At 41.2% G+C, this 72,089-nt stretch overlaps 3 protein-coding genes across 3 annotated transcripts; 2 read left to right on the top strand and 1 right to left on the bottom strand.

Moving 5' to 3' along the window:
* Positions 1-27,313: 27,313 nt before the first annotated feature.
* LOC123600529 (olfactory receptor 5G3-like) lies at positions 27,314-28,847 on the bottom strand. The gene is given in 3 exon segments (XM_045482564.1): positions 27,314-27,824; positions 27,826-27,961; positions 28,757-28,847. Coding segments are annotated over 3 exon segments (738 nt in total).
* Positions 28,848-38,595: 9,748 nt separating this feature from the next.
* LOC123602702 (olfactory receptor 1009) lies at positions 38,596-39,540 on the top strand. Its single transcript, XM_045487170.1, has one exon. It carries the CDS (start codon positions 38,596-38,598, stop codon positions 39,538-39,540), a length of 945 nt encoding a protein of 314 aa, XP_045343126.1.
* A 14,686-nt stretch (positions 39,541-54,226) lies between these two features.
* On the top strand, positions 54,227-55,168 carry LOC123602701 (olfactory receptor 1009-like). Its single transcript, XM_045487169.1, has one exon. The coding sequence runs from the start codon at positions 54,227-54,229 to the stop codon at positions 55,166-55,168; it is 942 nt and encodes a 313-aa protein (XP_045343125.1).
* The last annotated feature ends 16,921 nt before the right edge of the window (positions 55,169-72,089 follow it).

Here is a 72,089-nt window from a genome sequence, read left to right as displayed (position 1 = left end):
GCAGGAGGGGGAGTCATATGGGATGATGGGGGGGGTTGGGGAGTTGGGGAAAGGGAGGATGGGTAACAGCAGCATGAGGAAAGTGGCTGGGGAAGTCGCAGAGTGGGGGGTGGGGTGAGAGATTTGGGAGAAAAAGTGGGGCGTTGGCGGGAGAGGGGCAATGGGGAACCGACAAGAAGGGGTTCAGGGGTATGGGCCTCGGCGAGAGGCGCCTCAATTGAGAAAAGGAGTTGGAAAAGCTGGAGGCAAATGATGCAGCGGCAGTGAATCCGCTTCCTTCTTACTGCGCATCTACGATTCACGATTCACGACCTTCCCATTTGAGGGCGTGTCTTTCTACCCGGAGTGCAGACGTGTACTTGGGTGAGTTCCTGCTGGAGAATGGCATCCCCACCAGCCCTACTACCTGGCCCAGAACCTGTTGTGTCTATGGATGAGCTGGAAGGAAAGGCGTCCCCTCCGACCTCCCCACATGCCCTTTGCCATAGATTATTGGGAAGTTCAGGCAATAATAATTATAATACTAACGTTTATTTAGCACTTACTGTGTGTCAGTCATTTACACATACCCTCACCAATAAATTGATACTATTATCTTCATTTTATAGGAGGGGAAATGAAATCACAGAGAAGTTAAGCAACTTGCCCAAGGTCACACGGTTGGGGGTAGTGGAGGCAGAACTTGAACCCAGGAGTCTATCTTCGTAGCCAAGTGCGGCTTAGGCCCTGGCCCAAAGAAGGCATCCCCACTGCTCTGCCAGGACAAACGTCTTTGGGATTCCTCCTTCATCCTCATGTTCTTTTCTGTTTCACCTCTGGGAGGTGGTGTTTGTTCGTTTTCATGGTCCTTGGCTAAGAACCCACCAGAGGAGGCGTGGCCCCTGTTTTAGGGGGTTCTGCACCAACCTTTCTGCAGGCTCGGCCTACAGGCGGATGGCTCCTGAGAAGAATCCCAGGAGATAGTATAGAACCAGGGGAACCAGCACCCAAGGAATTCTGCTCTACTTTTTATTCATTTACTTTCTATTTATTTATTTATAAAATTTTCAAATGCATAAGGGACTACTATAATGAAACTTCATGTAACAATCGTTCATCCTCCAAATTTTTTTTTTAAGTTTGTTTATTTTGAGAGAGGGAGACAGAGGGAGTGAGTGAGGGAGAGAGAGAGAGAGAGAGAAGAAGAGAGAGAGGGACACACAGAATCTGAAGCAGGCTCCAGACTCTGAGCTGTCAGCACACAGCCTGATGCGAGGCTTAAACTCATGAGCTGTGAGATCATGACCTGAGCCAAAGTTGGATGCTTAACTGACTGAGCCACCCAGGCACCCCATGCTCTCACCCATTGTTAATGGAAAACTGAAGTGTTACTTCAACCTAGAAAGAATCTGACAGTATCTTTTTAAAACAAAGAAAATATCTTTAGTTCAGAATTTCAGACTTGCAAATTGATCTATGGAAATAAAAGTTGCAGTCTAATAGACCATATAGTTAAAGGTATTTATTGCAGCGTTGTTTAGGAAGACCGAGAAAGTGAGTATTTCTCAATAGGGCTGTATTGTCGTAATTCCAAAATCTGTATCTATGGCTACATAACAAATTTCTACAAATTTAAGGGCTTAAAAACACAATTATTTTATTACACTTTTAGGGGTCAGAAATGTGGACACTGCTTAACTGTATCCTCTGAGATGCTACAATAAGGGTGTCAACCAGGACTGAGAACTCATCTGGAGACTCAGGATGGATCACATCTAAGCTCCCCAATGTTATTGGCAGAACTCATCTCCTTGCAGTATTAAGACTGAGATTCCTGCCTTGCTCTTGGCCATCAGCCAGAGGTTGCTTCCAGCTTTTAAAGGCTATCCACAGTCTTTTCTGTGTGGCCTTCTCCACAATTCCTCTCATAACATGGCAGTAACTTCTTCAAAGCCAAGAAGCCATATACAGTTAATCAGTATATATAACATATTACATATACCATATGAAACAACATATCTTTTTATGCCCAAATCACACTGCTACTTTAAGAGTCAGTGTCTCCCTGAAGTTTTCCCAGTTTAGCACATGTTTACTGCCAACTTCTTCCCCTGGAGGTAATTCCTTTTTCCACTGAATACCCACAGGGCTTTCTTTGTAGCAATAAATATTTTATACTATTTACCACTTCCTATCTAAATTATTTACTTACCTCTAAGATGCTCACTATCTTTTATAAGGTAGCTAAACTACATTGCATTTCTGTGACCTTTCAACATCTGATATAGAGCCTCAGACACAGTAGGTATTCTATAAATATTAATGAATAAATGGTGACAAAATATAATAATATGGACAGCTTTCTAACTGGAATACATTATCTCATTGACCTTTAACAAAATAATCCCCATTTTCAAATTATGAAAAACCAGTAATATCTATTTTCATGTTATGTGACTCAGAGAAGTTTTGAACAGGTTTATTCAAGCCATGTAAGTGATGGAACCTGCGTTTTAATTTCAATTCCAGAGACTGCACTCTTAGTTTAGATGTACACACACTTGATATTAAGCAGCCTGGACGATGAGAAGAGGAACAAAGTCCCTGCAAATACCCTAAAACAGCTAGTGGGTGAAAACTTATGAACCTCATGGACTCTCAAGAGATCATTTGGGGTCATTAGCTGTTTTAAACAATCTTTTCACCAGTTCATAATGTTCTTCCATAAGCCCCAGCATGACCATCTTAGGTAAGTGGCTTCAGTTGCTGAAAAGCAGGGGGTCCATCCCTTAGGAGGAGTCCCCACTTTGACTCAACCCTGAAGGTTACGAAATTCAAATTATAAATTTAAATTTTACAAGTTACATGAATTTCTTTTTTTGTTTAATTTTTTAACGTTTATTTATTATTTTTTTTTAAAATTTTTTTTTCAACGTTTATTTATTTTTGGGACAGAGAGAGACAGAGCATGAACCGGGGAGGGGCAGAGAGAGAGGGAGACACAGAATCGGAAACAGGCTCCAGGCTCCGAGCCATCAGCCCAGAGCCCGACGCGGGGCTCGAACTCACGGACCGTGAGATCGTGACCTGGCTGAAGTCGGACGCCCAACTGACTGAGACACCCAGGCGCCCCTACGTTTATTTATTATTAAGAGAGCATGAACAGGAGAGGGGCAGAAAGAGAGGGAGACACAGAATCAGAAGCAGGCTCCAGGCTCTGAGCTGTCAGCACAAAGCCCAACACGGGGCTCGAACTCACAAACCAAAAAATCATGACCCAGGTCGAAGTCGGATGCTTAACCGACTGAGCCACCCAGGCACTCCAATAAGTTACATGAATTTCAAAGTTACTTGAACATTCCATGTCTCAGTTTTTCTCTCTATTATAATGTTAATAAATAGTAAAATTATGTTAGTAATAGTCCCTAGTAGTTCCTAAATCATAGGCTGTTGTGAGGATAGAATTAGTTCGATAGACATGAAATACCCGGTACAGTGTCTAATACGTAGTTCACACTCAGTAAACGTTAGCGATTAGATTGATCATTCATTCACTGAACGCACATTTGTTGACAATATATGTTGTAAAAGCTATGCTAGCTGCTAGAATTGCACAAATGTATATGTCGTTCTCCTCTGTGGAGCATCTCAACACAAACAGATAAGAAGATACTTTGAATTGCAAAATGAAATCCTAGTTACTGCAACAGAAGTTTTGAAATACTATGGGAGTCCAGAAGAGAGAGACTAACATTGGAAGAAGGAAGTAAGTCTTCCCAGAGAAGGGAGCAATGCAACTGCACTTTACTTTGATAAGCCATGGAAACACAAAGGCCAAAAAGAATCAGGGAGGGATGCAAAGCAGTTGAAAAATTAAAAATAGTCATATCTTAGAAAGATCATGCCGAGTAAAATTAAAAGTAAGAATGAGATTTATAACATTATTCAATTTTTGTAATACAAAGCATGCATGACAACTTCCATTTTGCAAAAATACAAAACAAACAAAACCAACCAACCAAACAAACAAAAACACAAAATGGTCATGCAATATACTGAATGGGAGGGCGCAATTTAAAAACATGTTAAAGGGAGTTAAGATGGTAGGGGAACAGGGGAACCTAAAGCTTGCCTCCTCCCTCAAACACAGCTAGATAAACATCAAATCATTCTCTACACCCAATAAATCCATCTGAAGACTGAGAGAACAAAACCGTGTATCTACAAGAGGATAAACGACCGCCTTGTGGAAAGTAGTAGCTGCGGAGATTTGATTTGGAGGAGATAAGAAACGCAGGTGCTGTGGAGGGGAAGGAACATGCTTATGGAGACTACTGCAAATTATTATAAGCAGCAGAGTGCAAAATCCGGTTTTAGAAGTCTGCACCATTGCTTGGTTCATGCCTTGCCAGTTTAGTAGTGCTCTGGTGGGGAAGAAGAGTAGAGACACAGGAGTGGGTCCTATGGTCTGATGATCCCCAGGGTTCCATGGGGAGAAACATTTCCCCTGCTTGGAGCGAATTTGGGAGTTGTAGCATTGCCTCTCTGGGGACAGAATTGGCATCAACATGCAGCACTATTCCGAAGCATAGGAATGGGGACAACAGCTGCATGGTCATGCACTTTCCTGGGGCAACTGAGCAAATGGCAAAAGGGCAGGGAACCTTGTCACAGAGGATCAGTGTGGGTCTGTGCTGTGCAAATCCCTAAATTTTGGTTTTGAAATCCAGCCTCATGCCTGAGATTACAAAAACAAAAACAAAACCAAAAACAAACAGGAATATTATGCTTCCTGGCAGGTGGACAGCTCAGATGTAGACAGGGTGAAGACACGAATCTGAAGAAAGCTGGGGACACAGGACGGGTGATTGTTTGTTTTCTGTGAGGGCTTCCTGAAGAGTGGAGGGTGTGAACTCTCTGCTCCAGAGAGTTGGGCAATGCCATTCCCCTCTCCCCACAAGCATGAGCACTGACCAACCTCAGTGAGTTGAAGAGTGCCACCAAGTGGAGACAGGAGCTACTTACACCAAGCCCCAAACCCCCTGCGCCCTGCAGGTGCATCTCCACTAGGGCAAGTTGGCCTGAGATTCAACGCAACAGGGCAGCATAAACCCCCAGAAGACCAGCATAGAACCCTTGCATGCACCGCATATACTGATCATCGAGTGTCAAAAGCTTCAGCTCAACGGAAAATAGTATCTAGCTTCCATTTTCATTTTTTTAAATTCTTTTATTATTTATTATTTATTTTTATTTTTTATCTAGCTTCTAGGGATGCAACAAAGCCATTCCCAAGAGGGAAGTGTACTGCAATACAGGCCTACATCAAGAATCAAGAAAAGTCTCAAATACACAACCACACCTTATACCTAAAAGAGCTAAAATAGGAACAGTGAAGGCAGCAGAAGGGAAATAATAAAGATTAGAGCATAAATAGAGGATATACAAACAAACAAACAAAAACTGTAGAAGAGATCAATGAAAGTAAGATCTGGTTCTTTGAAAGAATTAATACAATTGATAGACCCCCCCATCCATACTTATCAGAAGGAAAAAAGAAAGGACCCAAATTAAAAAAAAATCACAAATGAAAGAGGAGAGATCACAACCAACACTGCAGAAAAACAATTATAAGAGAATACTATGAAAAAATTGTATGTCAACAAACTGGGCAATCTTGAAGAGATGGAAAAGTTCCCAGAAACATACAAACAATCAAAACTGAAACAGGAAGAAATATAAAATTTGATCAGACCTCTAATCAGCAAAGAAATTGAATCAGTAATCAAGATTCTGTCAAAAACACAAGGCCAGGGCCAGACGCCTTCCCAGGATTTGCTACCAGACATTTAAAGAAGAGTTAATACCTAATTTTCTCAAATTGTTCCAAAAAAAAAAAAAAAAGAAATTAAAGGAAAACTTCCAAATTTTTAAAAGAATTGTCACTACGATCAAGTGGGGGTTATTCCTCGGCTATAGGGCTGGTTCAATATTTACAAATCAATCAGTGTCATGTGCCACATTAATAAAAGAAAGAATAAGAGCCATATGATCCTGTCAATAGATACAGAAAAAGCATTTGACAAAATACAGCATCTGTTCTTGATAAAAACCCTCAACAAAGTAGGGACAGAAGAAACATACCTCACCATCATAAAGGCCATATATGAAAGGCCCACAGTGAATAGCATCCTCAATGGGAAAAAAATGAAAAACTTTTCCCCTATGGTCAGGAACAAGACAGGGATGTCCACTCCCACTATTACTATTTAACACAGTACTGGAAGTCTTAGCCTAATCAATCAGACAACAAAAAGAAATAAAACACATCCAAATTGACAAAGAAGAAGTCAAACTTTCATTATTTGCAGACAACATGACACTTTATGTAGAAAACCCAGAAGACCACCAAAAAATTGCTAGAACTGAATTAAGCAAAGTTGCAGGATATAAAATCAACATTTAGAAATTGGTTCCATTGCTATCCACCAATAATGAAGAAGCAGAAAAAGAAATCAATGAATTAACCCAATTTACGATTGCACCAAAACAGTAAGATACTTAAAAATAAACCTAACCAAAGAGGTAAAAGATATGTAGTCTGAAAACTATAGAACACTTATAAAAGAAACCGATGAGGATGGGAAAATTCCATGCTCGCAAATTGGAAGAACAAACATTGCTAAAATATCTAGGGTACTCAAAGTAATCTACACATTTAATGCAATCCCTATCAAAATACCAGCAGCATTCTTTGCAGAGCCAGAAGAAACAATTCTAAAATTTTTATGGAACCACAAAAGACCCTGAATAGCCAAAGCAATCCTGAAAAAGAAAAGCAAAGCTGGAGTCATCACAATTCTGGACTTCAGTCTGTATTTATTACAAAGCTGTAGTCATGAAGACAGTATGGTACTGGCACAAAAACAGACACATAGATCAATGGAACAGAATAGAAAATCCATAAATGGACCTATAACTATATAGTCAACCAATCTTTGACAAAGCAGGAAAGAAATGGAATGGAAAAATCCAATCTCTTCAACAAATGATGTTGGGAAAACTGGATAGTGACATGCAAAAGAATGGAACTGGACCACTTTCTTACACCATACACAAAACTAAATTCAAAATGGATGAAAGACCTAGATGTAAGATAGGACCATCAAAATCCTAGAGAACAGAGGTAGCAACCACTCTGACCTTGACCAGAGCAACTTCTACTAGACATATCACTGGAGGCAAGGGAAACAAAAGCAAAAATGGACTATTGGGACTTAAGCAAGATAAAAAGCTTCTGCATGGCGAAGGAAACAATCAACAAAACCAAAAGGCAGCCTATGGAATGGGAGAAGATATTTGCAAATGACATACTTAATAAAAGGTTAATATCCAAAATGTATAAAGAACTTAGCAAATTCAACACCCAAGAAACAAATAATCCAGTGAAGAAAGGGGCAGAAGGCGTGAGTAGACACTTTTCCAAAGGAGACATCCAGATGGCTACAGGACACATGAAAATATGTGCAATATCATCCATTGCCATGGAACTGCAAATCAAATCCATGATGAGATACCGCCTCACATCTGTCAGAATGGCTAATATGAACAACACAAGAAACAACCAGGGTTGGCAGAGACGTGGAGAAAGGGGAACCCTCTTGCACTGTTGATGGGAATGCAAAGTGGTATAGCCACTCTAGAAAACAGGGCAGAGGTTCCTCAAAACATTAAAAATAGAACTACCTTATGATCCAACAATTGTATTACTAGGTATTTATCCAAAGGATACTAAAATACAGATTCAAAGGAGCACCTGCATCCTGATGTTTATAGCTTTATTATCAACTAAAGCCAAACTATGGAGAGAGCTCAAATATCCATTAACTAATGAGTGAATAAAGAAGAAGGGGTATACATATACAATGGAATATTACTCGGCCATCAACAGGGACGCAATCTTGCAGTTTGCAATAACATGGATGGAGCTAGAGAGTATAATACTCAGCAAAATAAGTCAGTCAGAGAAAGACAGCACATAATTTCATTCATGTGTGGAATTTAAGAAAAAAACACACAGATGAATATTAGAGAGGGAAAAAGAGACAGGGAAACAAACCTTAAAAGCCTCTTAATGATAGAGAACAAACTGAGGTTTGCTGGAAGGAGTTGGCTAGGGGATGGGCTAGATGGGTGATAGAAATTAAGGGGGGGACCTTATAATACTGAGCTCTTTGTGTTGTATGTAAGTGATGAATCATTGAATTCTACTCCGGAAACCAATATTGCACTGTACGTTAACTAACTAGAATTTAAACAAAAATTTGAAAAGAAATCTTCCATAGTACAAGGCAATTTTGTATTTTAGTTAAGTGGTCCTAAAACAAACAAACAAAAATTAATGCTCTTTATAAAAAAGCATGCATAAAATTTAAAGAGACAGAAAACACATCATGAACACCCAATGGTGATTTTGCATCATCAGCGGCCGGTGGGGTTGGCGGAGCAAAGACCAAACAAAATATGCAGAAATTTGCCAGCGAACATTGCATCTGAAATTCTGGAAGGGTCAGATCACTGTTGGTAAAAAAAAAAAAAAAAAAAAAAAAAAAAAAAGGCATCACGTTATTTGATACGAATTCTCAAAGGTAAAGTTATGAGCAGTGTGCACACGTGCACAACACGCACGGACACACAAGTTTAAATGTCCGAATGGGACATCAGGAAAACAGGAGCTTCAAGCCTGAACTAGCCTACCTGGCCCACTTAAGCAATTATAAACTGGTGCCCCTTCCCCTAGACAAACTCAGTAGTAACAAAGCACACAGATCACAGCAAGCAGAGTGGAAGCTGGATGTCGGCACCACGAATGCCCTCAAGCAGGGCACTCTTGCTCAGGATGCAGCTGCACAATCCTACTAGAAGGTCCTGCAGATCAAGCCTCCAGAAAAATCCTGAGCAGCCCTAACCCACACACACCAGAGAGAAGCAAAGGCACAGAAGGTACAGATAGTCAGAGCGCCCCCTTCTGGCAAATCCAGGAGCACTGAGCCTCAGAGGGGGAAAGTTGCCAATATCAGCCTCCCACGTCAGAGCATTTCCTGCACTTGGGAAAGACTGTCTCTTGCAATGGGAGATAACATCCCATCATCTTCAAATGGAATGTCTACGGTGCTGCTCTAGGAATTCCCATGACTTTTTTAACTTCAAATCATTTTCCCCCTGGCCAAGACAATGTAACCCATACTCTGCCTTTCTATCTCTGGCCTAGGATCTTCTATGGAGAAGCTACACCCGCATTCTTAACTGGAAAGCATGGGTGGATGTTAACATGTGGCAAAGGGAGAAGAGGTAATGGGAAATAATGGAAGATGAGATATGGAGGGATTAAAGGAATAAACAGGCTGAAGTGGTAAAGAACAAATCCTAATCAAAGTGGTTTCTTTACTTAATACAAAAGATTAAAAATCTGAAAAGGACTTTTACATCCATTTACATCCATAAGTTAATGGGATCTTGGCAACAATCCTGAAGAATCAATATTAAAATCATGAATAGTGCTGGAGGGGGAAGAGGGACATCACGAAGGGCGGGATGGGAGGGATCAAATCTCAAGGTCGGGAGGCCATGTGGCTCCTTACCAGAGGAGAAAGCATTTTTAACTGTAGAAGGACACAGCAGGCACTCAGACACTGCTAATAGGGTTGTAGACTTTGCAGACAAATGGATCTGGATTCCAGCCAGCTAGAGATTTGGAAAGTCCATAGTCATTCTGAGCTTATTTTCTTATTTACAAAAGGGGATATAATAATACCCACATCATAGGGTTACTTGGAGGGATAAATGTTTACAAAGTACTTAATAAAATGCCTATCACATAGTAACCATTCAATAAATAGAAGTTAATATTCATTCATGTATTCAATTAATTACTGAGTGCTTTTTTGAGTCAATCATTGATCCAAGCCCAGGGTACAATGTTTGGAAAGAAATAGACATAGTAATTGTCCTCATGAGACATACAGTCTTGTGGGGTACACAGGAAACAGTAGAATAATTGCCAAAATAGGTATTAATCATAAATTACTCTAAATCACTCTATCCTACTACATTTTCACTGTCTCTCATGTCTCATGTCCTTCCTTCTTTAGCTTACCTTCCATTGTCAATCACCATTGCAATCCTCTGGGAACACAAGTTCAACACCTTTGTCCCTCTCTTGCTTTGTCATATTCACTTGGTTAAAGCATAGTTCTAATCCAACCCGCTGGACCCTCTGCACTGTTACCCATTCAACTAACAGAAACACAGGCTGCCATGTTGGCTGGTCCCACTCTATCCTCTCACCGTCCCAAAGCCCCTGCGGCTATCTGGCAACCACACTGAGTGTCCTCAGTCCATCCGCTCTCTTAGCCAACTGTTTCATCCCATCTCTTCTCTCCTCCAATCTCTAACATGACTGCCCCATCCTTCCTCATAGCTAGAGAATCTGGTTATTTCACAGAGAAAATTAAAAAGAACTTCTGCAATTTTTCTTGACCAAATCTTACCCGCCTGCCTGATTCTCTGTCCATCTACTCCTACCGTCCCTCCCACGCTCACGCTCCTATTTAAAGCTAACCTCTCTATTTGCACATCAAATCCCATCTCTTCTTGCCTAGTCATGAACATCGTTGTTGGCATTTTCTCCTTCCTCTTTTACAGCTTCAGCTTCCCCCTTTCTCCTGGACCATTCCCATCAGCATCCAAATGTACTACTCTTTCTTCCAATATTAATATAACACGCACACACCCAAAATCCTTACTGGTCCATCCCTTTTCTTCTCTTTACAGCAAACTCACCAAAAGAGTTGTCTAAACTCACTGTGTCTAAATTTTTTCTTCCCATTCTCACTTAAATCTACTCCAAACAAGTTTTTGTCACAACTGCTTTCCTCAAGATCACCAGTAACTTCATGTGGCTAATTGCAATGCTCAGTCCTCAGTCCTGAGCTTACCTCACCTTTCATTAGCACTTAACACAGTTGGTGATTCTCTTATACCCCAAACACTTTCTTCACTTGGCCTCCAGTTGCCTGGTTTTTCTCTGACCTCCCTAGCTGTTCAACCTGCTTCACTGGTTCCTCCATATGTCCTTGACCTCTAAGTGAAAGAGAGTCCTAGGGATCAGTCCTTGAATCTCTATTTTTATCCATAGGCATTCGTGGTGGCTTTAATACCATTTAATACCATCGATGCCCATGACTTCCAAACTTATATGTCTAACCCAGATCTCTCCCCCTTTTGAGTAATTATACTCAACAATTACTCTACACCTCTACTGGAGTATCTAATGGATATTTCAAATTTAACATAAATATTGCAAATCCCCAGATAGTCCCCCTAAAACCTGTTCCTCCTGAACCATTTCTGATCTCATTTAACAGTGATTCCATGATTCCAGTCTCTCAGATCAAACACACTGGGGTCATCCTTAATTCTTACCTTTCCCCACATTCAATATGTCAGAACATCCTCTCAGATACAGTCTCTTCTTTTGCCTATATCTTCAAGATATATCCTGAATTCTATTGCTTCCCACCATTTCCTCTGCTATGACCCTGATTTCAGCCAAGCTACAATCACCTCTCCTTCTGTATCTTTGTAATAATCGCCTAACTTATCTCCCTGCTTCTGTATGTATCCTCCTACAAGCTATTCCCCACACAGCAGCCAGAGGAGCATGCTAAAACAAGTCAGATCTTGTCTCCCTCTCTCTGCTTAAGACCCTCCAATGGGTCCTAAGCCAAACTCCTTACCACACATGCTCCAGGGCTACAAGGCTGACCCTATCACCTCTTTAACCCCAGCACCAACCACCCCATGTCCCTCACTCCATTCCAGCCATCCTGGCCTCTTGCAACTTTTCCAAAATGCCAAACTTGCCTCTGCCCCTGGATCCTTACCCTGGCTGTATTCCCTCTGCCTGCAATTCTCCCAGATATTGGTCGTCCTCACTCCCTCACTTCCTCCAGGTCTTTACTCAAATGTTGGCTTCTCACTGAGGCTTGTCCTGTATACCTCACCTAGAATTCACCCTCATATACACACATTCCCTTCCTCCTGTCCTCACCTTTTATTTTCCTCCTTCAGAGGAGGAAAATTACTATAATTTACTATGTATATTTGATTTGAATTAAACTATGAGCTTGATGAAGACAGAGATTCTTGCCTGTTTCCCTTATTACCATCTATCTGGAGCCTAGAACAGTATTTAGTGCACAGTAACTTTGAAGGAATGAATGAATGAATATGGAACCTGAGTTTCCAGTAACTTTAGTAATTTCTCCCAATTACAAATGTGACAACTAGTAAGTGTCACAGCTAGAACGCAAGCCTCTTCTCAGGACGCCCATGTTTTCAAGATGGTGACCTTCCCAAGCCAGGATAGAAAACTCTCCATCCCTGTTTGGAAGAGGCTGCCCAAGATTCCCATTCTTCCTGAATTCTCATAAAATATTTATAATCCTATGAAATAAGTTTTCCCGGTGCTCCTGCTAGGACTTATTATTCATCTTTAATTTAGTCGATCCAAACAGACAGAAGAAGAGTTGCTGCCCTATGAATAAAGAAGCACATAAACAGCTCCCTAAATTCCAAGTTGCAATCAGCAATTCCAGGGAGCCAAGTGACTTTATATACACCAAGACAGCCATTACCAACCCTGCTATAAGTACTACACCCACAGAGAAGACCAGGCCTTATCTCAATTCACAAGGCCACCACGAAATGAAGATCCATTCCTGGAAATTGAACTTGATATAGCTCTCCCCTTCAGGGCACCATTATCTAGAAAGTCAGTGTCCTGACTTGCCTGGGAATTTTATATTAAGCTGATAGAATTTCCACATTTGCTGAGTGCTAAACTGTATGCAAGGCAGTCTATTCTGTTGAGAGACGGTATAAGATAAAAAGAAGAAAAGAATACCATTTTGAAATGTATTATGTGTTGAACTAAGAGCTTGGTAATCAGTATATCATTTAATCCTTGCAGCAACTCTGCAACATGGTATAATGTCCACGTTATGACTAGGAGCTAAGTCAGCTCATCTTCCTACAGGCCATAGACAAATAAATACCACAGTGGAAATTCCAATCCAAGTCCCTCTGACTCCATGTGTCCTTACCTAGTATGCCAGACCAGCTTTAGCTAAGATGGTTAAGAAGTTAAGAGGGGGTAAAATTCAGACTCACCCCTTGTTCCCAGAAGCTGAGATGTCCAACAGAAAAACATCTAACTCTGATTTTCTGTGTGTGCTGATCACTGGAATGATACCTGTCAGGGGAAACATGTATCCTCTATGTATAAGACATTTGAATTATGTTTGAATTATAGGAAAGGTTAAAAGACTGATATGAGGTAAAGGCAATCCCAAGGGGAAGAGACCTAACCTGAAAAAAGAGAAAATCTTGAATCGACTAAAGCAACGATCTTCATATGTACAAGATCGAAGGTACATACACATCCCCACTCTGCAAAAGAGATCAATAACTGTACCCTAACAGGAGGACCCTCACACTAAACTCCCACACATGCCATCTGTTTGGAATTGTTAAAGGGATAAAGAGAGCATCAGCCCCTAAAGTTCTCTCCCTTTGACCTGAAGGCCTCCATCTTTTTATCTTAAGATCTGAACTTCCAGATAGGCAATGGGTTAACAACTTGCATCTAAAAGCTAAAAGCCCCTAGGAAAATTACAATCTATAAATCACACCTCACTCTGTATTGATTTACTCCCTTGGCTTCCTTCTGACCCAGCTGAGAGCTAGCGTCTGATGTACAGAGTATTGATGGGGAGGAAAGAGGGGGAAGGAAGAGGAAGAAGTAATTGTAGAACCTGAAATAGACCCCAAAGGGGCAGGTCTGAGTGAAATCCTGAGGGTGAGATGTCTGTAAGAGCTTAGACACAGGAAAGGATGAGACCAATGCTAGGAAGAAGGAATCATTACAAGGCACCGAAACCCAATTCAAACCGGCCTCAGCAAATTAGGGAATCGACTGGATCATGTCTCGGGTCTAAACTGTGAAGTAGCTAAATGTGCAGGCTTTGCCACCACTTTGTCTGAGGTAAGATCTCTGCTCAAACCCTTACTCACCATAGGACCTTGAGCGTGTTAACCTAACTTCTCTGGGCCTTACTTCGCTCATGTGGGTGAGGCCACGATGATAAATTCATGCCTACTTCATTGATTCGTTGTGGGGATTGGGTAAATCAACACATGTGTTATGGGTTGAATTATGCCGCCCAAAAAAGATACATTGAAGGGCTCACCCTCAGTACCTGAGAATGTGACCTTATTTGGAAACAGGATCTTCAGAAATGTAATCGGTTAAGAGGAGGTCATACCGGAGTAGAGTGGGCGGGCCCTTTATCCAATGTGACTGCTATCCTTCTAGAAGGGGAGAAGGGACGCGGGGACACAGACACAGGAGGAGAGCACCATGGGTTCTTGGAGGCAGGATGTGCCACAGCTGCCAGACAAGGAACACCTGGGGCTACCAGAACCTGTAAGAGGCAAGAAAGGAATCTCTCCTTCAGGTCACAGGTCGCGTATCAGTCTGCTTGGGCTGCCGGAGTCAAATACCGTGGACTGGGCAGCTAGAACAACAGAAATTCGTTTTCTGGCAGATTGCAGGCTGGAAGTTCCAGATCAGGGTCCAGCAGGGTCAGTTTCTGGTGCGACTTCTCTTCCTGGCTTGCAGGGGGTCAACTTCTCACGTGGCAGAGAGAGAGCTAGAGAGCTCTCTTGTGTCTCTTCTTATAAGGACAGTAATACTATCAAACCAATGGCCAACTCTATGATCTTATTTACCCATAACGACTTCCCTATATGCCCTTTCTCCTGAGGGTTAAAGATTCAACATATAAATTGGGGGGCCTAATTCAGCCTGTAGCCAAGAGCATGGCCCTGCCAACACCTTGAATCTGACTCTTCAGCCTCCAGAACTATGAGACAACACATTCGTGTTGTTTTCAACCGCCCAGTTCATAGCGCTGGGTTATGGCAGCCTGAGAAAATGTTGACAACTTGTGAAATGCTGACACCCGTGCCTGGTACCTAGTATCTAAGATATGTCAGCTGTTATTATTACAACTCAGATGCTGTTCAATCCAGGTCCTTAACCAATGTCATCAGGAACTTCTTTCTCTTCATCTCTCAGCTTTGCTTTCCTCTGGACTCAGCCTCAAGAGCCCTCGTGTCGATTCACCCTCCTGGCGCTCCCTGAGAACTCCAGTCTTCTAAGCCACCAGCCTAGGGGCTTGGCAAAGAGACACGCCTCTTCTGAGTCATTCTGGCAAAAGTCCTGGGACGGAATCTATTGGCCTGGAGGCGGTCACATGCCCATCCCTGAGCCAATCACGGTAGCCAGAGGGTGCGGTGCTTTGGCCAGACTTACCCACCCTGCAGCCATGGCTGGAGTCAGCTCCGCTTGAACCGCGTGGACCCAGAATGGAGACAGTGGTTTGGAAATGGAAACTCAGGCTGCTAGCACCAGAAGGGGTACCGGGATGTGGAGGAGGCAGAAACGACGGATAATCATCGCGGGGGATTGATTTCAGCAACCTGAAGTGTATCAACATCCCTGAAGTTTTCATTCTGTTCCTGGTACTATACTAGTAAGAATTACTGGCGATGAACCACGGAAACAAGGGTTCATTACCTTAAACAGAAATGAATTTTCTGGGGTCTCTGCTAGGTCAGAAAGCTGGAGAATCAGCCTTGCACCCGAGTGAGCAATGCTAACCCCGGCCAAGGGCTTCCCTGTGTTCCGCCAGACAGAGGCCAAGGAGCATGGATGTCTTGTCCCTCTTCTGGCTTCTGTGCAAGAGGTGGGACCCTTCCACCGACCCCCTTAGGATTCCCTCCACCAACCGAACGAGTAGACCGTCCGGATGTTGAGCCCACAAAGAGAAAGGTTCACCAGTTTCCTGCTCAATGGCAGCACGGGAGGGGTCATGACTCAAACAAGGCCCTGGAGTCTTCCAGAACCCGCGATCCAGGTGGGGAGGGACTGCTTCAGAACCAACCCACACCCAGGTCAGAGGGCAGGGCCGAGCCCACCCAGCGAGATACTTTGCGGGAACCAGAGAAAGTTCCACTGGAGAAGTGGCAGCGAGGCAACGAGGGGCGTTTCGACGGGAGCCCAAGTGCCGGAGTCGGGGTAGAAAAAGAGGATTCGGGAAGAAGCAGCGGCAGGAGTGAAGACCTGGACGAAAGTAAAATCAGGCAAATGGAACAGGGGAGCCTTCCTTGGTTCAGGAAGCTTGTTTTGTAGCAGCATCTCAGTGCCTCCAAGATGGTCTTCCAAAACAGCTGTTCCCCAACAACTACTTAGGGCTTGAAATCAAGGAAAACATTCCCACGCCCATTCCGCACTCAAAATAGAAGCTGAGGAGACACAGAAATGCGAGGCCACTATGACAGCCTGAGTCGAAGCTTTTTATGGAACAAAGCGCTCCGTGGGCCCCAAAGGCCTCCCTCCTCCTCCTCACAACACTGTGAGGTTGTTCCCCTGAGCGCCTTCCGTCAAGGCGGCCTGGAGGGAGCAAGGGCGAGCAGCCGTCTGGGGCCAGCGCCAGCCTCCAGTTCCTCTGCACCCCTGCCAGCGTGCTCTTCCCAGGAAGGATGCGGTCCCCAAATAATGAGAGTCGTCTCCGGCTTTTACTGAGCGCTTGCCAGGGCTAGAGCTGTGCCGGGAGCCTCGCTCAGGTGACAGCCTCTTTGGTAGGTGCTGCTCTCATCCCCATTTTACAGAGAAGGAAACTGAGGCGGAAAGCTATGGAGTCATGTGCCCACGATCACTTGGAGAGACCTGTCATCCTGCCTCACACCGCACCGGAGAATGCTAACTGAAATCTCTGCGGCATGGGACACTTGTCAAAGGCTGAGGGAGGGGAGGGGCCCGGCAGGGGGAGGGGCGAGCTGAAGGTTGAATACTTGCAAGGTGGCAGATTCTGGGCTGAGTACTCTACGCAGTGTAGAAAATACAAGCAAAACCTATGTAGTAGATATACTACAATGTGAATGATTTAATGCCACGGAACCGTGCATTTATATATGGTTAAAAAGGTACATTCTATGTTATATATATTTTACCACAACAAAAACATCTATCCGGTAATATTATGTGGCAGGTTGTGCTCTGCCCGGGAGCCAAGAGCCCTGGGAGGCAGGCGGCATTTCCCATCCCCAGGGGACAATGAAGAAGTGGAAATTCCCAGGGGTTCCCAGAAGAATGGAGGAGTCCCCTTGGTCAGGGTCCCCCAGCTGGGGCCCGCGTGCAGTTCTATTCTAGTCTGCTGTAGATAGTGGTATTAGCAGAGATATTGCGAGTTCTGTTAGTGTTAATTAGTGTTATTCATTACTGATTGCATTATTAGAAGTGGTATTAGTCCTAATGCTCTCAGTACTCACTACAGTGCCCCCCCTTAACCGCTGCCTGGCTTCCCATGGTTTCAGTTATCCGTGGTCAGCCGCGATCGTGCAATAGATGATCCCTCTGACACATCATCCAAAGGTCAGTAGTACCTAACACTGGGTCAGAACGTCTACACCAGTCACCTCCCTTCATCTCATCACGTAGGCGTTTTATCATCCAATATCATCGCAAGAAGAAGGATGAGTGCTGTAAAAGGAAGATATTTTTAGAGACCCTATTCTCATGGCAATATGCAGATGTTATTTTAATTGTGTTATTTTATTGTTTGATTATTGTTCATCTCTTACTGTGCCTTGTTCACAAATCAAACCTTATCATACATGAGTATGTGCAGGAAAAACAGAGTGTATATAGGATGAAGTATTATCTGAGGTCTCAGGCATCCAGTGGAGAGCCTAGAACGCATCCCCTGCTGATAAGGGGGGACTGCTGCGCTTAGCATAGATTTAGAAGCAGCCAGTGTGGTTTGGAGTCACAACTGGACCATCTATTAGCTGTGTGATCATGGGCAAGTTACTTGACTTCTCTGTGCCTGCCTGCTCATTCTTAAAAGAGGGGTAATAAGAGTGCCTCTTTCACAGGATCGTCACATGGACTGAAATGAGATAGTTGGTCAAAAGTGCTTACAGCAGTGCCTGTAAAATAGCAGGTATGAAACAAAATATGCTACTACTAAGTTCTGCCGGAGGGAAATTGTCTCAAGGGGCTGTGCAACTGGCCTGAGGCCACATAACTAATGAAAGAGGAGAGTCTCATGCCTTTTCTGGCCCCAGTGGAAGAAGGAGGATGTTCACGGGGACAACATGGTACTTTTCGCAGCCATCAGACGACCATGACAGAGGGATTTCTGGAAGAGATCTTAGATCAATGAAGGAAGGCTCGGGTATCTTGCTGAGTAAGAGGCTCTCTGATAAATCTATAAAATTTAAAGCTATATAGACAGTCTGTCCACAAAATGCATACACGGGAAAGACGAAAACCTACAGCCAAGTTCCCAGGATTCTCAGATCCCTGAAGTTCACCCCCCATCCAGGGGAGCCCTGTGATAAGAACTCCTACCCTGGATGACCCAGCCCAAACCCCACACCCGTTTTGACTTAGAAAGAAATCTACCAGACAGGGTAGGGCAGCAGTTCCCACTTCTGTTTGTGATCCATTAAGACCGTTGTGCCATACAACAATGTAACTTCGTAACGGCCTTCCGGAGAGATTAGGATTCAGGGAGACACCCTATTTTGAGAATCAGGGGTTTATAGGACTCGCCCAAGGTCACTCAGGTAAAATGAGATCAGTGCGGGGCTGGCCCTGAGAAATGACCCCACCTAAGGGGTCCTGACCCCATCCCATGGTCTCTCCACCTTCACACAGCCTGAAGATACTTTCAAATGAATTAAACTTTGAAAACTTTTCAAAACAGCTCTGCAAAGAAAAAAATTCTGCAGAGAAAAAGAAAACTAGAAGGGAATCCACCAAGATCTTAGTAGTGGGGGCTCTGAGAAAACGGGATGTAACCTTTTTGTTCCCTTTTACTTACTTTTAAATATTCTTCCAACTTTTATACAATAAATATGTATTCCATATGAGATCTTTGAAAGTAAATCTTCATTCAATATGTATATGTTCATATTTTGGTTTCCTGGGCAAATATTTCATTTAGAATATTAACCCATTTAATTTATCCTTGCTTTTTACTTTTAAAAAATGAGGGATGGGTTGGGGAACTGAAATGAATTTACTTGACAGTGAAGCATAACAAAGGTGGGATGGAAAACTCTAGGATTTGATTAGCAACTCCGTGAAGAAGGGCAGATGCAGACCTACAATTTTTAGACTTCTGTATTGAACTTGAAGAGAAAAAGAAATTAATAGTGCAGCCTTGGATGATTCAATAAAGCATGTGTTTTCAGATCTTTGGTGCTTTTATAAGAATGCCATTAGGAAGAAGAAGGTCAGGAAGGCAGAAAAATGCCTGCATCCTGGGAGTGTGATAACAAAAGAATAATGAGCGAACCCTACATCTGTCTAGCACTTACCAGTCCTCAAAGCCCATTTGTAATAATTAGCAATTGGAAAGAACCCAAATGGCCAACAATAGGGGAATGGCTAAATAAACAGTGGTCGATTAACTCAGATGGAATACTTCATAAAGAGAGACAATGGTGAACTCCCAGACTCCGCTGATTCTGGAAATGTCTGTGTGACCTCATGTTACCTAAGAAAAAAATGAAGCACAGAGTGGTGCCTTGGGACTCCAACAAGGCATTTTCAAAACCAATCACATTAGCTTCTCAGGCAAGATGGAGAAATGAGGGCTTCATTGTTGCAGAAAAGAACGAATGTCCGATTCCAGCTCCCTCAGAAACTGGCTGAGTAGCCAGAGAGAGCTTAAAGGCGATCCCCTATTTGTGTAGATAATGCATTTCTGTCTCTAAAATGTTTTAAAAGCCTGCGTTGGGAAATTAACTTGCATGTCATGAATAGGATTGTATTCTCCAAAATGAAAAAAATATGTAAAATCTCAAATACATCTTGCCTTCTTGAGACAATCTTTCTGGCTTTTTTTCCAGCAATGCATATCATCTTTAATCCCACTCTTCTTTCCAGCTGAACCTGATAGCTGAAGGCTGAAGGTGAAAGACAGTTCACTATTTTTGGCATCCCCAACCAATTTCATTTTAGTGTCAGTATGCATTGAGTACTAAATACTAAATTTATTGGGACGCCTGGGTGGCTCAGTCGGTTAAGCGTCCGACTTCAGCTCAGGTCACGATCTCACCGTCCGTGAGTTCGAGCCCCACGTGGGGCTCGGTGCTGACAGCTCAGAGCCTGGAACCTGCTTGGGATTCTGTGTCTTCCTCTCTCTCTGCCTCTCCCCACTCACACTCTGTCTCTATCAAAATATGACTAAAGGTTAAAAAAAGTTAAATACGAAGTTTATTATCAACAGCGTTAGAACCTAATTTTTTCAGGTTCCACACAAACCAGCAAACCATGAGTCAGGCATGAGGGTCTTGGCCTTGTCTATCTGGCATTTTTGCCTCTGAGATTCAGTGAAGAACAAATTCAAATAATGTAAGATCTTTTAGTACAATGCCTGACGCATAATTTGTCCTCAGTAGATGGTTACTAAATTTTATTTTGGATGATAGTTTGAAGATTAATGGCAAATAATGGTGCAGACAGAATACTATCTTAAAAATAGAACAGTGTTAGCCTAGAAGAAGGTCCCTGCTAACACACACCAGGGCTCCTGGCTTTGCTCACCATAAGATTTTTATCCCTGCATCAAGCGGTGATATAAAGGTCAGACCATCAAATCTGTGAATGGCAAAAAGCCAAGAAGGGGAGCAAATATCTTGGACGATGGGACAAAAATCTAGACTAATTTTGCCAAGTTCTAAGGTATGGTTTATACATACCAAGATGAAAGTTGATGATGGCAATGGAAGACCTTTCACTTACATTCAAAAAGACTAATTGCCCAAAAACAGGTTGGAGAAAAGAGAACTTACTCTGGCACGTGCAGAAAGGGTTTAGGGACTCTGACTAGCAGGAAGTCCGTTGTGAGTCAGTTACAATCTGACTCCACAGAAAGCTAATATGTACTTAGAATGAGGGGCAAGGATGCTTTGAGAGTTTTGAGTTTAATTCTCTTAAACTTACTTTAAAAAGGAAATCAACAGAATAGGATTGTGTTTGGAAGAAAGTGACCAAGATAACCAATGAGAGAACTCTTGGCTATATCATTTGCAGAATACTTGAAGTTTGTGGTAAAAAGAAAAAAATCTCGTGGGGGATATAATAGCCTACTTTACTACCAACTATGGAAGAAGAATTCACATTTACTCTATGGTCCATCGGGGTAAGATCAAAGATGAAGTGACATGGCTCAATAGATCAGAACTTTCCAGAAATGAATCACATAGGCAGATAGTAAGTTCGCCTGCAATAGTGGTCTTTCAATGTAGACAGGAGAATCGCCAGCTGGAAAAGAAGTAGGAATTCCAGAAGGACACGGTGAGGGGAGGCAGGTGCCTTTAAAAAAATAACTTCTGGGGCACGTACCTGAGTGGCTCAGTCGGTTAAGCATCCAGCTTCAGCCCAGGTCACGATCTCATGGTTCATGAGCTCGAGCCCTGCATTGGGCTCTCTGCTGACAGCTCAGAGCCTGGAGCCTGCTTTGGATTCTGTGTCTCCCTCTCTCTCTGCCACACTCCCCACTTGCGCTCTATCTCTCTCTCAAAAATAAATAAACATTAAAAAAATAAATCTTGTTCTAATCTTGTGTCTAATGATGATTTGAATTTAAGTATGTGGAAATAAGTGTGTGTGTGTGTGTGTGTGTAAGGCTAAAACTGGAAGCAAATATAGAAAGATAAGAACAATGGACAGTTTAATGTGCATTAGGTTCCTTTTTCATTTATCCGTGCTCCATTCTTACGCCTTAAAAGAAGTGTGTGTGTCTGCGTGTGTGTGATGTGTGTGTGTCTGCGTGTGTGCAAATAATAACCTAGACCAAAGAAAATATAAATTAGAGAAGGTCAGTTCGAGAGCAAAAAGCAAAGAACTACATTAGGATGCAGGTCACTTAGGTTCTCTGCAGTCACTAAGTAAATGATGAATTTGGCACTGAGCTTCCTGGTTGCCAAAGCAGAAAGGGGAAATGGAATCAGTCACGTGATTCTCAATGTTCACGAGAAGAAAACGTATCAGATCTTCAGGGCAAACAAAACTTCTCCTGGCAGTAAGCCCTGAAGGAAATAGCTCCTGAGGGGGCACTGATTAATGTCAAATGCAGTATCCTTAACAAAATCCCTTTAGCAAACGGAATAATGTGAGCTTTAGTGCTGTTTTTGTCTGTTCCTAGAAGACCAAGAGTGTGACTGAAGGGTACAATGCAGTAGAAACAATTCTCTGTGCACTTGGAAAACATGGTTTGAAGTTTTGTTATGATCGAGATAACCTAAAAATTAGCAGTATCTAAAATGTATTTAATATACAGGATGGATGGGGCGTGTGGGTAGCTCAGGTGGTTAAGCATCAGACGCATGATCTCAGCTCAGGTCTTGATCTCAGGGTCATGAGTTCAAGCCCTGTGCTGGACATGAAGCCTACTAAAAAATGATAGATGACTAGCTTTCAGGCAGTCCTTTATATGCATTACTTCTCTAAACCATTTAGAAGTTTGAACTTATTCTTTGTGATAAGGGGCTAATCCTCTTTAAGTTTATAAGCAGCCCCCCCCTTTTTTAAAATTATTTTCCTTTAATGCACAGCATATTACACAGGGCCCCTGTCTTCTGCTGGGGATGTTTTCTGTCTCCGTACTCTCACCTACAGCAGGAGACATCATGGAACAGGGACCAGAAAAAACAAATGAGGAAAATGGAACCAAATGAAAGTAGGAGGAAAGGGAGGGAAGTTTCTACCACAAATGTATTTATTTTTTAATTTTTTTAAGGTCTATTTTTGAGAGAGAAACAGAGAGTGAGCAGGGGAGGGGCAGAGAGAGAGGAAGACACAGAATCTGAAGCAGGCTCCAGGCTCTGAGCTGTCAGCACAGAGCCCGATGCGGGGCTCGAACCCACAGACCGCAAGATCATGACCTGAGCTGAAGTCGGCAGCTTAACCAACTGAGCGACTCAGGCGCCCCTACGACAAATTTATTGAGATTTGTGCTTAGGATGAGAGGGTTTCCTCTGGGAAGTACCTCTAATCTGTGAATCCAGTCCTTTGAATCTTGAGACAGAACAGTGACAAGCAGAAATCTTAGGAAAGTCCCCAGTCCTTGCTCACTTCCTGGGACTGGCAATTAACCCCACGGCCACCTGGTCTGTGCCTCCTGTACCAGTTTCTTACCACACAGGATGCTCAAGCCAGCTTCTCTTCCCCACCCAGGCCCTTGTCTGTGTCTGTCCACCTGTTCTCTCCACCTGGAACAGCCTTTTCCGAAAGACCTCTCCTCTGTTCCATTCCTGATCTAACTCATATGTCACCAACACCATGAGGAGTTTCCTGACCCGTCTCAAGCCAGAAATCACGTCATTGCCCTCTCTTTCTCTCTCCCTCCCTCTCTCTCTCTCTCTCCAGTGCTTCCCAGAACACTCTCTGTCTCCCTCTGCCACTTGCCACCATCCGCCTTGCGTGGCAGTCGTTTGTATGTCTGCACAGAGAGCTGTCTTCATGTGTCCATAGCAGGCACTGACTGCATGTGGGCCTTGCTCACAATAGTACTCAGTGCACGTTCGAAAAAGGAGGTTAAGTTCTGTCTGAGGAATGGCCGGGGACGTTCCTGTTTGCCGTCCAAGAGGTAAACTTAAAAACAAAACAAAACACAAAAGGCAAAGTACAGAATACTATAATGGTGCCACGTCATTCACGGAGGAGGGAAAAAATGAAATTTTGTACACATACATACAATCGCACATAAATAGAAAAGTTCCAGAAGAATAGAGGTTCTATACGGCCTATACGTCCATGGGGTCAGGTAGCGAAGCAACGTTAACAGGGCAGTTCCTGTTAGGAATTCCAGGAGGAAAGGAGAGAGAAAAAGGGTCCGAAAAAATATTTGTGGAAATAGTGTGCAAACTCCCCAGGGCATGTCAAAAGGAGAAGCACAAAGGTACTCACACCTAAACACATCGTACTCAAATGACCAAACGCCAGAGACAGAGAAAGTCTTGAAAGCAACAGAAGTGATTTACCTCATCACTTACAAAGGAAAAACAATTTGACTAATGACGGGTTTCCCATCAGGAACAATGGAGGCCAAAAGGTAAGGGAAAGACATATTCAAGATACTAAAAGAAAAGAACAACAAACTGTGACCAATAATTATGTAATCCTGTAAACAGCTTCCATTGTTGAAGGAGAAATAAAGACATTTCCAGAAAAATAAAGACTGAGAGAACTCATGGCTAGCAGATCCTTCTTATAAGAAATATTAAAGGTTGTCCTTTGGGTGAAAAGAAAGGACACCATACTGTGAATTAGCATCTGCAAATAATAATAATAATAATAATAATAATAAAACAAAGAGCATGAAAAACTATAACTACGTGGACAAATATAAAAAAATAGTATACATATATTTTTCTCTTTCCTTTTAATTTCTTTAAAAGACATAAAATTATGTAAATAAATAATTATGTTAATAACTAATAATGAATCCAACACTGAGATGTTGGATTGTAACACATCTAAATGTCATATATATGACGATTATAGCACAAAGGAGGAGAAGTATAGGGAGTTACATGGAAGAAAATGGATTACATTTTACCCAAATTAAGTTAGTATTAATCTTGAATTAGCCACTAAGAAAATAACTTTAAAAACATAGCTAAAAAAAATCAACCAACAATTTCCAGTTAGTAAACAGATTATTGGCAGGCCAGTAAAAGCAAAATACAACTATCTGCTGGCTATAAGGTGCCTTTGAAATACAGGCACATATTGTTTTAGAAGAGAAGGATGAAAAAGAGACACAATGAGGACACTAATACAACAAAATCTTCTGAGATGATATTAATATCACAAGACATAAATCAGAGTATTACCAGTTTTCCCATGGGGTGGTAAGAGCCCAGCATTAAAGGCAGTGATAGCTGCGTCCAGCCCTGCCAAGCTTCAGACATTGGGCAAACAGGTGATAGTAAGACCTTCAGCAAAGCAAACACTCTATGTGAATCATCTCTTATCTGTGCCAAGCCCTATAAGAACATTATTATTATTATTATTATTATTATCCCCCCCTTTTCCACCGTACAACAGCCTGGTACACAATAGATACAAAATTCACTATAGTAACAGTAATATTACTATTCGTATTTGTTTACGAAATTCTTACCATGTGCAAAGCACTATCCTAGGCCCTAAGGATATAGTGATAACTAAGACTAACGTCCCTAGTCTCATAGAGTTTATGTCTAGTGGAATGGAAACAGCCAGAGTAAAATGGGACTACAATAATTAATCAGATAGCGATAAGTAGAATGCAAAGTAGAACAACATAGGGGCGCGTGGGTGGCTCAGTCGGGTGAGCGTCCGACTTCGGCTCAGGTCATGATCTCCTGGTTTGTGAGTTGGAGCCCCGTGTGGGGTTCTGTGCTGGCAGCTCGGACCCTGGAGCCTGCTTCGGATTCTAGGTCTCTCCATCTCTCGGCCCCTCCCCTGCTCATGCTCTGTGTCTGTCTCTCAATAATAAATAAACGTTAAAAAAATTAAAAAAAATAACTTTAAAGTAGAACAATATAATAGAATGGTTGGGTGAGTATAATTCAGATTGAGGAAATCATATTTAAGCTAAACTTGAAATTATAATTAAAGATATGAAGATCAGAAGAATACTATTGTGGGTAGAGGTTGCAGTGCAAAGACCCTGGGGCAGGAACAAGTTTAGTATATTGGAGAGAAGGTCACTGTGGCTGAAGATGTGGTATGAGCACCAGGGGAAGTAGTATGATATGTGATTGGAGAGGTTAAGTGTGCAAAGCTCTGTAAACCAGAATAAGAGGTTATGTATTATTCTACGTGATAGGAGATATTTGAAGGGTTTCATGTCAGTTAGTGATATAAAGTGATGTACATTTAAAAAAAATTTTTTTTAGTGTTTATTTATTTTTGAGAGAGATAGAGAGAGTGCAGGCAGGGGAGGGAAAGAGAGAGAGAAGGAGACACAGAATCTGAAGCAGGCTGCAGGCTCTGAGCTGTCAGCACAGAGCCCGACACAGGGCTCAAACTCTCGAACCATGAGATCATGACCTGAGCTGAAGTCTGGCACTTACCTGACTGAGCCACCCAGGCACCCCATGATGCACATTTTTAAATAACATTGTCTGTCATCTCAGAGAGGAGAACAGAGTGCAGGGAAGCATGAACAGATGCAAGGAGATCATTTGGAACTCATTGCAGCAGTCCAGGAAAGAGGAGGGCAGGGTTGGTGAAGGGAAGTGGACAAATTTGAATGGATTTGGAGATAGAGCTCATTTGGTGATGGGCTGGATTAGGATGGGGGAAGGGAGGGAGAGGAATCAAGGATGAGACTCAAGTTTGGAGCTTGAACAACTGGGTGGATGGCAGTGTTGTCTACCAAGAAGAGGAAGACGGGAATAAGAGAACCGTTCAGGGTAATGACAGAGAGGCGGGGTGGAGGGGTGGAATCAGGGGTTCTACTTTAGTTATGGTGCATTTGAGAGACCTAGCAGGCTTCTTTAACTATTTACATCCAGGCAACAATATAAGCATGAGCAAGACAGAGTTCCCATCTTCCAGGAATTCACAAGCCTACTGGGGAGAAGAATGGATACATTAGAATTAAGAGAACTGCAGGTGCTTTTTGGAAAAGATGCCAGGAAAGCATGGGGGAAAGAGGGATAGGACCTACCAGGGCCACAGGGCATGGACGTGTGGGGAGGTCCTACAGAGTAACAAGTTCTGAGTTCAAATTGTAAGCATGGATGAACTTGAACAAGCAGACTGGAGTGTGGATAGACTGCAGCAGAGGGAGGGAACTTACATTTGAGTTTTTCTAGAAGTGAACCGCGCTCAAGGAAGGCTGAGCAAACATGTGCTATTAGGGTTTAGTGTGCGTTAGGGGAGGATGATGGAAGACCCTGGAAGAGTAGGTTGGAACTGAATCAGGAAAGATTTGGAAGGCAGACTGGAGCCATGGCTTTCTCCTGGGGCCTTGAGTGGATGGGGAGACAGACTTTTAAGCAGAAAAGTGACCTGCTTAGAGATATGCATTAAGGCCACACTGGTGACGGTGTTTGAAAAGTGAGGGTGATGATGGATGGCAGAGATGGGGACGGGCAGGAAGAAACAGAGCAGGAGCCCAGTTCCAAGACTATCTTATAGTTCAGGCGATGATACTACATAGGAGACCATCATGGTCAGGCCACTGAGGATTCCTACAGATCCAGCCACAAAGAAAAACGTAAACTGTATTATGAAGGTGTCTGCGCATGCAAGAGAAAGCCGAGGGGGAATATCACAGAGAAAATGATTGATGATACTTGGGCCACAGAAGGGCAAGCAAAAAGTCAATGTCATATGGGTCATGCTGCTTAGAAGAGCCATGACATAAGGCCCTATAACCAGCGGCACACAGACCTGTTGGGACATAATGAGTGCCTGCAACACGGGCTTACCGATGGCCAAATACCAGTCATATGCCATGGGAGCCAGGAGGAAACATTCAGCTACTACAAAAAGACCAAAGAGCCACAGCTGTGCAGCAGAAGCTGTGAAAAAGACGCCTTTTTTTCTCTGCGAAGTATCACAGAGCATCTTGGGGGCAATGGGGGAGGAGGAACAAATATCCACAAAGGACAAGCAGCTGAGAAGAAAGTACATAGGGGCGTAGTCTAGGATCAATGCGTATGAGAGTGAGTGTCCCCAAGTTACCCCTCAGTGTGATGAAGTAGGCAGAAGCATGACAAAGAAGACAAATCGGCTGATGAAGAGGGTTTGTGAGACCCAATAGAAGAAATTCAGCCTCTTCACAAGAATATATATATATATATATATATATATATATATATTCATAAAATTATGTTGTATGCCTTGGACATACAATGTGATATGTCAGTTGTATACCAACAAAATGATAAAAAAGTGAATTATTCAGCAAGTATGTAGCCATAGCAGTCTCTAATACTACGCGTACAACCTCAACTTAAACTATTTCTCTTGGATATTGAGTTGTAAGGAGAATGACACAATGCCAGATAAACGGCTGGAGGACATTCATGTCAACCATGGTCCCCTGAGTAGACCTACGGTCTCTGCTACCAGGACACCCAGAGCTGTCCAGGTTTTTGTCCAGGTGATGTTCGGATCTACCTGACATACTTCTGGTGAATTTCCTAAGTCTCTTGCTTGCGGCTGAAACTCTGATATATTATTTAATTTTTCTTCGACAACAAAGTATTCAATAGTTATTATTCTTTTCTGTAATAATTTCTTCAATCAAATCTAAGCTTAGCATGAGTGATTTAGCATACCTCAGGAGAAGGGGAATAGATTAAGTTGGTGTTTTATTTCTATTTAAATATTGGTTGAGGCACTCAGTCATGCTTAAATGATTCTGTTTTGAGAACCAGCATAATTCCACTTGTGGAATAGTCCTGATAACAAATATCGTTGATTGAACCTCCACAGTGTAAGAGGAAGCATACTATGTGCTTTCCAGAATTGTCACCTCTGATGTCTCTGTTATAGATGTGCACTCAAGTAAATTACGGCTGTTTCCATTATTTTAAAGATGAACATGCTCTGATAGTCAGTTTCTACTGCTGCATAACAAATGGCCACAAAGCTGGGAAGTCTTAACCACACAAATGTACCGCCTCTCATTTTCCCTGGGCCTCGTTTCTGGGTACATTGCGGTCTGATTCTCTGATCAGGGTCTCACAAAGCTGAGATCGACATGTTGGCAGGGCCTGGCTCCTTTCTGGAGGTTGTGGGGAGGACTTGTTTCCAAGCTCACTGATGTGTTTGAGAAAATTCAGTCCTTGTGGTTGTAGGACTGTGGTGCCTGTTTCCCCAGGGGCTGTCGGCCAGGAGCCTCTCAGCTCCTTAGGACTGCCTGCCTTCCTTCCATGGTCCCTTCAGCTTCAGACCAGCAGTGGCTCATCTAGCCCTTCCCACATTTCCAGCCTCTCTGACTCTTCTGCTCTCAGCTGGAGAAAGCTTGGGACCCACCAGCTCATCTAGGGTCATGTCTCTTTGAAGGCTAACTGTGTCTCATAGTGTAACATAATCATATGAGTGGTATTTCATCATATGCAGAGACTCCAGGGATCAGGGCAAAGATTATGGATCTTTAGAGGATCATTTTGGAAATTCTGCCACCCACAATGATATTCTCACAATAAAAGCCTATCCTGAAGAACAGTATTCTGCAAGGGGAAGAATTGACATTGAAGCTTGTCCTTGTTGATTTGTGGTGTGTGTGTGTGTGTATGTATTTTTTCCCCTGGGCCCTCCGTTGTGTTATTTTTTTTTTGTTTTTATGCTAATATAATTTGAAAGCACACATTAGTACAGAATATTCTTTAATAATAAGACTATTTTATACATTTGCTGAGGATCTATGCTATGTGTTTTGCAAATATTTCATTGAATACAGTTTCCATTTGTGGTATGAGTTACTTGATTCATTTTATAGCTGGAGAATTGGAGGCTTCAGGGAGCCTGAACCACATGCTTCAGATCAAGGCATCTTCTAAATGATGCAGGTACTGCTGAACTGCATTCTGAGTCCCCCAAGCTCCAGTCTTGTCACACAGTCAGGGGAAGGCCGTTATTGGTACAAGGCTTACCATTCTTTATCCCCCTCAGTATTCCTCTGGGTTCACGTTTGCTTATTCCAGACAAAAATAACAACAGCATGATGTAGATAGTTATTATTTAAGATGACAATCCTGGTAAGTTCTGTAAAACGATATAACTAAAAATAATTTGATGTAAAATTGCCAAAGGCAATCGCTTGTGCTTTTCCATGCAGTGCAATGTTTGCGTTGATTCCGAGGAACACTTGGCATTAATTTTAGTGTGTTTTCATTTCGAAATCAGTATTTCAAATTACTCTTTGAGTAAATTAGCTTGACTACAAGGTTCTTCCAGTGGAAAAAGCATCCTCATTTTCTCAACAACTCAGAAAATAGAGGTATATGCTTAGTAGGACTTTTGATGATGTCAGTTCAAGCCATTAAGATATGACCCTTGACCTATTAGAGTGTTTATTAGTGAAGGGAATCATGCATGAACAAAGAACGATATATGGTGGCATTTCTCTTTCTTTCTTCCTTCCTTCCTTCCTCTTTCTTTCTTTCTTTCTTTCTTTCTTTCTTTCTTTCTTCTTTAAATTCAAGTTAGATAGCATACAGTTTTGTCTTGGCTTCAGGAGTAGAACCCAGTGATTCATCTCTTACATATGACACTAAGTGACAGAAGAGAGGCAAAAGATACTGTTAACATTCAAAAAGAGTGATTATTTTTGTCTGAAACGGATCAAGGAAGGCTTCCTGGATGAGGTTATAATTAAGCAATACCTTGCAGAACAGATGGGATTTTGACTTCCAGTATTTCAGTATGTGAGAAGGGAGTGTCAGGAGGGTTGTAAGGAAGTGGGTGCCTGTGGGTCTGTGTGGGAGCCATAAATCAGTGAGTCTGTTTGAATCTTATAATGTTCCTATAATGAGAAAGGAAGCTGTCAATGTAGGTCCTGCAACACTGAAGAAGCTATGTTAAAGTGAACCCAGACTTAAATCATGCTGAGATATCGCTGTGACTCTGAAGTTTATATGGAAATGCAAAGGGCCCAGAATATCTCATTTAATCTTGAAAAAAACAAGCCATGGGCGCCTGGGTGGCTCAGTCGGTTAAGCGTCTGACTTCAACTCAGGTCACGATCTCGCAGTCCGTGAGTTCAAGCCCCGCATCGGGCTCTGGGCTGATGGCTCAGAGACTGAAGCCTGCTTCTGATTCTGTGTCTTCTTCTCTCTCTGCCCTTCCCCCGTTCATGCTCTGTCTCTCTCTGTCTCAAAAATAAATAAACGTTAAAAAAAATCTGAAAAAAAAAGCCAGGTAGAAGGTCTTCCTCTGCTTAACAAAACTATAGTAATTAAGGCAGGATCAAGAATAGACTAATGGCCCAGTGGAACAGAGTGGAGTGTCCAAGTATATTAATGAATGCATGCTAATACCTTTATTGTTAAAGAATATACAGACCCAATATATGGATGCTTCATTTATGACAAGGGGGACACAGTAAAGTATTGGGGAAAGAAAAGACTGAGAAAAAATGGAGTTTAATCCATTGGATGTCCAAATGGGAAGAAAAGTGGAATTTTATCCCCATCTCACAACACACATTAAGATTAATTACAGATTATTTGGAGATTGAAATGTGAAAGGCAAAGAATTAGGGGATCTAGAAGATATTGGAGAATATCTTCATGATGTATAGTAGAAAATTAAAAAAAATATGCTGCAAAAATGCTAAACATGAAGAAAAATATTGATTTCCTGAACTATATTAAAATGAAGACTTAGGGGCGCCTGGGTGGCGCAGTCGGTTAAGCGTCCGACTTCAGCCAGGTCACGATCTCGCGGTCCGTGAGTTCGAGCCCCGCGTCGGGCTCTGGGCTGATGGCTCAGAGCCTGGAGCCTGTTTCCGATTCTGTGTCTCCCTCTCTCTCTGCCCCTCCCCCGTTCATGCTCTGTCTCTCTCTGTCCCATAAATAAATAAACTTTAAAAAAAAAAAAAAAATGAAGACTTAGGTTTTACTCTTAAGAGCATAAACCTGGAAGCCACAGCAAGGGAAATTGTCATTTATAAGCCATAGAGGTGACATATCTGAAGAACATGAATAACTATATAACTTTTTTTTAAGTTTATTTAATTTTGAGGGATAGAGACAGAGCATGAGGAGGGGAGGGGCAGAGAGAGAGGGAGACACAGAATCCCAAGCAGGCTCCAGGCTCGGAGCTGTCAGCACAGAGCGCGAAGCGGGGCTCGAACCCACGGACCATGAGATCATGACCTGAGCTGAAGTCGGGCGCTTAACCGACTGAGCCACCCAGGCGCCCCTCTTTATTTATTTTCAACTTTATTTATTTTGAGAGAGAGAGAGAGAGAGAGAGAGCAAGTGAGGGAGGGGCAGAGAGAGAAAGGGAGAAAGAGAGAGAGAGAGAGAGAGCATGAGCAGGGGAGGGGCAGAGAGGGAGCCACAGGATCCGAAGCAGGCTCCAGGCTCTGAGCTGTCAGCACAGAGCCCCACGCGGGGCTCAGACTCATGAACTGTGAGATCGTGACCTGAGCTGAAGTTGGATGCTTAACCGACTGAGCCACCCAGTAACTATTGTTAACTTTTAAAGAAAGACAATCCAGTGATGAAATGCAGGCAAGACATTTCAAAAGCCAATTCATAAAAGTGGTTATGGAAATGGCTTGTAAAGCTTGCAGAATTGTTCCATCTCTCTAGAAACGGCAGCTAAAGGCACAATGAGATACCATTATACACACACCATTATAAAATGGCTAATAGCGACTTTCGTACACTGCTAATGGAAGTGTAAGCAGTGGGTTTTGGAAGACTTCTTTGATTATCGGTCCTCAGGAACATATATGCGCCCAATAACAAAGAAATTTCCCTCCCAGGTATATCCCCAAGAGAAAGGCATGCTCATGAACACCAAAACACATGGCATTCATTGGATGCCCATTGGAGAAAAAAAAAAAATCACAAAGCTAAAAACTGGGAAAAATTCAAATGTCCAACAACAAAGCAATTGATAAATCATTTGTGGAATACTAACAGAATGGAATACTGGCATCCATAAATACATGAACTAGAGATTTATTCAATAAAAGGTGAATTTCACAAATATAAAATGGATGGAGAGGTTCTATTTCCTGACTTGGGTGGTGGCTTGCATGCCTGGGCTCACATTGCAATAATTCAGTGAGCAGTACGCGTAAGGTTTTTGCACTTTTCTGTGTGTTATTCATCAATACAAGTTGAAAAAATGTAGTCTCAGGCTTGCATTTTTCGGTGAAATCGATCTCAATTTCTCATTGAATATGGTGGAGATACTTCACACATTATGATTCTCAGTGAGTTCCCTATGAGTATCAGGAAAGGAAGATGGAATATCACAATGCCAAGTAAGCTATCCTGGGGGCTGATCTTCAACGGTAAAAATCTCTAGCTGAACAGTTGCAGAAATTCCGTGGTGCTTCTTATGGGGGAAAACTCAGCGGTTGTTACAACACCGTACTGAAGTTTACTCATTAAATGTTTGTTGTTTGTTGTTGTTGAAGAAGGAGGTAAGAAATTAAGACTTGACTCAAGTCAAGCACAGAGAGAAAATAAGTGGATCCCAGTGGATTTTTTAGAGTTTAAGGATAGTAATAACATTTTAATTTAATTCCCTCAACAAAATTCCCAAGGTATGCTATGTGTTGGGACATAAGTTTTTTCCAGAACAACAACAACAACAAAATGAGGTAACTAATTCTGGAAACTTCCAACCAAGTGAAAAGACAACGTGCTTTGGAGTGGAATCTTACCAGTTCCTTGGGAAGGAAACTTAAGAATAAAGCCAAGTGATTCCAAGAAAGTCTGCCCTCTTCTCTGTGTGGAGGCGCAGATGAAGGTGGGAAGAAGGAAAACAGGCTGAAAAAGAGTACAATTTATGCTCCGTTTTAATTTCAATCCTCGGAAGAAGAAAGGAGATCCTTGGAATGTAAGTTTAAAGCATTCTTAAAAATCCATCTCTGTCCCTCCGTTTACTCTTCAAGAAGCTCAAAATAAAAATTGATGGGAAAACAAAAAGGACTGCCATCTAAGATGTGTTTCTTCGGTACATAGAAAAATACCCACTTTCAGGCCATAATTGGTTAGAATGTTGCAGCAAACCTAACATGCAATAATGTGAAATTTGCTAAGATGCACAAAGAGATTATAGTCAAGTGAAATCCCTCTTCAGATTCACTGGCTGCCCAGAACAGGGAGAGAGAGGCAGGGCCACCCTCTCTAGGTGTGGTGCCATCTGTATGGCATGCTGCCGTGCGTTATAAGCATCACGCTCCAAGCAGGGGGGTACAAATGGGAGCACAGGTGCAGATGTTTGAGAGCGCTTGTACCTGAGCAAACCTGGACTCTTTACAGGATTCCCTGAGACCTCCTTACTCTCCTTGTAATCAACAGCTCTTTCACTGATAAATTTGCACACGCGTTTTGTCTGATTCTGTAGCCCTCAAACAACATGTAGGACTGGGTTGAGACTTTGAGACATCCGAGTTTCCCTCTTGGAGGAGTGACATCTTTGAAAGGGTGGATACTCTGTATTCAGATAGGGCAGTGTCTTAATCGCAGAGAACTCTTTGGAGATACCAGGTCCTGCCCTTCAGGTATCACCTTCTACATTTGGCAGCCTTGATTGTTTGCTCTTTACATTTTTTTTTTAATTTTCATTTATTTTTGAGAGGGAGAGACACAGAGTTTGAGGAGGGGAGGGAATTCCAAGCAGGCTTCAGGCTCTTAGCTGTCAGCACAGAGCCCGAGCAGGGGCTTGAACTCACGAACTGTGAGATCATAACCTGAGCTGCAGTTGGATGCCTAACTGCCTAACTGAGCAACTGAGCCACCCAGGCGCCCCTGATTGTTTGCTCTTTAAAATGGAGATAGCAAAATGTTTCTTACCCAAGCTTGGGTGGAAGTCAAATTGGCTGTCATTTGCAGAGCACCTGGGGCCGAATCTGATAAGTCTTGCATACTCTGAAAATGCTTGTCCCTTGTCCCCTCTCCATTGTCACCTTAAAGGTGTCATACCATGCAGCCAATCACTGATTTAGAACCGCAGGGTGGAAATTGTATCTTTGCCACCATCTTTGTGGTCCTGGGTCAGACATCTTGGAGCCTCAGTTTTCTTATTTATAAAGGGTGAGGTTGGGGCTAGAGTTCTCGCTGCTTCTCAGAATTTCAGAAATCTCGAACTTCAAATGCATGGCCTGTATTTGTTACTCACTTTCTCCCACCTAGGCTTTGTATATTTCTTGCCTGTTTTTCTCCCAATCGATTGTAGCTATTTTTTTTTTCTTCTCTCTTTTTCTTTTTAAATGTTGAAATACTTTAAGGAATTGCTTTAGATTACTTTTGGGGAGGGGTTTGCTTTAGATTATTTATTTATTTATTTATTTATTTATTTCGAGGGGGGAGAGGCAGAGAGAGAAGAAGAAAGAGAATCCAAAGAAAGGTCCACTCTGAGCCCCAAAGCAGGGTTCAATCCCATGAACCATGAGATCATGACCTGAGCCAAAATCAAGAGTTGGACCATCCACCAACTAGCCCACCGAGGCACCCCTTATATATTTGTTTAATTTTAATTTTGATTTATATTTTTTTAGAGAGGGAGAGAGCATATGCCCTTGAGAAAGGGAGGGGCAGAGGAAGAGAGAGAGAGAGAGAGAGAGAGAGAGAGAAAATCCCAAGCAGGCTCTATGCCCACCTCCCCTCTGGTAATCTATTATTTTATTTTTAAATGTCTGTACAATATTCCCCAGGATGAAATACCAAAGTTTATTTACTGTTATGCTTTTTGGAGAATATTTATGTGGATTCCGTTTTTTTTATCATTTGAAGCAATAGTAAAGTGGACATCATTGCTTTTCCATTCTGTGTTTCTTCAGGGTAGATAAAAGTAATGGGATTTCTGAATCATCAGGTAATCACTTTTCAAAAAAATTCAAGAGATAGTAAAAAATTGCCTTCTGGAGGCCTCACCCCTGCTACAGCCAGTGATCTCCAGTGATCACCAGTTTCTCTCCCTGCTTTCTCAGTATATTTTCTCACTTCTTAATATCTTGTCAACTTGAAGGGTGAAATAGTATATGATTATTGTTTCAATTTGGTTTCTGTGATTATTGGGGATATTAAAGGGATATTAAACATCTTTTCATATTTATTGGGACTGGGAGTGTCCTGTCTGTATCTTTTGCCAATGACTACAATGTATACTTGCTATCTTAGTGGATAATTTGTGGTAGCTCTTTGTGTGATCTGACTTTAGTCTTCTGTAACATATGTTTCAGTAGTTCTCCAATCTGTATGTCTAAATTTTACCCAGAGTATATGTTGGCAGTTGTTTACTTAAAATTATTATGCCGTAAAGCTTTCAACCTTTTCTTCAGGTGATTTTCATGTTCTGTTTAAGAAGTCCATCCCTACAACAAATCGTAATGCTATTCTTTAGGGTTTTACTGTTGTATGTTTATAATAGAATTTTTCTTTTTAGTTTAATGATGTGGGTGGAATTTTAATATGATCTATTTTTTGAAATGGCCATCCAAATATTGTAATTAATCTTTACTTTCCTGATTGAAAGAAAATGTTTATTCATACTAAATTGGCATATACGTCTTGGTCTGACTACGGTTTTTCTGTCTCCTGCCTATTTTAGTAATCATACCTTACTGGCTAAGCATGATGGCTTTATTTATGTGTTGATATCTGGAATAGCACATCCCGTTTCTTTGATTTTCTTGTTTGAAATGTCCTTTGCTCCTTTGAACATTTTTCTCTTCCATGAATTTAAACATCTGATTTTTTTTCATTAAAAATTATATTTTAATTTAACTTTTCCAGTTGGTTGGAACTGCATTAAATTTACCAAATAACCTGGTAGGTGTCCTGGCCTCATCAGCCTTCAACAGCCAGGATCAGGTTTGTAGTCTGATCCAACCAGCTTTTGACCCACTGCAATGAGGGAGACCATGCACACTTAGAACCATGGATGTCTCATTAAACACACAAACAAAAAAAAACTAGAGCTATTATAGGATTTTGAGAAGTGGGGAGTTTTTGGTGAAATTTCAATCAAGGAAAATTGCGATGAGCTCAAAGCAAAGCAAGGCTGTGTGGAAAGGGGCCAACATCACAACATCAGAACTGTCTGACCCACAAAGGTAGCACAGGGTCCTGTTTCCATGGAAACTACAAAGGTAAACTAGGTGTAGAGTGTTGTATCCAGACATCCCTCATGTGGAGTTTTGTACTCGTGTTGGGGACTGGGACTGCTTTGCTCTGTCAGACTGACTTAGATATTCCAGACCAGAGTGGGGTGTTTCGTCTTGCTGAAGTGATTTCAGACAAAAATTGTAGACAGTCTGTTTTTTCAGAAAGTAAAGTTTATCATTGAGCAATAAAGTATTTGTCACTACCCACCGCCCCCCCCCCCCATGTTGTTAGGACACTTTCCAGCTGTAGCATATCTGTGGGAGAAATATCATTTTCTGTTCCCTTCATAATTGATGTATCTGTGTGTGCTATTCCAACCTGAAGAATGGCCACGCAGAGTCTTACCGCCCCTGTTAGAGCTAATTTTTACTATCTCAGGAGGAAATGAGTCTTAATAAACACATAAAAATACAGTAAATGTGTTTTTTGACTTATCTAGGCATTTCTTCCCTTGTACAGTAAAGTTAAATAATTTATATTTTTCTTCATATGAATCTTGAATGGTTTTTGTTAGGCTTATTTACAGTTATTTTATCAATTTGTATTGATGAATATGTTTTTCCATTATAATTCATAGGTAATTATTACTGACTTTTTTTACACCAATCTTCTGCTACTTTGAATTCTTTCATTTTTTTCTAAAAAAATTATCTTTATTGGTTGACTATTTTACACTTTCTATGTGGATGACTATTTTGCTTGCAAAAAGTGACAGTATTTTCTTATCTCTGTTTTCTAGAATTCTTACACCTTCTTTCTTTTTCTATAGTTTAGTATTTTGGATGTACCCTTCACTATACTGTTTAATAGCACACATTGTGAAAATATATAGTTTCTGGTTATAGTATTAATATTCCCAGTGCTTACCCTACACACATATATTCTCTGGAAACTAGAGGAAGATCCTTTTTACCAAGTCAAGTAATTCCTTTTTTTTCCAGTTTGGAAAGTTTTTCTTTGTTTTCTTTTTTTTCTTTTCTTTCATTTTCTTTCCTTTTTTTCCTTTCCTTTCCTTTCCTTTCCTTTCCTTTCCTTTCCTTTCCTTTCCTTTCTTTTTCTTTTCTTTTCTTTTCTTTTCTTTTCTTTTCTTTTCTTTCCTTTTCTTTCCTTTTTTTCTTTTCTTTTCCTTTCCTTTCTCTTCTTTTCTTTCTTCTTACTTCCTCCCTCCCATCCTTCCATCCTTCCTCCTCCCTTCCTCCTTCCTCCCTCTTTCTTTCTTTCTTTCTTTCTTCTCTTTTCTTTCTTTCTTCTTTCTCTTTCTTTCTTGCCACATTTTATCAGCTTCTTTAAAGAATTCTTTTGAAATAATTATAATGCATTGTCTTTTAATATGTAAGTGTGGTGAGTAATTTTACAGATTTTCTAATGGTGACCCAATTCTTAGTTCTAATTTTTTCTTTAAAATGTTTAAACCATATTGCTGTTAAGAGTAAGAACCTTACTATATTTGCTTGGTAGCTTTTAGTTTAGTCTCTTTTTATACCAATGCTCCCAAATTGGACCTGTAGTTTCTCTTCTTGTATATAATGTTAGGCTTTTAAATAATTTAAAATTGTATGCATTATTAACGTTCTGTTTTTCTCACTCTAGAGAACAACACAACCAATGGCTGATGGGAACGATACAAGAATCACAGAATTTATTTTCATAGGTTTGAAGTATCATCCTCGGATGCAAGTCTTCCTTTTCTTGCTATTTCTACTTTTTTACCTTGTTACCATCACAGGAAACTTGGGTATGATTATTCTCATCCAGATAGATCCCCGCCTTCACACGCCCATGTACTTTTTTCTCAGTCACCTGTCTTTTGTGGACATCTGCTTTTCATCAGTAGTGGGTCCCAAGATGCTCACTGACTTCTTCACTGAGAGGAAGGCCATCTCCTTCCTGGGCTGTGCGTTGCAGCAATGGTTCTTTGGGTTCTTTGTGGCCATTGAGTGCCTTCTCCTGGCGTCCATGGCTTATGACCGCTATGTGGCCATCTGTAACCCATTATTGTATTCTGTCGCCATGTCACAGAGACTCTGCATACAGTTGGTGCTTGGACCCTATACTATTGGCTTCCTGAGCACCATGACTCACACAACAGCTGCTTTCCGACTTCCCTTTTGTCGCTCCAACATTATCAATCATTTCTTTTGTGACATGTCCCCCCTTCTTTCTCTGGTATGTGCTGACACCCGGATCAATAAACTGTTAGTTTTCATTGTGGCTGGAGCTGTACTGGTTGTCAGTAGCCTGACCATTATAATCTCCTATTTTTACATCCTTACTGCCATCCTGAGGATCCGCTCTGGCGATGGGAGGCGCAAAGCCTTTTCCACCTGCTCCTCCCATCTCACCGCAGTGTCCATCTTATATGGGACCCTCTTCTTTATCTATGTGCGGCCAGGTGCAATCTTTTCTCTGGACATCAATAAAGTGGTGTCGGTGTTCTACACAGCAGTGATCCCCATGTTGAATCCTCTCATCTACAGCTTGAGAAATAAAGAAGTGAAAGCTGCCATGTGCAGAACGATCGTCAGGGGGAAGTTTTGCATAAGAAGTTAAATTCCTGTCTGGAATACAAAATAGATAAAGGGCAAAGCTTCTAGACATGGTTAGTCTACCTGGTCATCATCCAAAGATGCTAAGCAAACGTGCAGACTTTGGAGTATGGCATCCTTGAAACGTTCAATATGACTTTTATTTTAAAAACTGTTTTTAAAGCTCCATTTCAGGGGCGCCTGGGTGGCGCAGTCGGTTAAGCGTCCGACTTCAGCCAGGTCACGATCTCGCGGTCCGTGAGTTCGAGCCCCGCGTCAGGCTCTGGGCTGATGGCTCAGACCCTGGAGCCTGTTTCCGATTCTGTGTCTCCCTCTCTCTCTGTCCCTCCCCCGTTCATGCTCTGTCTCTCTCTGTCCCAAAAATAAACAAACATTGAAAAAAAAAATTAAAAAAAAAAAAAAATAAAGCTCCATTTCAATCGTGTGCCTGTGGACGATAAGAATCCCCAGTCACTCAGAGTCAGAGTAATTCTGCTTCCTCAAAAAATTTCATCATTAGGAAAGGATAAAAATCTAGTAAGTGTTGGAATCATCTAGCTATTAATAGTGTGGTACTAGTTAAACCAATATACATGTCCAGGCCAGGTGAGATTCATTGGAATGATATGCATGCTCCCTATCTCTAATTTTTTTTTTTTAACGTTTTATTTATTTTTGAAACAGGGAGAGACAGAGCATGAACAGGGGAGGGTCAGAGAGAGGGAGACACAGAATCTGAAACAGGCTCCAGGCTCTGAGCTGTCAGCACAGAGCCCGACGCGGGGCTCGAACTCACGGACCGCGAGATCATGACCTGAGCCGAAGTCGGCCGCTTAACCGACTGAGCCACCCAGGTGCCCCAAGCATGCTCCCTATCTCTATATACAGAATTGAAAATAGCAAACAGGGCAGGTTACTTAGGTACAAATGATTTCTTTAACTAAAGGGACTCCTCTTATCTCATTCCTTTAAATATCTTTTATGCCTATTTTTGTATTCTTGTCTTCTAAGAATACAACGTCATGATCACTGCAGAAAAGAAACCCAAATATGGACAAGTGAAAGGTGAACAACATTGACAGCACAATTCTTGCACTCTTATTCATCCACCAAGTGACAAATGACAAGAGAGATGCCTCTTTACATATTTTATTTTGATGTTGTTCCAACTACTACTTTAATACTTGATATTTAGTTATTTCTATTTCTTTCAGACAAAAATAAATAGGCACTGTTTATTATAGAAATTATAAATAAAATGCAAACATGTGAATGAGAGAACAAGAAAATTCTAAAAAAGTCAGAGGCAATAGGTGTTGAGAAGTCAGAGCTAAACTGAAATTCAGAAAATATATATCCTATTTTCATGTTAGTCTTTTTTGGTTGTTCCAATTAAAAAAAAATACGACAGAATGAAGTTTAAAAAGATTTTAACACCTTTCTGTGCCTCAGAAAACATTTGAGCAATTCAAGAAGTATTATAATTATTTTAGGGAAGAGTATTATTAATTATTATGATTTTTAAAAAGTGCCCTTTTGGTGCAAGCTAGAGTTTACAGGTATTTGAGCCCTGATGGCTGAGCATGAACTAAAAATATAAAATTTATCTCTAGACCGTAGAAGACAGAGGGGGAAAAAGCAAAATGAAACATGACTCAGTAAGGATACAGAGAGAACTAGAGTGTAAATTTAATCCCAAGTCTGTGCCCTAATAAATTTCATGATGGAGTGTGCTGGATACACTAATGCTTTCTTTGGCAGTATTGATGGAATGTTAGTGTCACAACTATCCCTTCCCGGGATTAGGAACCCGCTTTGAATATTGCAATTATTCTTGTTTTAAATTTATTTTCATGTTTATGTATCTTTTTAAGTCTCCAGTTAGCACACAGTGTAGCCTTGGCTTCAGGAGTAGAACCCAGGGATGACACCCACCGTTCATCCCAAAGAGTGTCCTTCTTAATGCCCATCACCCCTTTAACCCATCCTCCACCCTCCTACCCTCATCAACCCGCAGTTTATTCTCTGTATTTAAGAGTCTCTCATGGTTTGCCTCCCTCTCGGTTTTTATCTTATTTTTCCTTCCCTTCCTCTATGTTCGTCTATTTTGTTTCTTAAATCCCACATATGAGTGAAGTCATACCTTTATCTTTCTCTGACTGACTGACTTCACTTAGCATAGTACACTCTAGTTCCATCCATGTAGTTGCAAATGGCGAGATTTCATTATTTTTGATCACCGAGTAGTATTCCATTGTGTGTGTGTGTGTGTGTGTATACATATATATATATATATATATACATATATACATATATATATGCATATATATATATAGTATATATGTGGTATATATATACATATATATGTGGTATATATATATATATATACACCACATCTTTTTTATCTATTCATCTGTTGATGGACATTTGGGCTCTTTCCATACTTTGGCTATTGTTGATAGCCCTGTTATAAACATGGGGGTGCATGTGCCCCTTCAAGTCAGCATTTTTGTATCATTTAGATAGATTCCTAGCAGTGCAATTGAATTGCTGGGTCATAGGATAGTTCCATTTTTAATTTTTTGAGGAACCTCCACACTATAGTTCTATGCACTAAGTGCATAGCCCTTAGCAATGAGGTCATAGAGTGGTTTGTGTTCAGAGGGAGTGAGCAGGTTATGGAGGGAACTGAATGCCAAGACGATGAAATGATATATAGGCTAGGGACAATCATGGTTTTGGTGAGGCAACTGTCCCAGACAGCAGGAATGAGTCACGGGCAAGCAACCTAGAGAAGCAGAATTAGTGCCAATGTGATGCTCTGAAAAAGATTCAGATTTTAGCACAGAAATTTCTTCCATGTAACTCACATTATTTATTGATTTTTGAAACAGTTAATTAGATGAAGGCTGGGATCAACAGTCTCAGATGTGTATGTTTGTGCCGCTGCTGATATAAGTGAGTTCCCTTTGTCTTGCTGAAAGGAAAATTATCAGTGTTTTAGTCTGTGCCTTTACAGCACAGATCTTGTAACAAAGGAAGGTTCTTGAGCATTCCCTTGTTTTTTTCCCACTCCCATTGAGGTGTTTTTGTTTTTGTTTTTCAGTAGAATCTCCAATTTCTAAGTTTAATGCTATGGGGTACAAATACAAATCTGATCTGTTTTCTCTATAATATTGGACTAGGAAAAGTAAGCAACATTAAAAACAAAACAAAACAAAACTACAACAAGATCCCCTCAAACCTTTTTCACTCGACTTATTGGGATCAAGGTAGCTTTGCTTCAGCCTGGGGTCCATGGGGACTTTTGGGAGTCCCATGTTCCCTCTGGCATGAATGATGGGGCAATTAACACCTCTGAAGCAATCTTGGAGAAGGATAGTGGACATGAGGGTAAGGCCAGGGAATTCATTCATGGTCATTCAGTGGCCACTCTGCATCTCAACACTAATTGATTCAAATCACAACCCAGCACCCTCCTCCCATAACACAGCTCTTGCAGCCTTGGGGAGCCATAGTGATAAGAAATAGTGTGGGTATGGGGCGCCTGGGTGGCTCGGTCGGTTAAGCCTCCAACTTTGGCCCAGGTCATGATCTCCTGGTACATGAGTTTGAGCCGCACATCAGGCTCTGTGTTCACAGCTCAGAGCCTGAAGCCTGCTTTGGATTTTGTGTCTCCCTCGCTCTCTGACCCTCCCCCACTCACCCTCTATCTCTCTCTCTTCCTCAAAAAAAAAAAAAAATAAATAAATAAATAAAAAAATTAAAAAAGAAAAAAGAAAAAGTGTGGGTCATAGAGTCTTAGATTTTGTTCACGTCGTAATGTCGGGAGACACCATCAGACAAGTTCCACCACGTTTTGTGTATAACTCAAACAATGAAAGTTTTAGAAATAATTTAAGCAAACGTTTTCGGTCAGGAAAGGGGATGCAGAATTGCTTATAAGTCCCTGTACAATTGAAAATATCTCTTGGTGAAGAACCTAACCTTCTGAATGGAATGGGTGCGATCAGGTCTTCTTTAGGTGCTTACAAATTCCCTGAAATCCATCGGGATCATCTGTGTAGACATTTTACTTTTGCCAAGGCTCTTGATATCTAAGAAACGGACCAATAGAACACACTTAGATGGAAGTGAGCCATCATCTGAACTCAGGATGGTGGGTCAGTAACTGCAATCTCCTTAAATCTCACTTGAGCAATTTCAGTGCCAAATATAATGGGGCTGAAGGTAAATCTCGGGATGCTGTGGGAAGAGCACACCCATTGGTAACCTAGCAAAGAGTTCCCACTGAATGTGTTGAGAGGTTATGCGCCCTCCCAGAGATTCCAGAAATCCCTTTCTCCATAGTTGTACCACTGTTTTTCAATGATGAAGCAAAAATAATTTTTCTAATTGAGGTGTTTCAATTTACTTAAGTTAATATGTAATTTAATGTATAAATTCTATCAAAGAGTCTTAGAACTAATAAGAATATAAAAATGTGCCTAAATTATAAAAACATTGTTTATTGTTGCTGCTAGAGCCTATATTTGGAGGGAGAGAGGCTTGTAAGTAAAGGAAAATTAGCTAGGGGTCAGTAATAATACTAAAAGTACTATATAAAAAGCAAGAAGCATAACAGAATGGAGGGACCTCCAGATGGACACATTTGAAATGGAACTTTGAAGAAAGAGACAGAAAGGTTTAAAATAGATGTCTGGAGAGAGAAAGAGATAACCTCTTCCACACTGCCCCTTACCAATGTGAGAGACAATCTAGGTAAAGAAAACCCCATTTTTTAACATGCTTAGGATTGTGTATGGGTATGAGAGGGAAGAGGGAGGAGAAGAGAGAGGAAAAGAGGGAGGAGAGAGAGAGAATTTAGATGGGAATGGCCCAGTTACAGTCACACTTCACAAATAAGATTGCATAGTGCAAAATGCAAAATAAGAAGTAATGTCTAATAATTCAGACAATGTAAACAAATATTTCTTAATATACTCATTTAGGAAATGGAGGTAACATTATGTAGGGTACTTTGTTATTATAAAATTAAGAAATATGACACAGATAAGGGCTCCGAAGTTTGTGACTGATATTTCTAATATTTTTGCTTAGTCTAGTAAAATTTGTATATGATCATCTGTATAGATGTTAGAAAGGCATAGAGAACCATTTCTCCTGATCAAATTTTATGAAAATAGTAGCCTAAAAAAAGATAAACGCTTCCTTCTTGGATATCCTGAGGAAATACTACTCTTTCACCAGAGTTTAGCACAATATCTGACACGAGTGATTCAGTAGAAGTTTCTTAAATCCATCTGAGGTCATTTTGAAAGGAATGTGTTGAAATGTCATTACACTTAAGGCTGATATTAGCGTTTATCCAATTTCCTGTTAATAAAGATTCCCTCAAACTGACCTTATATCCTGATTTCTTAAAAACCTAGTTTTCAATATTTAGGATTATTTTAGAACAAGAGGGTGAAGATTTGTTTTACGTCATGTGCTTTAGGAAGACGGCATGAACAATTTCATGTTAGTTACGAAATATATTTCATTTTCTTTCTCAGTTTTCAGTCGCCTACTAGCATGGTCTCAGCGGCTATAGGATGTGTTCAAATACAAGGCAGACAGCTTTCCTTAATGAGATAGTATTTTAAGAATTCCTCCAGTCCCTGAGTTCCAGCCCCGCGTCGGGCTCTGGGCTGATGGCTCAGAGCCTGGAGCCTGCTTCCGATTCTGTGTCTCCCTCTCTCTCTGACCCTCCCCCGTTCATGCTCTGTCTCTCTCTGTCTCAAAAATAAATAAAACATTAAAAAAAAAAAAAAAAAAAAAAAAAAAAAGAATTCCTCCTTAACGTGGAGCTAATCTTAGCCACTAGATGGCAGCATGAGCTCATCAACCACAATTTGTCCACTAAAGTTTCCTTTAGAAATTGAAAGCGTTATTAAGAGGCTTGGAAAAAGCTTTCAAAAGCCTGAAAAGTAATTTTGAAGGGCTGTGAAATTATATACACATTTTGTGTGTTTGGGCCATAACACACAGCTCAGAGAGCTTACTCTGTCACCAAACGTTCTTACAATTCCTACATCTTCATAGCAGTAATAAATAAAAAGTCTTTGTAACATTAGCTGCAAATACTTTTCCTAGCCCTTTGCAACTTTGAAAATAAATAAAATTGCATGTTTTCATTTTTATTACGACTTCCATCTTTGAATATTGAGCACAGATTAGAATATTTGGCAAACATTTAATAAATATTTTAAAAAATAAAATATAATAAATAAAATAAAATAATAAAAAAATAAATACATAAAAATAATAAATAATAATAATAATAAATAATAATAATAAATAATAAAATAATAAAAAATAAAAAAATAAACATAAATATTTTTGAGGTTTTGTGGGTTTTCATATTTGTATTTTAATCTAATTATTCAGGAATTTAAAAATATCTGAACAAGAATCCCCTTCTCCTTCATGAGATAATACTTATATGTTAATAATAGTGGTGATTATAAAATGCTATTGTTAGTTGGGCTACTGAAACCCTCTTTAAGAACAAGTGATGTTGTAGGCTTTGTAAAGATAATTTTATTTTTTTTTTCAACTTTTTTTAATTTTTATTTATTTTTGGGACAGAGAGAGACAGAGCATGAACGGGGGAGGGGCAGAGAGAGAGGGAGACACAGAATCGGAAACAGGCTCCAGGCTCTGAGCCATCAGCCCAGAGCCTGATGCGGGGCTCGAACTCATGGACCGTGAGATAGTGACCTGGCTGAAGTCGGACGCCTAACCGACTGCGCCACCCAGGCGCCCCGAGATAATTTTATTTTAAGACAGCTCTGTAAGGTAGAAGTTGTTCTCATTCAAGAGATAACGAAAAGTGAGGGTCATAGACGTGGAGTGGCTTGCCTGAGGCTACACGGAGGAAATAGAGTAAAATTAGGTCCACTTGGTTCTCAAGCTCTCCTTTTACTGAACTGCCTCTTTTACTTTATTAGAAAATCTAGAGCTTAGGGGCACCTGGGTGGCTCAGTGGCTTGAGCGTCCGACTTCGACTCAGCCACTCAGGTGGCTCCTGAGTTTGAGCCCCGCGTTGGGCTCTGTGCTGATGGCTTGGAGCCTGGAGCCTGCTTCGGATTCCGTGTCTCCCTCCCTCTCTGCCCCTCCCCTGCTCATGCTTTGTCTCTGTCTCTCTCTCTCCAAAATAAATCAAGATTCAAAAAAAATTAAAAAGAAAAAGAAAAAAGAAAATCTAGAGCTTAATGATGGCACTTGTGTTCAGTTGTCGGTTCTTGTGCCAGTGTCACCTGGTCCAACACTTACTTCTGTAGAAAGTCTGTTATTTAGTACATCTGGTATTTTATGCCCTACTTATCATTTTCAGAATTTTTCTTGATATGTTTACTAGTGAGATGTTTTAGATGAATGCAGAATTGTTTTTGGAAATAAAAATGTAAATAAAAATCCTTTTGCAAATCCAATAAGTCCTCAATGGGAAATGTCTATATATGAATTGCCAACTGGAGTAGCAGTTGATGTCTGTTCCCTGACATACCTTAGCCAATAAACAAACAAGAAAAAATCAAGATTGTGCTTTGATTTATAAGGACATAAGAGAGTAAGTTGAATTACTTGACAACCAAGTTTTGGTCCCCTCTGCACTCCTCACCCCATGTTATAGAGTCTTGGAAACAAGTAGACATAGATCAGGAAGGGTATCCAAAATATAACTGGTGGGACAAGGGTACTGATATGTGGAAGAGAATACTGGTTGAAACAAGGTTCTGCCATGGGCTGTCCTCGCATTATCCTTCTAGTGGCTGGATGGCAGCGAAGTCTGGATTTGGAGTATAGGGGTTTCATGCTCAGGGTGGTGGGCACTTGAAAGGCTGAGAGAAGTTGCTGGAAGCCGAGCTATCCCAGCCTGAGTGGCGGGGCCCGGGCTGTGGACGGACTGGTGACTGCAGGGCGGTCCGCCGACAGTGAAGCTTCTTGTCCTCCCGCTTTTAGGTAATTTGGCCTTAAAAGTACCTGGGGTGTTGTCTGTTGGGGAATTGCCCTCGACAGGCCCTCTGGGAAAAGAACCATTAGGGAAGAATCTAAGGTTCCGCAAGGAATTGTGCGGCTTTACGGTTAGCCCTTGCCGTCCCCTGTGGAGACTCCTCCACTTGCGGGAAGGATGGCCTCATGCATTTGCCAGCAAAGGGGGCCTGTAAAGGAGAGACATACGGATTTGAGACATATGGATATGGATCTGCCCCACTCCGGCAACTAAGGAGTGTATCTCTGGGCACAGGTGACTTCAACCCCTAGGCCCACCTGGCCCCCCGGAGGCATTCCAGATGGTGACTGAACCTAGTCGGTTCACGTACAGAATGGTTCCTTAGTTCCTAGGTGCATTGTCTCTCTGAGAATGTGTGAGGCATGGGTTTCTAAGGCCCTATCGGCCCCTTCCCGGCACCTCGGACCGAGGCAAACACATTGTTTTTCTGGCGTCTTGTGGTTAGGAGGTCATGTCCCCGTAACTGTTCCACTTGAGGTATTGAGAAAGGGAGGGCCTTTCACGAGAACAGCAAAGCAAATGCTTTATAGACTATAGATAATTATAGATAAACGCAGATGCATAATGGAATAAGGTAAGAAATTAATCTATAATCAAAGGGTATGCGGGAACATTATGAGAAAATCGCCATGTTATTTCTTTTTTTTAAATTTTTTTTTTCCAACGTTTTTTATTTATTTTTGGGACAGAGAGAGACAGAGCATGAACGGGGGAGGGACAGAGAGAGAGAGGGAGACACAGAATCGGAAACAGGCTCCAGGCTCTGAGCCATCAGCCCAGAGCCCGACGTGGGGCTCGAACTCACGGACCGCGAGATCGTGACCTGGCTGAAGTCGGACGCTTAACCGGCTGCGCCACCCAGGCGCCCCACCATGTTATTTCTTAAAGGTTGACTACACTAGGAACATTTTAGAATTAGGTAATGTTAGAAACACATAGATGACGAATGCTGCAAGGAAATCACTAGCAAATATCGTGCCACGTTTGCTACAATAAATTGGCCAGATCAACACACTGCTGTTGTCTATGTCCATTTTTATTTCAGTTTTTTATTTTTAGCTTTTTATTTTAGTTTTGTTTTATTCTCACCGACGCCGTTCATCCTTGGACCTGCTGGAGCGTGACCCTGGCAAGAAGCAGCTATTTTCCAAAGACTATGGATGTATTTTGATATTTAACAGCTGGCACAGCCAAGCAATGCTACCCTGGACACTGCAAATGTCTGTTGCATTGACTGGGTTATCGTCCCTGTCTTCCACGATCATGGTCTTGTAAAAGATAGCGTCACACAAAACCACCATAATAAAAGTAGCACTGATAAATCCCGTAGGTGGGGTCATTGCGGGTTTTGAGATTTAGTGGCCGAGATCCCTTTAGACTGCAGATGTCAGAAGGAAGGCTCGCTATGGTGGAGGTTATGTTTCAGCTAAAAATTGCATGAATTTGAAATAGTGTTCAATGCCAATCTGATATTAAAACAAAAAAGCACAAAATAATATTTTTATTAATTTATCCTTATTGTCAGATAAAAATAGGCAAATCTTTTGCAGCATAGGGTGAATGCTCTGTGGTAAAGCTTAACATAGTGTATAATATTAATCATTTAGGTTAAGAAGGAAACAGCTTTTAAGAGCACACAAATATACATTAGAAATCAACCTAATTTTTCGCCTTTTCTTTGGTAAATGGGTTGGCCTTATGAAATTGAAATTCCAACTTTAGTCAATAGTAGTTATATCCATATAGCTAAAAATGAATTATCTTAGGTCTTTTTGACTTCAGAAACTAATTTTAATAGGGATTTAATTGACATACAGTATTATACTAGTTTTAGGTGTCCAGCATAATAATTTGCTCTCTGTGTGCATTGCAGGATGGTTACCACAAGCTTTTTACATCCATCAGCACAGAGTTACAATTTATTTTCTTACAAGGAGAACATTTAAGGGCTACACTCTTAGCAACTTTCAAATATACATACAGTATTTTTGATGGTAGTCTTCCTGCTGTCACTACATCCCCAGGATTTATTTATCTTATAACTCATTTTGTTCACCTTTCCAACCCCTGCCTCCGGCAATCATCAAACCACCAATCGATCACTTCTCTGTATCTTTGAGTTTTTGTTTTTGTTTCGTTTTGCTTTGTTTTAGATTCCACATGTAAGTGAAATCATACAGTATGTGTCTTTCTTTGTCAGACTTATTTCAGGAAGTAAGTTTTATTTTATTTTAATTTATTTTAATTTAATTATTTTATTTTATTTTATTTTATTTTATTTTATTTTATTTTAGAGAGAGAACACAAGCAGGGAGGTAAAGCGAGAGTGAGAGAAAAATCTAAAGCAGGCCCCACACACAGCACAGAGTCCGACTCAGGGCTTAATCTCATGGCTGTGAAATCACAACATGAGCTGAAATCAAGAGCTGGGTGCTCAACTGACTGAGCCACCCAGGCACCCCAGGAAGTAAAGCTTAAAAGGAATCTTAGGAATATACACCCTCAGGATTCAAAACAGTCTTATATAAAGGACTTAAAAATAATTATGTGATAAACAACATGGGAAGAATTAAAATTCTAATTTCCATTTAGCTTAATAAGTACAATTTCTAAAAAAAATTAGAAAACAGAAACATGATTCCAAACCTGCATTAACCAGTTCTTCAAAGAAAAAGATTCAACCAACCATCAGGAAGACAGTAAGCAGGGCCAAAGTCACTCCCCAAATTCTAACTAATGACCAATGCTTGTTGTAGACACTCTACCTAAGAAAACACGCATATAAAAAGCCTTAGCAATATTCAACCTATGAACTCACACTGCCATACAATAAAAATGGATTATTATCCAGACAACTCAAAGGAACCACATAATTTTGAAGCGAAGTAGCAAAGGAATCAGAAAAATATTCGAAAAATATTTGGAATTTCTGAAGGATCTCAGATGTGTTTGTTTCTGTGAAGAACACACAGAAAACCATGAAAGAGGTCCACTACTAAGTATTTACACAAAGGGTACAAAAATACTGATTCATAAGGGATACATGTTTATAGCGGCATTTTATATATAACGGAATATTACTCAGCCATCAAAAAGAATGAAATCTCACCATTTGCATGATGTGGATGGATCTAGAGTGTATCATGCTAAGTGAAATAAGTCAGTCAGAGAAAGACAAATACCACATGATTTCACTCATGTGGAATTAAAAAAAAAAACAAAAACAGATGAACACAGAGGGAAAAAAAGAGGCAAACCAAGAAACAGACTCTTAACTACAGAAAACAAATTAAGAGTTGTTGGAGGGGAGGTTGGGGAATGGATTAAATGAGAGATGGGTATTAAGGAGGGCACTTGTGGTGAGCACTGTTTGTTATATGCAAGTGATGAATCTCTAAATTCTACTCCTGAAACTAATGTTACACTCTATGTTAACTAACTGGAATTTAAATAAAGTCTTGAAACTAAAGAAAAAAAGAAATTGAAGGGCAAATCTAAATGGTTTTCAGGGGAGAAATGGAATGGTCTTTCATATGTAGAGTCGACCAGAAGTTATTATCAAAGATTCAGGTCTCATGGAAAAATTTACATTAAAGCACTCAGGAGCATGCTAAGAAATTCAAAACAAATCAAACAAAACCTCTTAGAGTAAGGAGGCTGTGTCGCACACTGAAGTGCTTACGCTTTCCCTCACTCGGGCTGCAACCTGTATTGACTCTGTTTGGTCAAGCTGATGCTGTTTGTATTGCAAATACAATGCTGAAGAATTTTGTTTTATTGCTTTTTATTCATTTCTGGGCAGTAAGAAATGTATTTCCCTTGCCATGTGCTAACAGTTCAGATATAACATCTTTCCATAAAATTTACTGATCCATTGATACATTCTCAGAAATTCTCTTCCAGTTCTTCCTTCCGATGGTTCCACTCTTTGTTTTGAACGAAGTCCCAGGAAAACGAATTTACTTAGCAACCTATGGTCAATGCTGTGTCTGAGAAAAGTTCATTTTCTACATGCTTTGCCCTTGACCCCAAGATACGAACGCGAAAGAGAGACGGGAAGGGAGAGCTAGGGTCCTCCCGTGTCCCACCCTCTCTGTGCTCCTCCAGTTTCCCAAGAGTTCCATAGACCTTCCTTGCTTAGCCTGGATATAGAGAGAGTGAAGAGCCTATATCCAGTTAAAAACAAACATAATGACATGATCAGAAAACAGATCTCATCGGATTTACTTAGGATATGAAGCGAAACTTTGATTGTACCTTCCCTTAGTGGTCCATTCCCAAGATATGGCAGACTTTGGGGACACAGCAGCTCCCGTAGCAGAGATGATGCAACTGGTTCAGGGAACTTTTATTGACTTGAAGACCCTGAACACATTTTACAGTGAGTGAGGATTCCACAGTTTCTTCTTGGAAGAAAAGAAACAGTAAACCCAAATGACTGTTGAAAATTCTGACCTGTTGTGCACGTGAAGGTGGCCAGATTAAGGGGAGGGGTGGAACCCGACCAACTTGGCTTAGTTTTGCTGTAGCTCTTTGTGCCATCTTTAAAGAAGAAAGAGCCCATTAGAATGTAAGTTGACAGCCCCCAATCGTTTTCTGTTCTTTCGACCCGACTTTTAACAAGGTAAAGAGAACACAAATTATTTTAAATGGAATTACAATAAATTCTATATTGGACTCATGGCCAGGATGAACACGATCCTCATCTTTGTTCGATGATGGAGAAGACCTAAGAAGAGATCATTCATGTAGAGATAAACTTAGGTTTTGCAACTGGATCAAAATATACTCATGTAAGTAGAACATGGGACAGAGATGCTTTAGCAGCGGAAGAAAGGGAAAAAAAAAAGTAGCACAGAATTCAACTCATATCCCTGTCCACACCTTTGCTAAGGGAAGGTTATCATAGGTTGTGTTGACATTATGATATTATCCTGGTGCTCTGAACATAAGGGCTGGTTGTGTTCCCCGCTCTGTGTGGTTTGATCTTTAAGGAGCACTGCATTCTATTCTAAACACCACATACAGCAGGGAAACAGAAATTAAAATGTGCATGGAAGGCTTGGGTCAGTTTAGAAACTATAGCTAACAAGGGATTGTCCCAGAGTTTTGGGCAACTGTCAAATGGAAGAGTGAGATGTAGTGTATGAAGGACCCTGAAGAAGTTCCTAGACTCTTGAAGAGTCCTCAGCAAGGGGTGAGTGTGGGGTGGACAGTCTGCCTGGAAATCCTCCCTTTCTCTTTAATTCCCTGAAGCAAAGGATATAATGTAAGCTGCATTATTGGCCTCAGGGAGGCCTCACCAAAGTCGAATGATACATTTCAGATTGGAAAACCGGGGGAAAAGCGTCTAACGTAAGTTTGGTGTTGGGCTCCTATCATTCTGGGCTAAGAAAACTTTTCAAAAGAAAGTATAAGTAGTTTTCTGATCCCTGGCGTACACCTTCCCCTTGTTCTAAGTGGATGCGAATTCTGAGAGAGAAAGACACAGCTTTAGTCGCATTGAACACACAAAGCAACTCAGGTTCGAAGAGATCAGCTGACTTAACCCAGTGCACCCTTATGGGGGGTGACAAAGGAAATGTGGATGGTATATGGGTGGGATGATTTAGGCTCTTTTCCAGATTTCTTCCCTGTGCATTTCCATGCAGGTGATACTCAAGCTCAATAGTCTATTATCCTACGGGCTTCCCATTAGTGGCCTTTGGCTATAACCTCAACATCAGGAGTAGGCAGCCAAACAGGCACCATCCTGTACTCATAGTGGAATGAGTTTTGCATCTCTTTGAAAAGAGTAGAACTGTGGACACGCAATTTCTGCAGTGTGACGAAGGAAAGAGCACAGTCTGTTTGGGCACGCACACGCGCAAAGCCCACCCCTGCCGGTCACTAGCATCGTGAACGTGGGTTGCGCTTCAATTTTCCTCCTATGTGAATTGACATAATCATAGTCAGCTTGCAGGCTTATTAAATGAAGTATGTAAGGCAAAAATACGAACACTTATTATACCATTGTCAAGGTGCCCAATGAGACTCTCATAAGTAGTTTGCAAGCTCAATACTTTGCAAGCTTTCTCTCATGTTATCCTCACAGCAATTTACAAGGTAGGTGTTACTATTATTATTCCTGTTTCACAGATGAGGAAAAGTAACTTTCCCAGGGTCAGAGGGACCCTTGCCTTTAGGCTTGGGTTCTAATTCCAAAGTGTGTATATCTCAAAAATAGTGGCTGCTCACTTTCTCCACCTTGCCTCACTTCCACTCTCCTGCATCATTACCCCAGGTGTGCACTCACCTGGGGAACTCAAGCAAAGTTCACTGAAGTGAGAATTCTTGGACATGTCTTCTGGAAGCTCTCTGCCATCAGTCATGGGACCTTGAGAAAGCTGCTTCTATTTTCCAGGTTTCTGGTTTCTCATCTCTGTATTGATGGATTTCTGCAGACTCTTAGAAGATGAAGGCTTCAGATCCGATCTTTTGCACTGGTCTATACTTCACTTTTGTTTCCTTGGCCACAACATGCAACTAAGTCATATCACCCGTGATGCTCTCCCAGCCACTGGTATATTTTTTCTGTGCCCCGTTTTTGAAGATATGTTCAGCAAATCTGTTGTGACTCCTCTGCTCTTCTTCTAGGGGAAACGGGAACCAGTCAATGGCTGGTGACAACTACACAAGGGTTACAGAGTTCATTTTGGCAGGTTTGAGTGACAACCCCCAATTGCAGGCCTCCCTCTTCCTGCTCTTCCTGAGTTTCTACGTCATCAATCTAACCGGAAACTTGGGTATGATTATTCTGATTCGGATTGATTCCTGCCTTCACACACCCATGTACTTTCTCCTCAGCCACTTGTCCTTTGTGGACATGTGCTTCTCCTCTGTTGTGAGCCCCAAGATGCTCACAGACGTCTTTGCGAAGAGGAAGGCCATCTCCTTCTTGGGCTGTGCTTTGCAGCAGTGGTTTTTTGGGTTCTTTGTGGCAGCAGAGTGTTTTCTCTTGGCGTCCATGGCCTATGACCGCTATGTGGCCATCTGCAACCCGTTATTGTATTCTGTTGCCATGTCCCAGAGACTCTGTATCCAGCTGGTGGTTGGTCCCTATGTCATCGGGTTCATGAACACCATGACCCACACAACAAATGCATTTCGTCTTCCTTTTTGTGGCCCCAATGTCATTAATCATTTCTTCTGTGATATGTCCCCCCTCCTTTCCCTTGTATGTGCTGACACAAGGCTTGCTAAGTTGGTAGTTTTTGTCGTGGCTGGAGCTGTTGGAGTCTTCAGCGGTCTGACTATCCTGATCTCCTACATTTACATCCTTGTCGCCATCATGAAGATCCACTCTGTGGATGGGAGGCGCAAAGCCTTTTCTACCTGCTCTTCTCACCTGACGGCCGTCTCCATCCTGTATGGCACTCTTTTCTTTATTTATGTACGACCTAGAGCAAGTCTGTCTCTGGATCTCAATAAAGTGGTGTCAGTGTTTTACACTGCAGTGATCCCCATGTTGAACCCACTTATCTACAGCTTGAGGAACAAGGAAGTCAAAGATGCCATCCACAGGACTGCTGCTAAGAGGAAGTTTTGTGTGGCCTAAATTCTTATGTCATCAGGAAATTGGGAGACAATTCTAAAAAGACAGACTAATTGTGTGGATTCCTAAGATTCCAGGCCATTTGTAAGTGTTGGGGGCTGGTTGGCATTCATTTACCCACTCATCTATCCACTTATTCATTTGCTCAGTCAATATGGATTGATTAAGCCCTGTCCTGTATGTGATTTTTTTCCTCTGTAATATACCAATATTATAGTTCACATCTACCGTCTATTTAATTTTGCTTCTCTCAGACACCTCACAATCCAATTATTTTCAAAAAACCTTTATTATTTAATTTCAATTATTGTGTTTTGTTTTGTTTTTTATTCTGCTGATATATTTTCTCTCCCTACTGACTCCTTGATATGTGCAGTGTTTTGGGTTTTGCACTCCTACGTAGCTCCCATCAAAGGAATCTATTTAAAAAGGATGTAGAATTTTATGCTTAACCTCCTAATACACTAGTCTTTTTTTTTGGAGTGACCTTGACACGAAGAACTACATATATCTCAGGGCCTAGAGATGGAATTGTGTTCAACTCTGACAGGTGGGTGGTTCACAGGGGCCATTTATAGTAACAGAGACTTCTGCTTCACTCTAATGCACTGAACACCAAAATAAGCTTCTGACAGAAGGTGCTAAGACTACATTTTTTTAGAACTCAATTTTCTGGAAGGTGTTGAGAGTATTATTACCTAAACTTCTGCAGGTTGGGATTTGATCGTGCATATGATGCTGCCAAGAATGTATAGAGAAATGCCATAGGTGAAGTTGGGCTCTCAGTCTAGATCTATCTGTTTCTCTTAAGGTCAGTAGGTTTGTAGCATCACAAGGGGGTTCATAGAGGCAGCTCAATTTGATGGTTATGAATTAAGGGCAAGATAAGTGCTGGGAAGACATCAGGTCTGAGCACTGTCATGTACCATCGCTGCATATGGAGAATGGGCACCCATGCCAGGGCCTTTATGTCCTCTCACAGACCCAACAAAGTGATTCAATTCTATCTTATCTTTTCTTGACATAGCTATATCTCTGGACTTTGAAATGAAGACACAAAAAGCAGAGAGCTTCATGGAGGAAATGGATCAGCATTCCTAGATGGCCTTATAGTCTCAGGGCTAAATCCTTGTAGAAATGTCCTCAGAATTTTAAGGAACTCCTACATCCAACTATTTGCCTAAAATGAATTTAGCAAAGTCGATTAAGAAGCTTTTAATGAGAGCCATGGTCTGTCTCCTGGTTATATAGATAGACAACTGTTCTAAACTTTTGCGTACTTTTCCACATACAAAGTGGGATGGGTTATTTTCTAGCGATTATTGTTTAATGTGCAATCTCTGAAAATAGACAATTGATCAGTGAGCTCCCACACAATCATATCATGCTTTGTAGCCATGGGGCTTTAGAGATCATTTACCCTAGCCAGATTACTGGCTCAGAGAAAAATGTCTTTTATTATCTCATGTGATACAAAAGCCCAAAATATGACTTGCTATCAAATTTATTTATGGTAGATTTATTTAAAATTCAAGAACTTTGTTTTACAGCGAGTTTCCCAGATGGGATCAAATTTCTCCAAGAGTCTTCACTGGAGATAGGAGAGAAGCAACGTGACATAATAACAACAACAATGACAAAAAAAAAGAGTTGGAATTGGAAAATGTCATGCATTTACTTATTCAACAAATAATTATTGAACTTCTTCTGTGTGCTAGGCACTGAGCCCGATGTTGCATACAACGGTGAGAAAAACAAACATCATTTCTGCATCTACACAGTGGATAGGATAGCAGATCTAAGATGGTCTTCTGTTTATTGCCCTTTGTGACATCTCAGTCAAGTCCATAATGAGGTACACAGAGGTAATGATAATATCCACCTTATTGTAAATGATCAGGAGGATTAAATAATGCAGGTGGAATCACTTCATAAACTATGAGCATATTTTGTTGCCCTCCCCCCCCCAATAAAGCTATTCGGTGAAAAGAGCAGAACTCTGGAACCAGCGTGTTACTGGAAGTGTGCCAGACCCCCCAGTATTGGTTCCTTTGCAGGATCTTAGGATGTAGTACTGGGAGGGGACACAGAGGCAGATGGGACAGTTACCTCAATTCTAATCCTAGAGCTATCACTTGAGTTTTGTGATTTTTCTGGGATGTCTTTTAATTTCACCAAATATCTAGGGATAATACTGCCTAACTTACTGAGGATTTGTAACCAGTTTCTTGAAGGAAGCTAAAGCTTACGGGGTGTACGTAGGAGGCAACTTTCCTATTTTTCGTCATTGCCCCTTCACACTCTTGCTGTGTCATCTCAGACCTTCCTCCCGCTCATTAACATTGCAGACAGCTCTGGTAGGTTTTCCTTGGAAGTAAGAAACACAAGATTTCCTTTATTCCCCAAGTATTAGAAAATCAAGTGCACTGTCATGTCAGACGACATGCCCTTTCCCAGATTACAACATCCTCTCTCCCCCGTCTCAGGTGCTAAAGTCTTGCCGTGGTCAAAGGGGACCAACCCAAGTCACTACTGGTGGCCTTTTCTCCCCACACTGCAGCTGCTGTGCGGCCAGTCCAGGACCAAAGCCAGGATGTAAAGAGGAAGAGAAAGAGGGCAGAAGGAGTTGGCTGGAACAGCTGGAATCTGGTGACAGATGCATGATTGCTGGCTCTGTCTTTCGGGGGATTCCTTTGTGGGTTCTTCAGAGTGAGAGCGCCCCTCGACCCCACCAACCCCGGACCCCTGAATTCCATCTGTTAGTCCTTTGGGAAGCCACCTCCAGCAGCTCCCTGGTTTCTGGTCTTGAGTCCAGGGTGATCTCACCCTGCCAGGAGGATGACTTTCCTTTTTAAGAGCCTTCCCTCTTCCTTGTGGCCCATGTCTGGCTCCAGGAAACACAGGCACTCCTGGGCCTTCCAAACTCTGGAAGAGAAGGCTCTGTCACTTGGCCTGGTAAAGGCATAAGGGTGCACATTGACGATTCTCTTTGAAGGAATCCTCTCCAAACTGTCCTTACCTCTTCCCCCGACTGCCTGCCTCTCCTCCAAGCTTAGGGACAGTAGAAGAAAGTGACCCAATCTGGTAATGCTGGAGGATCCAGGATCCAGGGTGAATGTTCCCACCCCTTGAGCAAGAAGATGTCCACACACTCTGCTTTAAATTTTTTTTTAATTTGTTAAATGTTTGTTTATTGTTTTGAGAGAGACAGAGTATGAGTGGGGGAGGGACAGAGAGAGAGAGAGAGAGAGAGAAAGAGAGGGAAACACAGAATCTAAAGCAGGTTCCAGGCTCTGAGCTGTCAGCACAGAGCCTGATGTGGAGCTCAAACTCGTGAACCGCCAGATCATGACCTGAGCCAAAGTCAGCCACGTAGCCAACTGAGGCACCCAGGCGCCCCAACTCTGGTTTAAAACTCAGCAAGTTCAGGAGTGCCTGGGTGGCTCAGCCTGTTAAGCATCCAAATCTTGATTTCGGTCCAAGTCATGATCTCATGGTTCCTGAGTTCAGGCCCTGCATCAGGCTCTGCACTGACGGCTTGGAACCTGCTTGGAATTCTCTCTCTTCCCCTCTCTCTGCCCCTCGCTGCTCATGTGCTCTATCTCTCTCTTTCTCAAAATAAATAAATAAATAAATAAGCATAAAAAAAAACAATAAAAAATTCAGCAAGTTCAGCCACCTTAGCTTGTCCTTCATTCCATGGCCTCTGCTAAAACTCTGAGACAACATTTAGCATCCTGGCATAATTTAAATCAGATAATAAAAATTAGGTGCATAGTTTTGTGTCTTGCTATAACAAATGCTCAATAAACACAAGGTATATTACTATTGTGACACTGACTGAGGTAGTTTTTCACCTGTGACAATCCCTAAGTATTACTGCATGTAAAAAAACTTCTCTTTTATTACTAGGCATCCCATCAACAGTACTTAAAAAAAAGTATCTTACATTTTTTTTTTTTTAGTTTACTGTGTGATTTCCCATTAACTGAGAAAATGTGCGCAATCACAGTTATGGCTTATATTTGCACAGTACTGAGTTAAAAAATAAAGCCTTTATTTTTGCTTTGTTTAATTAATGAAACTCTTAGAAGCCTCATGCTGCACTCATACATGGCCATCCTAGAAACTTACATCCCCATGTATAATTTTCCTCCCCCCCCCCCTCCCAATATGGTTGGCTTCTTGGGACACATTCACATACTCCCACTAGGCCTTAAACAGGATGCAGTCAGCCAAGTGAGATAGTCACTGCTTAACCATCATAGGGATTATGTCTACTGATATCAGAAAGCCAGTGAACTGTGGGGAGTGCAGTGACTTATAGACAGGACTCCACCATAGCTGGTGCCTTAGTTTACAATTATATCCTCCTTATGATAGCTCACCCTTCTTTGTGCTTTGGCCCCATGTGTGCTTGGGATAGAGAGAGCAGAAGACACCACTGGTACCTATGGGCTTTCCCAAGGTAGCATGCCCCAGACATCCCAAATTGTGGGAGGAATTAATCGATATAGAAAAAGTCATAGTAAAATAAATTGGGGAAGACTGTAACCTTATATGCTTCACATCCCCTCCCTGTGGTGATTTTAAAGATGTTCGTCGAAATCTGACATTAAATGAGCCTGTTTATATTCGATTAAGTCAGCGTTTCCCAAAGGCATTTGACAATGTGGCCCTTTGTGAAGAATTCTTGGTTAACATTCAGTAGAAATACTGTCCCAGGGTGTACTGTCTTGTAGGGAAAGAAAGGACAGGATCGGGATGCCGATATTTCCTTTCACCTGAGATAGAATTAATTGAGCTTGGAGAAGAGACAGAGCTTTGCCAATACCCTCAAGCTATGTCTTCCAAATATTTCTTAGTTTTTTTGGGAAAGGAATGAGAAGTACGTGAAGAAGGGATATTTTGGGGGTTCAATCTTTGCTTTGAAAAATGACTCGGAGCATGACTGGCAAACATAAGCATAACACCAGTAAAACATGTTAAAACATAGGGGGATAATGGTGCATTTTATAACCTTAAAGTGGGTGTAAAAAATGATGGATTTGCCTACCTATCATGAAACTTCCATAGGTCAAAGAGTTAAAAGTCCTTTTTAAAAGGAGGGAAATATTTGTAGGAAATAAATACCTGGTACTTTTCTTATGAAATATTTTTGTAAAGACCTCATAGATGTATGGAAAAGGGTTCTGAATGGAATATCAGAAGAAGGGTAAATCTTAATGAGAGTTTGGAAAGCATCTCAGCATGAAGACTATAAAATGGACATTACAGGAGCACCTGGGTGGCTCAGTTGGTTAAGTTCTGACTTCGGCTCAGATCATGATCTCACGGTTTGTGGGTTCGAGCCCTGCATTGGGCTCTGTACTGACAGCTCAGAGCCTGGAGCTTGCTTTGGATTCTGTGTCTCCCTCTCTCTCTCTGCCCCTCCCCCACTCGTTCTCTGTCTCTCGCTCTCAAATATAAATAAAATTTTTTAAAATTTAAGAAAATAAAAAAACGGACGTCAGAAAAGATTTTAACTATTGAAATAAAGGTTTTGTTTTTAAATTTTTTTTTTTTCAACGTTTATTTATTTTTGGGACAGAGAGAGACAGAGCATGAACGGGGGAGGGGCAGAGAGAGAGGGAGACACAGAATCGGAAACAGGCTCCAGGCTCTGAGCCATCAGCCCCAGAGCCCGACGCGGGGCTCGAACTCACGGACCGCGAGATCGTGACCTGGCTGAAGTCGGACGCTTAACCGACTGCGCCACCCAGGCGCCCCTAAAGGTTTTGTTTTTAGAAATGGCAAGAGGAATTTCAAAATATTGATCAAGTGAACTCTAAAATGTGCCTATAATATAATTTGAAACGACAGATACAGAATTGCTGGCTCTTTCTCTTGAGGGATTCTTTTGTGGGTTCCTCGGAGTAACCCAGTAATTCCAGTTCAGATAATTCATCCTAAGGAAATAATCCCAAATTCAGGGTTGTGGTGGCACCTTTTACTCAGAGATGTGTTTGTTATGTATGTATACAACCTAAGTATCCCCTGGTTTCTTTGGCTAGTAGCTAAAAAGGGCATATGCCCTTTCAGGCCAGATTGTGATGGACTGAAACTCCCATCCTTATCGGTCACAAGAAATGTAGAGTGATCCCAGCGTGTCTTCTCCACGTGGCTCAGAGAGTCCCCAGGGGGAAGGAACATGGCCACTGCTGCTTTTCTGCCTTCACAGCTGCCTCAGGCTGCTTTGGCTCCTCCCACACCTCCGGATTCCCATTGCTCCAAGGCTCTTCTGCTTCCTGCTAGTGGCCACCCTTCCAAGACAGCACTGTTTCCTCCCAAACTTGCACACAGACCCACTTTATTCTAGGTTACCCTCAGCACAGTTGAGGCCAGGCTGCAACTACTGAGACTTTATTAAAAAATGGAAGTAGCCGGTGTGATTCTAATAATGACTTGGGCTACAACATGGCTGCCCTGAGTCTTCACGTGGCTTGCTTTGTGGACTCCCGACAAGGCAATCCCATGAGACAAAGGAGTCCTTCCACAGACCGTTTGGCTAAGATTTGGCCACTAGTCTGGAACAATGCCACATGTAAGCCCTCAGAGTTGGGTCTTGGCTGAGTGTATCCAAACTGAGTTCAGTTCTTCATCCACAGGTGTTTCCTGTAGAGTCTCAACCCAGAATTTCTTATGAGAATCTAATTTAAGGAGAGCACGCTGAATCAACCACAATTCAGAGAGGTACTATAACTTAAATTCACACTCAGAAAATAATAATTTATCCCCAAAGAATCATGTCTTTCAAACATGACCCATAGTTAAAATATCCATATATATATATATACACACACACACACACACACACACATATATATATAGTTTAACTACATGTCCCATAGTTAATATATATGTGTGTGTGTGTGTGTGTGTGTGTGTGTGTGTGTAGTTTAACTACCTGCAATACATTTTGATTACTCAATTTCCAGGGACTGGCATGTGGGTCATTTCCAGCCTGGCACCTGTTTGTAACTTGCAAGCTAAGAATGGGTTTTATGTTTTGAAATGATCAGTTAGATCGAAAGCAGAGTAATATTTCATGGCCCTGGAAATTATTTGGAATTCCCGTTTCAACATCCATAAATGAAGTTCTGTTGGAATGCGGCCATCTTTTGACATCAGTTTTTCAATGGCAACACCATTGGCATTTTAAGGACTGGATTATTCTTTGTGGTGGGCATTGTTCTTTGCACTGCAAGATGGTTGGTCTCATCTTAGCCTTTACCCATTAGATGCCTGCACCATCCCCACCCCAGTCATTGCATCAGAAATGTATCCAGATATTCTCTGTGGGGCAAAAATGTGTAGGACAGAACCACTGGTTTGTGGCTTGCCCACGGCTGCTTCGGGGCTACAGGAACAGAGCTAAGTAGTTGTCACAGAGACAGTCTGCCCTCAAAGCCTAAAATATTTACATATTATATAGCTGTTTTTAAATGTTTATTTATTTTTGAGAGAGAGAGAGACAGAGTGTGAGTGGGGGAGGTGCAGAGAGAGGGAGACAGAATCCATAGCAGGCTCTAGGCTCTGAGCTGTCAGCACAGAGCCTGATGCAGAGCTTGAACTCACACACTGTGAGATCATGACCTGAGCTGAAGTCAGAGGCTTAACCTACTGAGCCACCCAGGGGCCCTTACATATTATATAGCTTTTTATAGAAAAGTTTGGCGACTTCTGCTTTACTTCTATTCTATTCTATTCTATTCTAAATTTCTTTAAATAATGCTGGCCATGACTTACTAAACTGATTTCACTGCCCACTAATAAGACTCAACTTGTGGTTTGAGAAACCCTATTCCCTTTTTTTAAAAGTTTATTTATTTATTTATTTTGAGAGAGAAAGAGAGAGAGAGAGAGTCAGTGCTAGTGTGTGCAAGCAGGGAAGGGCAGAGAGAGAGGGAGAGAACATCCCAAGCAGGTTCTGCATTGCCAGTGCAAAGCCCAATGTGGGGCTCAACCCCACTAACTGTGAGATCATGACTTGAGCCAAAATGAAGCGTCAGATGCTCAACCAACTGAGCCACCCAGGTGTCCCTGAGAAACCCTATTTCTAAGCAGCTCTGAAAGGAACTATATTGATTATTAGATAAGAGCATATGCCTACAACCAAGCTTGGGTTCATATTTTGACCACGTTGCTTAATACTTGTGTGAACTTGGCCAAGTTACTTAATCCTTCTGAGCTTCTAGAACCACATACATAAAGTGGGGATGATAATAATAATAGTTACACAGTTAATTTTTGTAAAATGATTAGAATGGTGCCTTGGTAAACAATGAGCATTAGTTGTTTGCTACTCTCATTGGTGTTTGCATTGTTCAGGGTCTTCCAGAGAAACAGAACCAACAGGATGGGTAGATAGATGGAATGAGATTTATTTAAAGTAATTGACGCATGGGATTGTGGAGGCAGGCAAGTCCAAACTCTGAAGGGTGGGTTCACAAGCTGAAGACCCAGGAAAGATCTGATGTTACAGTTCGAATCTGAAGACCATCAGGTTGAAGAGTCAGGAAGAACTGGGGCTGTGGTTCAAGTCTGGGAGCAGTCTGCCGTAAAGTTCCCTGTTACTCAGAAGAGGTTAGTGTTTTATTCTCTTTAAGCCTTCAAGGTATTGGATGATGCCCAACCACAATATGGAGGGCAATCTCTTCAACGTTCAAGATTTTAAATGTTAATCTCATTCAAAGACACCCTCACAGAAACATCCAGAAATATGTGTGACCACATATCTGCGTGCTGTGCCCCAGCCAAGTTGATGTGTAAAATTAACGATTGCATAGTTACCATCATGTCATGGTAAAATAAAGAAAAGTGATAATTTTTCAGAATACTGAAGAAATTGGGAAAGGATTGGAATATCTACCTGAGGTTTGCTTAGAAGACTCATTATTTTGAAATATAATATAGTAACAATAAAAGTAAACTACAAAATTATAGGGAAGGTGTTTTGAATTTGCATAAAAATCACAAATAACTTCTCTCTGAATTTCTGAATGGGAAACTTGAGTTTGCTTCCGTGAGCACATCAGTTTTACTCCGGGTTTTTGGTTGAAATTACTATGAACAATTCCTGAGGCACAAATTTGAGTACTAATTTGAAAATGAATTTTTACAGCATTCCTGTGTTTAAAGGAACTGAAATTAAATTTAGAGAAAGGATATGAAAGCTGGTTTTCCTTATTTTTTTTTTTTTTAAATTTTTTTTTTTCAACGTTTATTTATTTTTGGGACAGAGAGAGAGACAGAGCATGAACGGGGGAGGGGCAGAGAGAGAGGGAGACACAGAATCGGAAACAGGCTCCAGGCTCTGAGCCATCAGCCCAGAGCCCAACGCGGGGCTCGAACTCACGGACCGCGAGATCGTGACCTGGCTGAAGTCGGACGCTTAACCGACTGCGCCACCCAGGCGCCCCTGGTTTTCCTTATTTTTGACAAACTCAAGATTGAGATTTCTCGTTATAACGAATATAGAATTCCGATTCACTCTAAGGTTTGCCCATCGTGCATTTCAAACTCCGATGAACCTCTAATGTGCTGAACATTCACATGTTAGGCCGTCGGGCTGCAGGTTAGACATCAGTAAAACGATAATCAGATGAAAGCTACAGATGTATGTGGTAAATATGAAGGCAGATTCGGGAACCTGCATGGAGCTACATTTTCCAGAGATTCCACCAGCCCCACCTGTTTACCAACTCTTGCTTGAATGCATCCCCATGGACACGTACCTGTCATCCAGCACCATGGTCCCTCATCCACCATGGGGCTGTGGACGTGGTTGTTCGGGTGCCTGGCTTGGGCCACACTAGCATGTTGCTATAAGGCAGAGAACAGAACTGTGCTTGTAGGGCTCAGTCTCTGTGGGGTCCGTGGGACATGCCATGAGACCCTCTCTGTGTGAACTGCGTGCTGAAAGATGCCGCAGGAGGCTGTCCACAGTTGGAGCCTTACCAGGCCAGGGGAACCAGCCGCCCCTTCTTTGTGCCCATATTTCTTGGCACAGCTCTCCTCGGCCTGCTTTTCTAATTTTGTCACCACTGTTTCCCTAGCAGAATGCCTGCTACAGAGTAGGGACTTAGTTACATTGTTAAATGAATGACTGTAAACCGTCCAATATTTTATGTTATCATATTCATCCTTTTCTCAGCAGAAAATCTTTGCTTTGTCTTTGCATGTCTAAAATGCTGACTGACATTCACAGCAGCGCTATTTACCAGAGCCCAAAGCTGGAAACAACTCAGCCATTGAAGGATGAGTAGGTTCTGAAATGTGGTCTGTCCGTACAAATGGGATATTATCCAGCCTTGAAAGCGAGTAAGATTTTTCTACATGGTACAACACAGACGACCTTAAAGACATCACATTAACTGAAATAAAAATAAAAGGATATGACATGTTTTAAAAGCACTACATAGGGAAGAAAGGCAAAAAAAGAGAAAATAAATAAATTATCTAACTTAGTAGCAGTTATATTTGTGTGGTGAGGCTGGCCAAATATGATTTAAAAAAAATTCCATGATTATTAAAAAAGAAACTACTAAAAAAGCCACAAAAAACAAAACAAGACACACAAACAAAAAAACCTCTATGGGCCACCTGGGTGACTCAGTTGGTTGAGTGTCTTGACTTTGGCTCAGGTCATGATCTTGTGGTTCGTGAGTTCTAGCCCCTTGTCGGGCTCTGTGCAGACAGCTTAGAGGCTGAAGCCTGCTTCAGATTCAGGGTCTCCCACTCTCTCTGCCCCTTTTCTCTGCTCGTGCTCTCTCTTGAAAATAAATAAACCTTAACAAAACAAAACAAAACAAAACAAAACAAAAAAGCTTCAGAGTGTCTTCAGAATGTCCACTTAATTCTTTACTGTCCCTTTCAAGGACAATAGCTCTCCTCTTGTTTTATTTTTAATTAAGGCTGGGATTTGAGAAGAAACCTGTTTAACCTATTTATTATTCATTTTTGGCCAATAACACTGTTTTAAGCATTGTCTGGCCAATGTCTAGACTTCAAGGATTTAATTTACTATTTGCTGATGTAAAAGATCCATCACCACTCCTGCCCCATATCTTGATTTGCCAAATTTTATACCTGAGGGCCCTGTGCCATGAATTTTTCCACCTGATGAGTTGCTTCTAAAGGTTTTTAGGAGGCTGTGGTCCTCTGGATCCTTTGGTCTGAAAGAATGTGCAGGGGGCAGAGGGAAGGAGGAGAAAAGGGGAATCAGGCTGGGGATGTTATATGCTAACAGTTTTTATATAAGTTTGTTTTGTAAAATTGAGATCCAGCTAATACTATGGCACATATGTAAGTAGCTATGTGGGAAGTTTGAGAGCATAAGGATCATTGACAACATTGATAATGGACTGTTAATCTTGTCCCTATAAGATCAAGAAAATATTGAGCTGAGAAGATCACTGGATATGAAGTCAAAGAGTGGAGTTTTAAAGTCTACCACTAACGTTCACTGTGATCCCCAGAAGCTAACTTGCTTCTAGGAGGGCTTCATTTTCTTCATTTATAAAGTAGAATTATAGCCATTTATTAACAATGAAATAAGGGTTATTTATTGAAGTCAAATAGTAGAGAGATTTGTTGGCATTTATTATAACTATTAATCAAAATAACCAGAAAGATAGAGTCTGTATCCTTTGGGAATTTCCAACCAAATAAAACATGGCTAATATATAAATGACTACAATTTATAACAACATAAGAAGCAAATGGCCTAATGGAGGCTCAAAGGAAAGAAGGAAGGAAGAAAGGAAGGAGGAGATAAAGGAGGAAAAGAAAGAAGGAAGCTTCATACTGGATTAAGGGTGTGAATGGTTTCATGGAGAGGGATATCCTTGAGATTGGCAGTGAAAGTAGGAGTTGGATGTCTAGTCATGGTGAGAATACCAGGTGGTGAGCATGATACAAGGAAGGGCACAACGATGTGACAGCAAGGATCTGATTTAGCTGAAATTACAGGAACTGTGAAGGAAAGTGTTGGGGAAATGGATAGAACAGATAGAGTCAAATTATGGCCTCATCAGTTTGGGGAGTTGGGGCATTATTCTTTCTATTGCAAGAGGGCAACACTTATAATGGGTAGGGCTAGCCAACTGGAGAGGGGGCTTAGTGGAGGATGGTCAAGAATGAGGAGTGACTGCGGGTTAGGGATCTAGTAGAATCTAGTGGAATGGCCTGGGTAAGAGGAGAGTGATGGCCACATAATGAGAACCACTATCTCTGTTAAGCTCTTACTACCTTCCAGGAACATTATGTGCCTTATTTCATTTCATTCTCCACTGCAGGCACTGCTGTTTAACCTACTGTTACATTGGAAGGAACTGAAACAAGAGTTGTCATTTTTTTTTAATGGTATGTAGTGTATTTATTTTGAAAAGATCCACTTATAAATGGATCCCCAGAGTTCAAACCTGTGTTATTAAAGGGTCACCTGTATTTTAGGTTCTGTTATAATATAGAAATGTATTATATATAAATATATAAAATATAATACAGTAATATTACAGTATATAACATATTATACAACATATGTAATCTTTGATTTTCTGACTGTACACAGTATTTTACAGTCCATCGAATTTTCTTTTTTTAAATATTTATTTATTTATTTATTTATTTATTTACTTTTGAGACAGAGAGAGAGACAGAGAGGGGAGGGGAGGAGCAGAGAGAGAGAGAGAGGGAGAGAGAATCTCAAGCAGGTTCCATGCTGTCAGTGCAGAGCCTGGTGCAGGGCTTGAACTCAAGAGTCATTAGATCATGACTTGGGCCAAAACCAAGAATTAGATGCTTAACCCACCGAGTTATCCATGTGTCCCTATCAAATGTTAGCTTGCAGTTTATTACATAACTTAGAAATGTGTATATGTTTCCTCACCCTAACCTATGAAAGTTGACTATTGTGATTATTAGCTTCTTTTATCTACATTCACAAAGTTTACTTTTACTTGACTGGTTTAAGCCTTAAATATAGCTTTTTCAGTGTTTCCTTTTTCTTCTAGTTAGAAGTTCCCACATTTTGCTCTTTAGTCAAAATACATTGTTTTCTTTTTGTTCAATAGCTTAATTTATTCTCCACCCCCGCCCACCCCCCCATCTCCCTCCTTCCCCTCCTGTCTGTCTCTCTCTGTCTTTCTCTTCATATCTAAATTGTTGCCACAGTATCACTTTATATAATTAGATGCCCCAACTGTAAATAAAACAGTTTGAAATAACACGTTCAAGATCAAGGGCTGGTGTTCAAACCAAGAGGTGTCCGCATGCAAGACAGACATTCTTCAACAGAGCGAAGATGGGAATTACAGCCTTTCCTACAGCTTCTGACTTTTATAATTAATTTAAACTCCTGGGTTTGCCAGATTTTGCTAAATTTGGAGTAAACTTTTATTTTGTTTTGTAGGTCAGAGGACCTCACTGCAGCAAGACAGGATAGCAATCAAGAAAATGATAATGCCGGAAAGTGGCCCTCCACCCTGCACCGACTTAGAAAAAAATTGCCCACCCCCAGGGTCAGCCCTTCTTTGCTGCCTCTCCTGTGACAGGCCCTGGGACCTGACTTTCAGAGTTGGACAGCAATCATCACTTGGGAAGTTTTTTTATTTAAAATTGCCTTGATTAATTAGCTCCTCTGAAACTTGTTTAGGAGTGAAATAAATACTTTCTTTCAAGTTTGGTAATTGCCAATCTCTGAGCGCCCAATCAATCCTAATAATGCCCAAGGCATCTTGTTAGAAAGTCACAAAATTGGGTCTTGAAGCCTCAGTGTCACACTGGCAAGAAGAGTTTGTTAGCATTTTGCTGCAATGGTTTCTCTGAAGAGCTAATTACTGATTGCTCAGGCTTCAAACGCACTATCATAAAGTTTTTTCAAGTCACAGAGATGTTAGAAGTGAAAACAACCTTAGACATAACCTGGGCTGAGCCCTTTCTTTGTCAAGTGAGGAAATTGATCTCCTTAAGGTCGTGGGGTTAGAGGCACAACTCTGTCAAGAACCTGATCTTTCTGATATTTAGAGCAATTATTCTTTGTGGAGCAGCATTATTCTTGTTCCTGAAAAAGGAAGGAAAGGAAGAAGGAAATCAGGGCAGAAGGAAGATAATGAAGGAAGAAAACTCAAATAGCTGTCACACCGCGAGGGAGTAGTAAACATTTTATGATTAACTCATGGCTATTTCCAAAGGATCTTCCATTAAAAAAAAAAAGACCATTATGCTCTTTTGGAATTTTAGAAACTCATGATAGAGCAATAAAAGAATTTTTTGAAAGAGAGGCAGCACTTCCTGGTACTTCCTGATGAAGCTAACAAAGGGAAGGAAATAGTTTTGAACTCTCAGGCAAGCGTCATGCTTGCCTTTGCCTCTACTCTGTTCCCTTTTCTACCCATTTTTTGAAAAATTGGATCTTTCTTGTGAGAGATATTTGATTGATATAACTCTCTTGAATAGATATAGTTATGGAAATATATTTTATGTGTTTTCTTATATATGTAAACATTGCGCACACACACACACACACACACACACACACAATACAGCAAATATATGACAGAGCCAACATGATACTAGCCTGGGGAGGGCAAAGTCCTAGAACCATGAGATGAGAAGTTTAAATGGATATTATAGTGCTGAGGTTCTAGACAAAACTGAGAGAGTTGCAGTAAAAAGGCACATGGAATTATGCAAAAGAGCCATAAGGGACCCTGGTCTTATAGCATATGCATTCATCCACTCAGAATAGAGACATAAATGTAAGACCCGGAACTGTAAAAACTCCTAGAAGAAATAAAATAGGGAAAATGTTCCTTGACACTGGTCTTAGGAATAACTGTTTGGATATGACATCAAAAGCACAGAAAACAAAACAAAAAATGAACAAGTGAGACTACATCAAAATAAAATGTTCCTGCTCAGCAGCTTAAACAATAAACACACTGAAAAGGCAACCTATTTATTGGGAAAAAATATTTGCCAACCACATTATCTGATGAGGTTAACAACCAAAATATGTAAGGAACTCGAACAACTCAATGGCAAACCAAACCAGACAACAACAACAAAAATTTAAAAATAGGCAAAGAACATTCATAGATATTTTCCCAAAGAATACATACAAATTACCAATAGGTATATAAAAAGATATGCAACACCACTAATCATCAGGGAAATGCAAATCAAAGAGGTGCTCTCACCACACATCTGTTATGATGGTTATTATCAAAAAGAGAAAAGATAACAAGTGTTGGCAAAGATGTGGAGAGGAGAGGACTCTTGTGCACTTTAGGTGAGAATGTAAATGGTTGTAAGAATTATGGAAAGCGGTGTGAACTTACTCTAAAAATAGAACTACCATACAATCCAGCAATCCCATTTCTGGGTTTGTTCATAGAAAATGAAGCCAGTTCTTCTACTCCTTCTCCTTCTTTTTGTTCCTCTTCCCCTTCCTCCTCCTCCTCCATTCGTCGTCTTCTTCTTCTTCTTCTTCTTCTTCTTCTTCTTCTTCTTTCTTCTTCTCCTTCCTTCTTTCTTCTTCTCCTTCCTTCTTTCTTCTTCTTCTTCTTCTTCTTCTTCTTCTTCTTCTTCTTCTTCTTCTTCTTCTTTCTTCTTCTCCTTCCTTCTTTCTTCTTCTCCTTCCTTCTTTCTTCTTCTTCTTCTTCTTCTTCTTCTTCTTCTTCTTCTTCTTTCTTCTTCTCCTTCCTTCTTTCTTCTTCTCCTTCCTTCTTTCTTCTTCTTCTTCTTCTTCTTCTTCTTCTTCTTCTTCTTTCTTCTTCTCCTTCCTTCTTTCTTCTCCTTCCTTCTTTCTTCTTCTTCTTCTTCTTCTTCTTCTTCTTCTTCTTCTTCTTCTTTCTTCTTCTCCTTCCTTCTTTCTTCTTCTCCTTCCTTCTTTCTTCTTCTTCTTCTTCTTCTTCTTCTTCTTCTTCTTCTTCTTCTTCTTTCTTCTTCTCCTTCCTTCTTTCTTCTTCTTCTTCTTCTTCTTCTTCTTCTTCTTCTTCTTTCTTCTTCTCCTTCCTTCTTTCTTCTTCTCCTTCCTTCTTTCTTCTTCTTCTTCTTCTTCTTCTTCTTCTTCTTCTTCTTCTTCTTTCTTCTTCTCCTTCCTTCTTTCTTCTCCTCCTTCCTTCTTTCTTCTTCTTCTTCTTCTTCTCCTTCTCCCTCCTCCTTCTTTTTAAAGAGATGAAAGTTTATTGAATACCCTGCAAGGGACTAGTGGGCAGGAGAGGCTGCGACAAGGCAGTGGTGAGGGGCCACAGTCATGGGCAGAGTGAGGAGGTGTGGGAAAGTATGAAATTCTCCATGTTTTGGTTACTGTGCCTGGTTGTAAGTAGCCCATTGGTTAGTTAAGTCTTATGGCTATTTCAAGGTGGCTCACTTAATAAGCCCATTTGCCTTCAGCTTGGTGGTCCCAGTGGGCCCTTTTGCCTTACTCAGGTTTCCATTGCTCAAGCCTGTTGCCTAAAAGTGACCTCCACATTCCCCCTGACAGCTCGACAATTGAGAAATCTTTGGCATTTGGGTGGAAGTAGCTTCAGTAGCTTCTTCCTGCTGAATGGGGGGGGGGGCGGGGTGCAGAAATGTCCCTACCTATGAGTTAACATTGGTAAGTTAGGGAATTTATAGACAGGAGTTATGAAAGGCAGAGGCAGCTGAATCCAGGGTAGACAACATGTCTTAATCTCCCTGAGTAGAAAGGATCATCTATTAGCTAAAAGATACGGCAGTGAAAGAGTTTCAGTACCAGGTGGAGAGACATCAGAAAAGACAACAAAGTAAGATTATTATTATTATTGTTATTATTATTATTTAATTATAACATATATTATGAAATACATAATATACAATATTATTATAATATAATTATAATATAATGAGCAAAGGA

This window comes from Leopardus geoffroyi, chromosome D1 (genome assembly GCF_018350155.1).
Source record: "Leopardus geoffroyi isolate Oge1 chromosome D1, O.geoffroyi_Oge1_pat1.0, whole genome shotgun sequence".
NCBI classification, from domain to species: Eukaryota; Metazoa; Chordata; class Mammalia; order Carnivora; family Felidae; genus Leopardus; species Leopardus geoffroyi.
The sequence above is the reverse complement of the archived record's forward strand: the minus strand, read 5'-3'. Positions and strand labels throughout refer to the sequence as shown.

Bases quoted from the DNA above. Each gene is read 5' to 3' on its own strand.
- LOC123602702 (XM_045487170.1), top strand. From the start codon at position 38,596: ATGGCTGATGGGAACGATACAAGAATCACAGAATTTATTTTCATAGGT.
- LOC123602701 (XM_045487169.1), top strand. From the start codon at position 54,227: ATGGCTGGTGACAACTACACAAGGGTTACAGAGTTCATTTTGGCAGGT.